This window comes from Ylistrum balloti, unplaced genomic scaffold (genome assembly GCF_031769215.1).
Source record: "Ylistrum balloti isolate Yb309-2 unplaced genomic scaffold, AGI_CSIRO_Ybal_v1 Utg369924, whole genome shotgun sequence".
Taxonomy (NCBI): domain Eukaryota; kingdom Metazoa; phylum Mollusca; class Bivalvia; order Pectinida; family Pectinidae; genus Ylistrum; species Ylistrum balloti.
Window position 1 is genome coordinate 38,075 of NW_026782040.1, and position 59,323 is coordinate 97,397.

The 59,323-nt window shown below is 36.2% G+C and overlaps 4 protein-coding genes across 4 annotated transcripts; 3 read left to right on the forward strand and 1 right to left on the reverse strand.

Annotated features, from left to right (window-relative positions):
• Positions 1-3,839: 3,839 nt before the first annotated feature.
• On the forward strand, positions 3,840-8,448 carry LOC132546954 (serum response factor-binding protein 1-like). The gene is made up of 8 exons (XM_060210684.1): positions 3,840-3,997; positions 4,270-4,358; positions 4,821-4,893; positions 5,605-5,679; positions 6,150-7,293; positions 7,394-7,561; positions 7,793-7,842; positions 8,203-8,448. Exons 1-8 carry the CDS (start codon positions 3,905-3,907, stop codon positions 8,338-8,340), a joined length of 1,830 nt encoding a protein of 609 aa, XP_060066667.1. The 5' UTR covers positions 3,840-3,904; the 3' UTR covers positions 8,341-8,448.
• Positions 8,449-11,508: 3,060 nt separating this feature from the next.
• LOC132546952 (phosphatidylinositol 3-kinase catalytic subunit type 3-like) lies at positions 11,509-34,390 on the reverse strand. Its single transcript, XM_060210682.1, has 23 exons — positions 34,234-34,390; positions 33,081-33,269; positions 32,596-32,739; positions 31,769-31,892; positions 31,189-31,371; positions 30,066-30,137; positions 28,917-29,021; positions 28,705-28,797; positions 26,236-26,421; positions 25,504-25,649; positions 24,617-24,725; positions 23,998-24,065; positions 23,065-23,170; positions 22,183-22,299; positions 21,594-21,731; positions 20,894-21,022; positions 18,316-18,385; positions 16,449-16,598; positions 15,919-15,993; positions 15,299-15,467; positions 14,940-15,030; positions 14,387-14,512; positions 11,509-12,518 (listed from the first exon to the last, which is right to left on the reverse strand). Exons 1-23 carry the CDS (start codon positions 34,311-34,313, stop codon positions 12,504-12,506), a joined length of 2,685 nt encoding a protein of 894 aa, XP_060066665.1. The 5' UTR covers positions 34,314-34,390; the 3' UTR covers positions 11,509-12,503.
• A 191-nt stretch (positions 34,391-34,581) lies between these two features.
• On the forward strand, positions 34,582-44,702 carry LOC132546960 (calcium and integrin-binding family member 3-like). Its single transcript, XM_060210690.1, is given in 7 exon segments — positions 34,582-34,774; positions 35,172-35,206; positions 35,420-35,537; positions 35,949-36,096; positions 41,922-42,007; positions 42,126-42,214; positions 43,019-44,702. Coding segments are annotated over 7 exon segments (549 nt in total). The 5' UTR covers positions 34,582-34,723; the 3' UTR covers positions 43,041-44,702.
• Positions 44,703-50,577: 5,875 nt separating this feature from the next.
• LOC132546955 (thyroxine 5-deiodinase-like) lies at positions 50,578-52,115 on the forward strand. The gene is made up of 2 exons (XM_060210685.1): positions 50,578-50,625; positions 51,372-52,115. Exons 1-2 carry the CDS (start codon positions 50,578-50,580, stop codon positions 52,113-52,115), a joined length of 792 nt encoding a protein of 263 aa, XP_060066668.1.
• The last annotated feature ends 7,208 nt before the right edge of the window (positions 52,116-59,323 follow it).

The window sequence follows — 59,323 nt, forward strand, 5'->3', positions numbered from 1 at the left end:
ATATAATTTCCTCGCAATCAATTTTAAAGCCACGGTTTTTACTATTATATTGTTTTCGTTTCTTAATCACCAACTGCGATGTTCATAGTCAATTTTCAAGCATTTTGTGTGTATTCAGTATGTCGACTAACTTTCATTTTGCCGTTTAAAATTGTGTCATTGTATCATATCTTAGACAAAATAACTTAGATAAACAGATACCATATATATCATGATAGATGACAAATAATATTCTGGTCTTATTCTCCTTTTTTCTTTCTTCATTTTTTGCCTTGAATTCGAGTTTGGATGATGAGTATGTTAACGTGTTGGTGTATTTTCCTATTGTGTTTGTTATCGATATTAGCCTAGTTTTTTTCCCGCTCATCTCATCATGTTTTCGTTTAGAGTTAAGCGTCTGTGTTAAGTATGTTGTAAATATAGATGAAAGTGAAAAATTAAAGAAGACGATTACATTGATCTTCATATTAAGTACAAAAAGAATATGATACATCATGCGCATCTTCAATAGATCTCCGTGTAAAGTATTTTTAAAAGCCACGTTTTCCAATAATTGAGTTTCTAATGAGAACAAACTATTTCCATTATTTATAGACAAACTACGTGATAGCTTACCTAGGGTGTCATAAAACCGCCCATGCATACTTATAAGGTATATTTACACACACCGTGTCTATGTTTATCTACAAGTAGCACACTGCCATGTCTCTATCTCTATCAAGAATATACCATGTCTTCATCTTCATCTTCAACACGAAACATGCATAGGTCTTTCTAACACCAAAATGTCTCGGTATAGCTAACATATAACATGCCTCGGTCTCGGTTACAAATCCTATCTAACACACACCATGTCTTGGTGAATCTAACACAGGACATGCCTAGGTATATCAAACACACATGTCTAGGTCTATCTAACACACACCATGACTAGGTCTATCTAGCACACACTATGTCTAGGTATATCTAACACACGATTTCTAGGTCAATCTTACACACACCCTGTCTAGGTCTATCTAACACACATCATGTCTAGGTCAATATAAAACACATCATGTCTATGTCCATCTAACAAACACCATGTCGAGGTCAATCTAACACACACCTTGTCTAGGCCTTTCTTACACACACCATGTCTAGGTCAATCTAACACACATCATGTCTAGGTCTACCTAACACAGGACATGCCTAGGGATATCAAACACACAACATGTCTAGGTCAATCTAACACACACCATGTCTGCTAGGTCTATCTAACACACACCATGTCTAGGTCTATCTAGCGCCCACCATGTATAGGTCTATCTAACACACACCATGTCTAGGTCTATCTAACACACACAATGACTAGGTCTATCAAACACACACCATGTCTAGGTCTATCTAACACACACCATGTCTAGGTCTATCTAACACACACAATGACTAGGTCTATCTAACACACACCATGTCTAGGTCTATCTAACACACACAATGACTAGGTCTGAAGTGGAGTTGATGGTCCTGAGCAGGGGGAATGTAGACAAGACATGTATGCTGTGAAGTTAAGGGTTCTGAGGGGGACATAGACAAGACAAGCCAGCAGTGGAGTCAATGGTCCTGAGGAGGGGGTGTAGACAAGACAAGCTTGTAGTGAAGTCAATGGTCCTGAGGAGGGGGTGTAGACAAGACAAACTTGCAGTGGAGTTAAGGGTCCTGAGGGGGACATAGACAAGACAAGCTTGCAGTGGAGTAAATTGTCCTGAGGAGGGGGATATAGACAAGGCAAGCTTGCAGTGGAGTCAATGGTTCTGAGGTGTGAGGGTAGACAAGGCAAGCTTGCAATGAAGTCAATGGTTCTGAGGAGTGGGGCTAGAAAAGGCAAGCTTGCAGTGGAGTCAATGGTTCTGAGGAGTGGAGGTAGACAAGGCAAGCTTGCAGTGGAGTCAGTGGTTCTAAGGAGTGAGTGTAGACAAGTCAAACTTGCAATGAAGTCAATGGTTCTGAGCGGTGGGGGTAGACAAAGCAAGCTTGCAGTGGAGTCAATGGTTCTTAGGAGTGGAGGTAGACAAGGCAAGCTTGCAGTGGAGTAAATTGTCCTGAGGAGGGGGATATAGACAAGGCAAGCTTGCAGTGGAGTCAATGGTTCTGAGGTGTGAGGGTAGACAAGGCAAGCTTGCAATGAAGTCAATGGTTCTGAGGAGTGGGGCTAGAAAAGGCAAGCTTGCAATGGAGTCAATGGTTTTGAGCAGTGGGTGTAGACAAGACAAGTCTGCAGTGGAGTCAGTGGTTCAGAGGAGTGCGGATAGTCAAGTCATGCTTGCTGTGGAGTCAATGGTTCTGAGGAGTTGGGGTAGACAAGACAAGCTTGCAGTGGAGTCTACCATGACGCCAACTCGCACGTACCGTGTTCTGTCCGCTTACGTCATGTCGAGAAGGATTCATAAGCCCCGCCATACAGTAAATACACTGTAAATCAAGTCATGCAGTTACAATAAATTCTGAAGATACAAGAAACCATTTTTTTTCTTACTTACAGTGAATTTGGTTGTTTTCTAGGAATATTCACAGCAGGCGATAAGAACCACGTCAGTTCGATCTTCTTCAGCAGCAGAGGTCCGGGCTGTCTGTGACCAATTCCGTAAAATATATTGTTCAAAATTTGTCAATAGTTCAACCACACTGTGCTTGGTTTCTTTTAATATATAGTAATCGTATTGTTATCAAAAAATAAACTAATTGTGGATGCTTTTAAAATAGCGATTTGAAAGATCGCGGCATTATTTACGCAGAAAATTGCCGCTAGAGGGCTCTAACTCTTTTCGATATTTCAGCCAATGAGAAGGCCAGAATCGGTAAATTTTGTCGGAAAGGCCGTCGACATAGGCTATACATACTGAGTACGTTTTTCATAAAACATTATGACAATGTCGTTTCAGAGTTCCAGGTTAAGGTGACCGTTCGGATTTCACCCAGAAGGATTTTGGTCAAACGGTTTCACACAAAGGTCAACCAATATTATGAGAATACCGCAGATGAATTTACGTTCCGAGGTTTAATTGTCACTGTTAGTAAAAATCCGTCAAATATTGATACTTCATTTTATGAGAGTGATGAATCCATGACCTTAATATGTTATCCGGTCATCAGAGTTGTGGTCCTTTTTAGAGTTAAAAGTCTTTCAAAATTTCTCCTTTCCAGTGCTCCCTCCCCCGACACGTTTTGGAATGGAAACCAGGTACAAAGTATTGATGTTGGACCCGAATGGTTTATTGTGCGAGTAATTTTACACATTCCATTTGGTTGCAGTGTAGATTGGACAACACATAATCTTAAATGGTTCTGGTTCTACGATGTCAATATCACATCATTCATACTTTAGTTTAAGTGGGATGTAATAGCCCAGACGATAAGGCCTTATGTAAACTTATGTGAATATTCGAGGTGTGTGGTTTTATGTTCGACAGTACTCGTGATAGTTTGTCTCTAAGGAAGTTGGGAAACGTAATTTTAATTATTTGCTGTTGTGATTGTGTCCTTGCAACCTTACGATGAAAACGGGGAAAAGTTATACATGTTGGAATATATTTATGTTACCTTTGGTATTCCTATTTAAAAAATATCGTTTTTTGTAAATAAATGTTAAATGACATCGAGTATTGATACATACTATAACTTATTCCAAACTGTAGAAAAAAAAATATGATAATGATAAAAGCAAAAAAAAAAATACTGCTATGTCGGGGTATCGAACCTCATCAGGCATACAGTGTAATACAGTCAACGTTGACAAAACGTTTTGATTTTGCCACATGTTAAAAGCGTTCCATTGACGCGTCTCCATGTGTTGACGGAGTTGGCGACGGTGAAATCGATTTTGATAAAATTCCGTCCTGGTTTACAGAAGGAAACATATTACAACATCATGGAAGAACACGAAGATGAAACTGACAAGGAAAAGAGAACTCTCGACAATGCTCTTATGGCAAGCATTGATATGGTGGCTCTCAACAACAAGGTAGGCCCATGCTCCTAGTCCATGCCAGTGTCCGTATGTGACTGCCCAATCCCATCTCACGTGTATTGGTCCTATTACATTTCTAAATAGCTAACTTCAAATTCCTGTACATGAGCTTAACGATACAGGAGGCGTAACACAAACGAAATTCGCACAAGCCCTGATATGTGTAGCAACAAATTGTTCGATCAGGACATTAGCCCTAGAATGATTGATCAAGAAATATCATTACTTAGACATTTTATACATGTCGTTTTGGGTTTTTTTACCAGGTTGTGTGTATGAGAAGCACTGCAAAGAAAGCAAAGATCTACACAATCCGAAAACTGAAGAATAGATTGAAGCAGCTGAAGGATAGGAAGTGAGCTGATTTCTTTTTTGATGACAAAACCTATGAAGTTTAATACCTTAGATAGCACATGTGATTATAACGAAGAGATACACACAATGCACTGGCTAATTACATCCACAACTGTATGCACATGTATATTCATTTGTGTAGCAATTTTCATGATTGCATAAGCTAAAAATTGAAACAATATATTGATACATTTATCAATAAATACAGAGAGATAGCACATGTTTTTATATGATAGAGATATCAATATTGTCCGAAGGGTTCTGACTATCTATCCATGATATCAATTTGTCTCAGTTGAGGACCCACAGATAGATAGAACCCTACAGACTAATATCAATAATGTGTCTAAATATTAGGATATGGGAATATATATGGTTTACTATAGTAATCGTTATTACTTGAAAATTGGAACTGTGGTAAAATTGACTGCATTAAAGTTTAGCATTACTTTTACATGAATAGAGGTAGTCCAGAAGAAATTGCCAAAGACAGAAGGAGGTTGAACAGATTTAAAGAAGAACTTCATGTCATAAGGGTGAGTGCTCATTTACAAGACAGTAATATGCTGCATACATAAAAAGAGTTAATGCATCATCACCTTATTAAAGTTAGACCTCTTGATTTCACTTTTTACACAGAAATCTGAAGGAACCCCATCAAAACCCCAGTTCTTAATGACCCTTGAGAAAGTTGTCTCTTGATCTGCCATATTTGGGGCCGATATTCGGCCCCATTCCCAATGCAACATAGTATCTTTTTTTCCCAATTTAGACCCCAAGTTTTCCCAATTCTAAGGAAAACACCATTATTTTTCACAATTCTAAGGGCCCCGGGCCTCAGTCCCAAAATGGGGTGTGAGAGCCCTGAAGATACATGGTTGTCTTTATTTCTGACATGTGGAATATCAAAATGGTATCAAACAGCTATTCATTGTTAGACGTGGCAATTAGCAAAATTTAGAATATTTGAACATCAACATTTTGACATCAGTGGAAGGGGAATAACTATTGATATCTATATGGTCAAAGTTAAATCATGTTGATGTTTACTATTAATAAAGATACAGCTATATAACAACAGCTCTTTGATATACATGTGTGCAAATTTACTGAAATTGATTTTTCAGAGAATATTGAACTCATAAAAAGAACATTTTTGAAATTGTTACTAATTTTCTGTAGATGTTAACTGGCAAAAGTCTCTGGATTTTATACATTAAGAAAAATTGTTTGGTTGTATTTTGCAGCATCTAAAGAAAGACCTGATCTCTAAGTATGCATTAGGGTGTACAGATACAGTTCATGATCTCTGCAAGAAACAGGTAAATAAATACAAAACAGAATTTGCTGGTAGATAAATTGATAACTGATTTAACTCGATATGTGAATAAATCGGATTTCAAAGCTTTTCCTTTGCCAATGACTTTTGGAAAATGATGCCTCCTCTTTAATTAGTAAAAAAACATTGATCTTGCTTTGTTGTTGAAAGAGCCAAAGAACAGAAATGTTAAATATTCAATTCAATTCTGACATTTTATGTTTAACTAATATTTTGTGTTGATATTTCTGGAGTAAACAGATGGCATGTTAATTATAAAGATTTGATGTCAAGGGTGCTTGAGACAAAGGTATCAAGCACTTTAACAATTTCTACAAAAACACAATGACAAGAGCCATGATAAAAATTATAGCTTGGCCGCAGTCATGAAGTTGTTCATATGATCAACACCAAAACTATAAGTGTCCAATGTAAATGTTTCTCTAAATTGTCTGCTTTTGACCTTCTCTTCAGAATGATGTGGCTATTGAGATCAGAGCTTTGACAAGACTTGCAGAGCACAAGTTGATGCAGCTGTCCATCAAAAAATTCCGAGAGGAGCATGAGGACTGGAAGTCTCTGGCTGCTTTTCTACTTACAAAACAATCAGGACGCAGGATTAAAAAACAGCGGGGGCCAACACCTATAGAAAAGATGATTACAAATGTGACAACAGGTCAACTTATGGTTAAAACATATCTACAGGACAAACTGGAGAGGAGTGTTGATCTCCCAAAAGACAAAAATATCAAAAAGAAAAAGAAAATTGTTGAGCAAGACAGCATGTCTGACAGTGAACCTGACAGCACCATCTCCAACTCTGATGTAGTGTCTAAAGGTACTGATCATGATGACATCCTTAGTTCTAAAAACTTGAGAAAGAGCCCTTTGAAAGTTTCTAAATTGACAAAAACAAAAGTTGAAGTTTCTCCTTCAACTGTGAAAAAGGATAAAATAAAGAAAGTAGAAGTAGTGAAATTTAATTCTAAAGACCTTGACGGATCTGAATCTGTTCCTTCTTTCATGGAAGAATCCACAGAAAAGAAAAACTTGGTAGCTCAATTGAGGGGTATCAGTGATGAGGAAAATCATTCTGAATCTGAGATGGAGCATGGTGAAAATAGCAAAAGTGATGATTCCATCAGTGAACATGAAGATAGTGATGAACTGAGTGGAAGTGGAAATTCATTACCAAAAACTCAAAATGTCGAGAAAGTTTGTGGGGAAATGGTGGTAAAAAAACTAGAATTGGATGATGATGTTGTAGATGAAAGTTTCATGACAGATAGAAATGTTACTGTATTTAATGATGAAATAACAACAACAACAACTAAAAAACCCAAATCTAAAAAAGCCATAGATTCCTTCTTTGTTAGAAGTGATTCAGGCAGTGAGGATGGAGAAACAGGAAGTGAAGAGGATGATGGGAAGGAAGATGAAGATTATGATGATTTCAGTAATGAATTGAATGAGACTGTGGGAAATCCAGCATCAAAAGGGAAAACAGCATTACGGTCTACCTTCATGTATTCCTTGAGTAACTCTAAAAAGAAATCTAAAACTCATGGTACTCGGGGAAAATCATGGGAGGGGCCAGATCGGGGTGAAAAGTCTAGGGGTATGAATGAGGAAAGGGGAGCTTACAACAGGGGCCACATGCAACGGGGAGGAAAGGGAAGTTATGATGGTGGAAATAGGGGGCGTGGAAATTTTGACAGAGGTAGTGGTAGGGGCAAATTTCATAAAAGTAGGGGCAGGGGAAGCTTTGATGGAAATAGGGGACATGGCAACTTCGATAGAAATGGAGGTCATGGAACGTTTGCTGGTGGTAGAGGACAGAACTTTGACAGACAAGGAAGAAAAGACTGGAAACCTGCCCATAAAGGGTAAGTAAATACATGGACTGATCTATTGTGACAAAGAAATTCTATTTGTTTTAAGATTTTTCATGTATACCACTTTTTTCAGTTCAATGTAGTTTCATAAATCTTTGGGATATTCCATGAAATTTTACAGCCTTTGATGATAACTCTGTTCATTTTCAATATTAAGACAAGACAAAATTATGTCTAAATACTTTGACTAAAATATGTGTTTTAAAATCTTCTTTTTAATAGGTCTTTATCACAGTATGGCACATCAAAGAACATCCAAGAAAAACCAGCAGGTAACAATTATTGGAATACACAAGTATTTGAATTATTAAAAGAGATCTTTGACTTGGAAGAAATATGAACATGTAGTTTGAATACTGAAATGAACCATTTTAAATACTTATTAACAGGATGGACTCATGGTTAGTATTTAGATGGCTCATGTTTCCTGTATTGAACTTAATCTGCATATTTTGGTAATATCCTGGCATCAGATGTTTAGTCAAAATCTACCAATAGGTGTTTGCTTTAGACAAGAAAACTTATTAAAACTGAATTGAATTAATACTGGTATCATGAACCTAGAACTCATCAGATAGCAGTGCGGTTAAATGTTTCATTAAGATGTTTTTCTATATTTTTCAAATAATCAGATGACGGTCCACTTCATCCGTCTTGGCAGGCAAGTAAGAAACGAAAGGAGCAAGGTGGAATCCAGGCCTTCCAGGGCAAGAAAATTAAATTTGATGATTAAAGACCAGAGACTGGAAATTCGTCTAAAAAGTATATGAGACTACTGAAGTATTAGTGGGTACAAATCATGTTGGTCGACAATTTTTAATTTGATTACCTACATTTCTGTAAAATACTGCATATTTTATTGACTTCAAATAAATCATCTGAACAACTCTTTTGTAATATTTTATTAGTTGTCTTATTTTTCTGCAAAATATTGTTTATTATATCCTGCCTAATCTGCCCTCTGTCTGATCCAGCTCCTTGTCTATACAGGCCTTAATATTTGGTTTTTGTATTACCTCTTAAAAGAAGTCGGGTGTACTACCTACCCAGGGTGGATTATGTTTCTCAAGAACTTAAGCTGAGAAATGGACTCGTCAATGCTGGTCTGTTCTTGAGCAAAACACTTTACCCTAATCACTTTAAATGACATGTGACAGACCTCACTTATGTTAAATGATGGCGTCACATGGCGACCTCCATACTATGAACACATTTCACAAGCTATTCCAAAAGGTGAGGTGAATTGAGACACAAATACTGTATACAGGGATATTTTCACCTTTGTTCCATTATACACAAATTTACCTTCCATTCATTTTGCCCTCTGGAGATTATACAAGAGGCCCATGGGCCTTAACGGTCATCTGACAAAAAGCAAGCCAAACCTAGAAAGTGGGTTGAGGTCATTCATTTGAACAAACTTGGTAGCCTCTCCTCCAAGCATCTTACAGGCCCAATATCAGCACTCATGGACTTTTGCTTGTTGAGAAGAAGTCGTTTGTATATTTTAACATATTTGACCCCTGTGACCTTGAAAGTGGGTTGAGGTCATTCATTTGAATAAACTTGGTAGCCTTTCCTCCCAGCATGCTACAGACCCAATATCGGCACTCATAGACTTTTGCTTATTGAGATGAAGTCCTTTGTATATTTTAACATATTTGACCCCTGTGACCTTGAAAGTGGGCCAAGGTCATTCATTTGAACAAACTTTGTAGGGCTCCATGCCAGCATGCTATGGGCCAAGTATTAGCCCCCTAGGCCTTCTAGTATTTGAGAAGAAGTTATTTAAAGATTTTGACATATTTGACCCCTGTGACCTTGAAAGTTGTTCAAGGTCATTCATTTAAATAAACTTGGTAGCCTTTCCTCCCAGCATGCTACAGACCCAATATCGGCACTCATAGACTTTTGCTTATTGAGATGAAGTCCTTTGTATATTTTAACATATTTGACCCCTGTGACCTTGAAAGTGGGCCAAGGTCATTCATTTGAACAAACTTTGTAGGGCTCCATGCCAGCATGCTATGGGCCAAGTATTAGCCCCCTAGGCCTTCTAGTATTTGAGAAGTTATTTAAAGATTTTGACATATTTGACCCCTGTGACCTTGAAAGTTGTTCAAGGTCATTCATTTAAACAAAATTGATAGCCCTTCATCCTAGCATGCCACAGGCACAATATCAGCAATCTGAGCCTTTTGGTTATTGAGAAGAAGTTGTTTAAAGATTTTAACATATTTGACCCCTGTGACCTTTAAAGTGGGCCAAGGTCATTCATTTGAACAAACTTTGTAGGGCTCCATGCCAGCATGCTATGGGCCAAGTATTAACCCCCTAGGCCTTCTAGTATTTGAGAAGAAGTTATTTAAAGATTTTGACATATTTGACCCCTGCGACCTTGAAAGTTGTTCAAGGTCATTCTTTTAAATAAACTTGGTAGCCTTTCCTCCCAGCATGCTACAGACCCAATATCGGCACTCATAGACTTTTGCTTATTGAGATGAAGTCCTTTGTATATTTTAACATATTTGACCCCTGTGACCTTGAAAGTGGGCCAAGGTCATTCATTTGAACAAACTTTGTAGGGCTCCATGCCAGCATGCTATGGGCCAAGTATTAGCCCCCTAGGCCTTCTAGTATTTGAGAAGAAGTTATTTAAAGATTTTGACATATTTGACCCCTGTGACCTTGAAAGTTGTTCAAGGTCATTCATTTAAATAAACTTGGTAGCCTTTCCTCCCAGCATGCTACAGACCCAATATCGGCACTCATAGACTTTTGCTTATTGAGATGAAGTCCTTTGTATATTTTAACATATTTGACCCCTGTGACCTTGAAAGTGGGCCAAGGTCATTCATTTGAACAAACTTTGTAGGGCTCCATGCCAGCATGCTATGGGCCAAGTATTAGCCCCTAGGCCTTCTAGTATTTGAGAAGAAGTTATTTAAAGATTTTGACATATTTGACCCCTGTGACCTTGAAAGTTGTTCAAGGTCATTCATTTAAACAAACTTGATAGCCCTTCATCCCAGCATGCCACAGGCACAATATCAGCAATCTGAGCCTTTTGGTTATTGAGAAGAAGTTGTTTAAAGATTTTAACATATTTGACCCCTGTGACCTTTAAAGTGGGTCAAGGTCATTCATTTGAACAAACTTGGTAGTCCTTCATCCTAGCATGTCACAGGCCCAATATCTACACTCTGAGCCTTTTGGTTAATGAGAAGAAGTTGTTTAAAGATTTTAACATATTTGACCCCTGTGACCTTTAAAGTGGGTCAAGGTCATTCATTTGAACAAACTTGGTAGAGCTCCATGCCAGTATCCTCTGTGCCAAGTATTAGCCCCCTAGACCTTCTAGTATTTGAGAAGAAGTCGTTTGAATGAAAAGTTTACGGACGGCGCACGGCGCACGGCGGACGGCGCACGGCGCACGGCGGACGACGACGGACGAAGCATGATGACTATAGGTCATCGGACCCTTCGGGTCAGATGACCTAATAAAAGGGTTATTATATAGGTGCAACAAATTTTCACCCTCATTATAAAACCCACATTCCTGTTTAAAGATGAAGAGGGTGAATATTTCCCAATGTACAGTATACTCTTACAACAGAAAGTCTTATTCTGTGGTTTGATGAATGAATTCAATTTTCAAATTACCTTATCTATTTAATTTCCAAAAACCAATTACACCTTTATAAACTGACCAAATATTTAGGTCCCAGTGATGACATCCAGTGTAGACAGATTATTCACAAATCTTCACACAAGTGCTTCTCTCAAGTCCCTGAATGCAATGGTGATGGAAAAAAATCTATGACTATCAATTCAAACCACACAATTTTATAAAAATTACATATGTCTGATGTTTCATCTTCAAATCTTTGTATCAGTAGTATCTGTCATCTTAATGCCAAAAATAAGGAAATATCTAATTGAATGAATACATTTATTCATAACATCTTCAGTATGGTTTCCATAAGTTAACCATACTAACATTATAGAAGTGGAATATTCACTCCACACATTACATACTGTAGAACTGAGATCAGGCAGGCATACCTGTTCAGCAACACAATAAATTTCATAATCCTTCCAACTCCAGCTTGGATAGATGAAGTAAAGCTAGCTTGATAGATAGAACCCCTCTGAATCGGTGTTCGTATTGCACAGTCTCGCATCACGAGGGGAAAAATAAACATACAGTCCTTTATCACTATTTGTAAATCAATGAACACCTCATTATCAGTACTAGAGCTCAATATACTTAAATCGTTATATTTATCAGATAAATATGACACACAACCCACTTAGATCAGACTACAGATCTTGCTCTCCCCTTCTGTATGTCAGTTATGATTCTGTATCAACTCCTGAAGTATGATCCAGATTAGATGTTATCCAACTCCCTATGTGTTTTGGATGTTAGTTAAATATCCAGGTATGTTTCACCCTTTAGAAGTCTCTTGGTTTGGATGTTAGTTAAATATCCAGGTATGTTTCACCCTTTAGAAGTCTCTTGGTTTGGATGTTAGTTAAATATCCAGGTATGTTTCACCCTTTAGAAGTCTCTTGGTTTGGATGTTAAATATCCAGGTATGTTTCACCCTTTAGAAGTCTCTTGGTTTGGATGTTAAATATCCAGGTATGTTTCACCCTTTAGAAGTCTCTTGGTTTGGATGTTAAATATCCAGGTCTCTTTCACCCTTTAGAAGTCTCTTGGTTTGGATGTTAATTATCCAAGTCTGTTTCACCCTTTAGAAGTCTCTTGGTTTGGATGTTAAATATCCATGTCTGTTTCACCCTTTAGGAGTCTCTTGGTTTGGATGTTAAATATCCAGGTCTGTTTCACCCTTTAGAAGTCTCATCACCAATGTGAGATCATGTTGGACACATGTCTGATTGATCCCGAAGTCGTATACATAGCTATTCACTTTCTCCAATACTGCAAAAGAAATATTCCTATATTCAAATCCTTTATCATTATTGTAAATTGACAGAGCTGTAAACTGAAGGCAGATAATCCCCTTCATCAATATATATAAACGATCAAAATGAAATACAAATGAATACAAACTACCCCTGCAATCCAAATTTATATTTCCATAAGATACATTATTTGAATTTGTGGTATACCACAAAAAACACTAACAGGAAAAGAAACCTTGTTTATAACCATAACTTCCACCAAGCCAGGAGTTGGTGACAAGTTTTTAACTCAAAATAAAAAATCATGTCATTTCTAATTGTGATCGATGCAAACAATTAATCAATTTCTTTGTGTAAATCTTGTGTCAACCATATTTGTAAGAAGCCTCTGAAGACATGAAGGTTTATACCATGGAAACAGAAATCTACACTGACAGATATTCAGATTGAAACCATGGAAACAGAAATCTACACTGATAGACATTCAGATTGAAACCGTGGAAACAGAAATCTACACTGATAGACATTCAGATTGAAACCATGGAAACAGAAACCTACACTGATAGACATTCAGATTGAAACCATGGAAACAGAACCTACACTGATAGTCATTCAGATTGAAACCATGAAACAGATATCTACACTGACAGACATTCAGATTGAAACCATGGAAACAGAAATCTACAGTGAAAGACATTCAGATTGAAACCATGGAAATAGATATCTACACTGACAGACATTCAGATTCAAACCATGGAAACAGAAATCTACACTGACAGACATTCAGATTCAAACCATGGAAACAGATATCTACACTGACAGACATCCAGATTAAAACCACGGAAACAGAAATCTATACTGACAGACATGTGCGTGGAGGTTATGGAAACAGAAATCTACAGTTATAGATATTCAGATTGAAACCATGGAAACAGAAATCTACACTGATAGACATTCAGATTGAAACCGTGGAAACAGAAATCTACACTGATAGACATTCAGATTGAAACCATGGAAACAGAAACCTACACTGATAGACATTCAGATTGAAACCATGGAAACAGAACCTACACTGATAGACATTCAGATTGAAACCATGAAACAGAAATCTACACTGACAGACATTCAGATTGAAACCATGGAAACAGAAATCTACAGTGAAAGACATTCAGATTGAAACCATGGAAATAGATATCTACACTGACAGACATTCAGATTGAAACCATGGAAACAGAAATCTACACTGACAGACATTCAGATTCAAACCATGGAAACAGATATCTACACTGACAGACATCCAGATTAAAACCACGGAAACAGAAATCTACACTGACAGACATTCAGATTCAAACCATGGAAACAGATATCTACACTGACAGACATCCAGATTAAAACCACGGAAACAGAAATCTATACTGACAGACATGTGCGTGGAGGTTATGGAAACAGAAATCTACAGTTATAGATATTCGGATAGACACCATAGAAACAGAAATCTGAACTGACAAACATGTACATTGATGCCATGGAAACAGAAATCTATACTGACAGACATGTGCGTGGAGGTTATGGAAACAGAAATCTACAGTTATAGATATTCGGATAGACACCATAGAAACAGAAATCTGAACTGACAAACATGTACATTGATGCCATGGAAACAGAAAACTACACTGACAGACATTCAGATAGACACCAAGGATACAAAAGTTTATATTGACAAATGCAGATCTATGCTCCTGATTAAGACATCTCATTCTGTATTGACGAACCAGGACTGTTATATGAAACATTACTAAGAATGTTTTACAATAAATTCCGTCATAGTCCTGATAACATGGTTAGAAACTCTAGGTAATACAACATGACGATTGTAGCACAGACCTGAGCCATTTTGTGTAATTGCTCTACGATGACCGCCATCATGGCCGACACACTAACATCGATCACATTTTGCATGTAATGGACCGCTTCTTCATCTGTCAAATGTAATACAAACTTATCCTGCACCTAAAACACACACAAAAGTTTATTAGGATTTGCTTCCTGAATACATAGGTTTGGATTAAAATGAGATCATGGTAACGACAAATATGGAAAACTGATCAGATATCAAGATAATGTTTACCAAGTAATTTACCTTATTCATTGGACAATAAGTCCATACCTGGTAATATGCCCATCCATATATATTAATATTCAGTAAAAAATAGCAGATCAAAGCTATGTCTTTGTCCTGTAATAAGCCCATCTTCTGAATTTGTGTCAGGTGTAATACAGTTCATGCATAGTATGTCAGGACCAGTACTTATAACCATACAAATTTATCACAATGTACAAATACAGATTTGAACCAAAAGACATCAGTACAACACAAGGTGAATTTGTTTTTAAAAGGCTTGAGTGGTAAAATATGACAAAACAAGACATCAATTACCTTTTTGACAGTTTTATCTGGCTCCAACGCTATGTCTGGAATGTTGGCATCCAACATAAGAGAAAATAGATTCAAAATAAGATTGGCCGACCTGAAAATCAAAATTATAAAAAGTTAGAATGTCTGAATATATCATATAAAACTTAAACAGTCAAATAAGCAAGATATTTTTTTATTTTTCCTATACTTTTTACACATTTATGCATAAAAACTAGAGTACAATTTCTCAATAACTTTTGTCTAAGAATTGTAAATCTGTGATATAAATATCATTCCATACATGTAAAACAATAGAACATTTTTTCCAATTGACATTACCACACATCAAGTTAACTTGTAAACTTCAAGATCTTCCTCACCTCCGAATGGCCAAGAAGGAAGTGTAACACAATTTTTTAAATTCATGGAAATGTTCAGAAGATGTTCCTCCCATAGCCTCTACCATCTCTTTACTCAACCTCATCGGAGATGGCATGGGCTTGGGGTCGCGACCTAGGATGTATCCGAAGTCGATGTGGAATAACTTCCCTGTGAAGTGAAGAAGAAGATATGTATAAATACGAGTGCAATGCTAATATGGCCACATCTGATCTTTCTATATTTCCTAGTTAGGTGTAAAAAAAATTGAGTTTGTTGTCCTGAAGAAGTCCAGTGACAGGTGAAACTGGTTGACAGTAATGGAATAAATTAAGACACCTACTCTGATGCTGTTGTGAATGTGATACTCTTACTTAAACTGACTGAACATTCAAAACTACCTGACAATGACAGCAGGGAGATCTCTCATTCAATGCTTCATTCAGATCCTTCTGAATAGCCCAGTCCCTCCAATATGATGTGTACTGCGAGAGAAACTTGTAAAGCACCATGTTGTCAGTACACTTCACAGTCCTTGGTGAATAATGCCAAGCAATAGGATGTGTTACATGGCTGGAAAACCAGCAACTAACCAACAGAAGAGTGCTGCAATGGTACTCACCTGTTTTTGTTAACAGTAAGTTGTCAAGGTGACGGTCTCCAACACCCAAAACGTATGTAACAACAGAGTAGCCAGCTAAAGATGAAGAAGAGAACACTATACAGTCTTTCTTTGCCATATGTACATTCTATGCTCATACCTTTTTCATCTGTATATTGTAGTTTACGAACAATTCAAACACTTCAAGCTCAATGATACCATAATATTACTAAGCATTATTAAAACTGGATCAAATTAGTATAGGAATAAATCAGCATGATTTTTATTTAAGATTCATAAAAACCATCAAAATACTGATCAATTACTAATAATCAAAATAATAAGTAGGTGATTAGAAATCAGATTCAAGATATAGATAAAAATTGTATTTCTTCATGCTTAACTTGAATATTTCTACATACCAGTAAAATATCTATAATTAGTATCAGTAAATTCTTATCTATGGAATTATTTCCTGTACTTGTCTTCATTGTTTTATAAAATGAGATTCCTTTTTTTTTTTTTACAAAATAAAGCCGGCGTTCACTTACCACAGCTTTTGATATAATTGTCCATGACCTCTGGAGATATACCATACGGAGCGCCCTCTGCTGGTGCATGTTTACGAAAGAAGTTTTGAATACTGCCATCTTTGTCTAAAACGTCAGCAACATTAATGGAATCAATATACTGGACAAGTCCTGTAAAAATGAAATAACATGTATATTACAATTTCTTCCTAAAACATTAAAAGAACTTAACATATTTATTGAAATTTTAAAGGGTACATTTTAAGTTATGATTATTGATAGACGCTTTTAAATTTTTTCTTATTTTTTTTTTTTTTTTTACAAATTGTCGTACATGATTTCTTGAAATAAATGTTTTGATAGATAACAGAAAAATACAGTGAGAAAAAGAACTTAATGAATTGTGTCCTATGTACACCAACTACACCAAAAACAAACCTGAGCGAAAGAATATCTGTCACTATACATTACACCAATGTAACCTTCCAAGTACTCAAGTAGCCCGGCTGATGTTTTGATCACTATCCAGTAAATATGTCAGCTGAAACTCACTGTGTTTACTACTGAGAGCTTATATTAAGTGATGTCTAAATGACCTTTAGTTAAACTCACTGTGTTTACTACTGAGAGCTTATACTAAGTGATGTCTAAATGACCTTTAGTTAAACTCACTGTGTTTACTACTGAGAGCTTATACTAAGTGATGTCTAAATGACCTTTAGTTAAACTCACTGTGTTTACTACTGAGAGTTTATACTAAGTGATGTCTAAATGACCTTTAGTTAAACTCACTGTGTTTACTACTGAGAGCTTATATTAAGTGATGTCTAAATGACCTTTAGTTAAACTCACTGTGTTTACTACTGAGAGCTTATATTAAGTGATGTCTAAATGACCTTTAGTTAAACTCACTGTGTTTACTACTGAGAGCTTATACTAAGTGATGTCTAAATGACCTTTAGTTAAACTCACTGTGTTTACTACTGAGAGCTTATACTAAGTGATGTCTAAATGACCTTTAGTTAAACTCACTGTGTTTACTACTGAGAGCTTATACTAAGTGATGTCTAAATGACCTTTAGTTAAACTCACTGTGTTTACTACTGAGAGCTTATACTAAGTGATGTCTAAATGACCTTTAGTTAAACTCACTGTGTTTACTACTGAGAGCTTATACTAAGTGATGTCTAAATGACCTTTAGTTAAACTCACTGTGACCTCTACTGAAGCTCACCACGTGCCAATCTAACCACTAACAATAGTCCAGCGGATGGGACTTTAAATGGTGGCCCGTGTGAGGACTGTTTGCTCTCAGACTCTCTAATGATACTTCTGTAGCTTTTTGAAAAAGAGTAGGCATAATAATGCCAGTCCAAAGGTTTAGGGATAATGTTAGGCTATACAATTGTTTTCTAAGGCATTAAAGGGACTTCAAAATTACTCTAACCTAAACCAAATCTAAGTAAGCCCCCAATTCTTCCTTTCAGCTTCTGGACATGTTGCAAATTGCTAGAGTTAGGATACAGCATCATTGAGCCCCGGAGCTGTCTTCTATAATTAGCATAATCAAATGTTCACTGCTACAGATGGTTCCACCCTCTGAGAGGGATTCAAGTCAGCCCTTCACGTCACCAGAACACTGACAATCCTTGGTGAGATGATACCTGGCAATGGGAGGAGTTGCAGAGATGGAAAACCTGTCAACCAACCAACTTTCCATGATTAGTACTAGTAGCTAATACTCAAAGACCTTTAAATTACCTCTACTGAAACTCACTGTGTTTTACTGATAGCTAATACTTACTGACCTTTCAATGACCCCTATTGAAACTTACCATGTTTACTACTGTATCCAACACTTACTGACCTTTAAATGACCTCTACTCACCATGTTTACTACTGGTTGCCAATACCTTGTAAGGTAATAACTTGAGATCCAGATTCTCCCTTCTTAGTAGCTGAAAAAACATCAGTTTCATAATATGTATTTAACTTTTGTTTCAGATCATCAACTTGGTAATATCTTTTAAATACATTAAAACAACACTCTAGACAAGTCATATTAATGACTTTAAATACATTATAACAACACTCCAGACAGTGTCAATGCAGTTTACAGTTATAACTGTTCTTACCAGTGACTGTCTCCCAGGTTTGAGGGAGATATGATAAATTGTCTCCCAGGTTTGAGGGAGATATGATAAATTGTCTCCCAGGTTTGAGGGAGATATGATAAATTGTCTCCCAGGTTTGAGGGAGATATGATAAATTGTCTCCCAGGTTTGAGGGAGATATGGTCCCAGGTCTGAGGGAGATATGATAAATTGTCTCCCAGGTTTGAGGGAGATATGATAGATTGTCTCCCAGGTTTGAGGGAGATATGATAAATTGTCTCCCAGGTTTGAGGGAGATATGATAAATTGTCTCCCAGGTTTGAGGGAGATATGATAGATTGTCTCCCAGGTTTGAGGGAGATATGATAGATTGTCTCCCAGGTTTGAGGGAGATATGATAGATTGACTTCCAGGTTTGAGGGAGATATGATGAATCGTCTCCCAGGTTTAAGGGGGATTTGATAAATTATCTCCCAGGTTTGAGGGAGATATGATAAATTGTCTCCCAGGTTTGAGGGAGATATGATAGATTGTCTCCCAGGTTTGAGGGAGATATGATAGATTGTCTCCCAGGTTTGAGGGAGATATGATAGATTGTCTCCCAGGTTTGAGGGAGATATGATAGATTGTCTCCCAGGTTTGAGGGAGATATGATAGATTGTCTCCCAGGTTTGAGGGAGATATGATAGATTGTCTCCCAGGTTTGAGGGAGATATGATAAATTGTCTCCCAGGTTTGAGGGAGATATGATAGATTGTCTCCCAGGTTTGAGGGAGATATGATAGATTGTCTCCCAGGTTTGAGGGAGATATGATAGATTGTCTCCCAGGTTTGAGGGAGATATGATAGATTGTCTCCCAGGTTTGAGTATGATAGAATTGTCTCCCAGGTTTGAGGGAGATATCTCCCAGGTTTGAGGGAGGTTTGAGGGATGATAGATTGTCTCCCAGGTTTTTAGATTGTCTCCCAGGTTTGAGGGAGATATGATGAGATTGTCTCCCAGGTTTGAGGGAGATATGATAGATTGTCTCCCAGGTTTGAGGGAGATGATAGGTTTGATAGATTGTCTCCCAGGTTTGAGGGAGGAGATGTCTCCCAGGTTTGAGGGTGATATGACAGAATGTCTCCCAGGTTTGAGGGAGATATGATAGATTGTCTCCCAGGTTTGAGGGAGATATGATAATTGTCTCCCAGGTTTGAGGGAGATATGATAGATTGTCTCCCAGGTTTGAGGGAGATATGACAGAATGTCTCCCAGGTTTGAGGGAGATATGATAATTGTCTCCCAGGTTTGAGGGAGATATGATAGATTGTCTCCCAGGTTTGAGGGAGATATGATAGATTGTCTCCCAGGTTTTGTCTCCCAGGTTTGAGGGAGATATGACAGAATGTCTCCCAGGTTTGAGGGAGATATGACAGAATGTCTCCCAGGTTTGAGGGAGATATGATAGATTGTCTCCCAGGTTTGAGGGAGATATGATAGATTGTCTCCCAGGTTTGAGGGAGATATGATAGATTGTCTCCCAGGTTTGAGGGAGATATGACAGAATGTCTCCCAGGTTTGTCAGATTGTCTCCCAGGTTTGAGGGAGATATGACAGAATGTCTCCCAGGTTTGAGGGAGATATGATAGATTGTCTCCCAGGTTTGAGGGAGATATGACAGAATATCTCCCAGGTTTAAGGGGGATTTGATAAATTGTCTCCCAGGTTTGAGGGAGATATGACAGAATGTCTCCCAGGTTTGAGGGAGATATGATAGATTGTCTCTCAGGTTTGAGGGAGATATGATAGATTGTCTCCCAGGTTTGAGGGAGATATGATAGATTGTCTCCCAGGTTTGAGGGAGATATGATAGATTGTCTCTCAGGTTTGAGGGAGATATGACAGAATGTCTCCCAGGTTTGAGGGGGATTTGATAAATTGTCTCCCAGGTTTGAGGGAGATATGATAGATTGTCTCCCACGTGTGAGGGAGATATGATAGATTGTCTCCAGGGTTTGAGGGTGATATGATAGATTGTCTCCCAGGTTTGAGGGAGATATGATAAATTGTCTCCCAGGTGTGAGGGAGATATGATAAATTGTCTCCCAGGTTTGAGGGAGATATGATAGATTGTCTCCCAGGTTTGAGGGAGATATGATAGATTGTCTCACAAGTTTGAGGGTGATATGATGGACTGTTTCCCTTAATTTTGATATGATAGATTGTCACCTAAATCTAATGGAAACAGGAATGGTTACTGCACAGAAACAAATATTGTTTTCAAAACAAATCCAGGAAAAAGTGTATAATTGTGTCAAACATCTTACCTGTTAACAATGTGTAGGTTATTTCCAAACACCATACCTTACCTTGTCCATTAGAGAGATCATTTGTAAAATAAGCTGGTCCTGTCGAAGGTCATCTCCATGTTTGAATAAGGCAACATAATCTGGCCCATCCATCGTCTTGAAAGTAAGCTTACAAGGCATCAGAGCACTCTACAACATAACAAGGGGCCCTTGGGTCTTAACGATCATCCGCCTATAAAGACCTATATATGAAAGAGGCAAAATAGGCCTTAAATGAACTGCTCAACTACTCTACAGCTTACATAGCGACAATGTTGGTTCATCAAGACATTTTCTGCAAACTTGAAATCATATTCTTTACACATGCACTACACAATTGCAATTACTAAGGATGTATTGCTTGTTGAAAAAGCAAACTACAGGCCCAATATCAAGACCATTGGCCTTTTGGTTATTGAGAGTTATTAAGCATTTCAACACTTTTGACCCCTATAATCTTGAAAGTTGGTCCAATATCAGCACCCTGGGTCTTTTGGTTATTGAGAAGAAGTCATTTAAACATTTGAACACATTTGAAACCTGTGACCTTGAAAGTGGGTCAATGTCATTCGTATCAACAAAGTTGGTAGCCCTACATCCTAAACAGGGTAGGCTTCTGTAGGCACTATTTTGATAACCATTACACATCAAGTTATTTTTTGAAGTTTAAACAGCAATTTTATTGCGTTTTAATTTCACAACCTTTACACATTTCACTTACTTTAAATAGTACAGCTTTTTCAGGAATAATTCCACACACTTTTACATCAGGATCTAGTGGAAGAGGGAGTGGTTCAAAGTCAGAAAAATTTATCTTACATACTTCAGAGTCCTGCAGTAAGGCTTGAAGTCGCTCAATCTGTAAGCAAAATGTAAATTGTGTTTTATCCTTACAAAGACCCTGGCATTTTCAAAGCAATTAGGTACAACATATATTCCGTGATGGAAATATAATCAAATCTGTTTGCAACAAGAGTCAATGTTTAATATAGATATCTCCTACACATAAACTGATAATGTACATTAAAATGTTCATGGAAATATATACTAAACTCAAACTTGGAACAAACAAGATGTATCTTTGAAGGAAAGCAAAAAAAATCCTATTAATGATTTTAACCACTTATTTTCTAAGTACCTTTATTTACAATTTCATTCCATCCTCAAATATAGCAAAATAAAAAGCCCTCAAAAATAACAGCGTTTATCATACACATGTAATACTGATTGAACATGTTGATGAAGCACCAACAAGAAAATACATTCCAGATCTTAGAGTAAGTTGAGTAGATTATCAAAACTCAGCTCACCTTTTTCTTCCTGTTTCCACTCTCCCTGCTAACCATTTTTACCAGGTCAACAAGTTTATCTATAAACATTTGTTGCCTAGAAATAGTTGCTCGTCTCAACCGCGAGTCTGGTCCACCCTGTACAACAACAACATCAAATTTCTCATTCTAAGTTCACTGGTGATTCAGTTGTTATATTCCCCTTAAAGTTCCACTACAGTTAGATTGATGATGATGAAAGTTTTAGATGTGATTCTTGTGGCTGAAAGCCAAATATTCCAGCAATAAGCCCAGGGGGCTTCTAGCTTCTAGCTGAAGAATGTGTGGGTGGGCTTTATACTGGGCAATTGATGATTATCATAGTTATAGTTATGTTTCTAGTAGCTGAAAATTTATATTCAGCAAAATTTCATCTGTCAATCAAAATCTCAGAAGATGTTTATTTGTAAACAATGTTTCCAATGGATAGACACGTATTTCAACTACCAGTATTGTAAAATCCTATATTTTCACGGGATTCAATTTTCATGGTTTTTCAAAAAAAAAAAAAGCAAAAAAACACCACTTTTTTGTGGACATTTCATTTTGTAGATAAATATAGAAATATAGTCTTATAAACCTACATTAATTTATACAGTTTACACACCCCCAAAATTAACAAATAAAATAATTGCCCAGAAAAATTAAGTGTTTTACAGTATACAGTAGTCTAGAAAACCAAACAGTAGAGTGAGTGGGATGAAGGACCAAAGTCATGTGTAGGAAATTTTATCTTGGAAGCAGGATATCATTAACAGAATAGAATATTTGATTAATGTATTCTATCCCTGAACATATCGAAAAAAATTCAGGCATACATAATTAGGTGTATATAATAAGTATACACCAAATTCTTCATCTTACCTTAAAGAGTGCCTGGCTGAAACGTTTCATTACAAAATGATACATCTCGGTGACTTTTTGGTTTTTAGCCGAGCTATCTGAGTCTATACTCTCCACTGACAAGAACCTGTGGTTGATGTAGAAATTAAAGATAAACAGTGTAGAATAGCAAAACTGTGTATGACAAAGAAAAGTTACAAGACTTTGAACTTTCCATCAACAGATTTCATTCGAATGTTAACCACTAATGATATCTAACAGCACAAAGTTTCACAAATGTTAAATCTTAATTCATCAAGTCCTTATCTGGTTTAGGGGAAATATCTACTTCCTGTCCTGACACAGTATCCTCACAAAATATTCATCACTGAAAGTGATTCTTTAGGGATATAAAAGCCATATTTGGAGGGTTTATCAAGGGATGTCATACTCACAAGAGTGATGTCATTTACAGTCCTTTGAATGACACTTCATTCCAGTTAGTATAATGTTTTTTTCACTTTGTTTTAAAAGAAATGACATATCTCAGTATAACTAATCCTACTGATAATTGAACTTGACTTGTCATATCTAGTATCATGTAAGACACATAATTATGCTGAACACGAGGGAAACATTCACTCTGTGTATTTCTCACTCTCACATAAAACTGTTAAGTCTTTCCAAGAGTTAAATGTACATGTAGTTCAGCTTTGCAATGTCCTATGATAGCCCACCTTTTGTTTTCAACCAATTGGGGTAAAACAGTAGCATTTTCCACCAAAACGTGTTTAGTCAGATAAAATTTTTAGAATTTTGGTTAAAAAAGGGAAAATACAATAAAATTTCTATGTTGGCCTCAAAATCCCTCAGAAAGTTAAACTGAGATTTGAGTAACAGTCGTAAGGATATTTGTTTCCATTACTATGAGGTCAGTACAGTAAGTATTCCTGTAGACAACATCATTATTCTTACCAGTAGAAAAAGTTAGCCAGATTTGAGTTGTTACATGCCCGTGATATCAGAAACGTTGCTAGGTCCATCTGAAACAGGCAAGAATTGATCATCATAATTTGGAACTTCTCCAAACCTACCATGCATGGGACATGAACATTTGCTTGGTTCAGGGAGGGTTTGGTTTGCAAAAATGAATGAAGTTGACCAGTCAAGACTAGGACATCAATGATCTGAATCTGTTTTGTACACCATTAGGTTTGTGTATACACTGTATATGTAAAAATGGAAAGAACAAAAACAACATCACAGAGTAAAGATATTTCAATGAAGTGAAAGTTAATCATGTATTTGCGAAAATGTCTGAAGAGGTAAGTTTGCAAAATAAAGAATTCCCAAAATCTTTCTTAGTTACAGTGTAGAAAGAACATATAAACAAAAAACAACAAAAAAGACTTTAAATAAAACAACGAAGTGTAAAGATGCTTTGGGGAATCCTTAAAACATTTTACACTCGAAATGATGCCTAAGGTGTAGGCATTGGTAGAATGGTAGAAAGTTCCCACAAATACTTCATGTTGTATAGAATATTATATCTAGTTAATTCTTGGATTTTTGTTAAACATAAGTAAGAACTCACCTCTTTTTCTAGCTTAGCTTCTGGACTTTCCTCTGACTTTGGTGAAATGCCTCCCAGTGCATCTAGAATAGAGTCGTGAGAGGAGGCCCGAGACAACATACTCACAGACCTAAGGAAACAGTATTAGGCTACTGATAATTTATACCATTACCGTACAGCGTGTAACTTGTGCAGTCTACACATTTTCATAGCTTTCCTAACTGCAGTGATTGAACAACCTGAGTAAAGAAACTTATTTCATATGCTAAACACAAAACTTAATCAAATTCAACATCACCATAACTTCAGTGGATGTAAATGGAATTTCCCGGATTTCCTTAAGTGGTTTTTTTCTACAACCTAATCTTTTAGAATTGCTAAAATACATGTACAGGCAATTCACTTGACCTTCGACATTTAGCATTCAAATGACCCTTGATAAATAGCATTTGGTTGACCCCTGACATTTGGCATTCAGTTGACCCTTGACATCTGGCATTCAGTTAACCCTTGATGTTTTACATTCAGTTTAACTTTAATATTTGACATTCCGTTGACCATTGACATTTGGCATCCAGTTGACCCTTGACATCTGGCATTCAGTTGACCCTTGATTTTGAAATTCAGTTGACCTTGACATTTGAAATTCAGTTGACCCTTGACATTTGGTATTCAACTGAATCTTGACACCTGCCATTCAGTTGACCCTTGATATTTGATGTGATCCATGACATTTGGCTGAGTTAAAACATATATGAAAAAGATGCACCCCTTCCAATCCAAGAGACAAAACTTATTTTTAGGGTCAAATCTTACTCTCTAAAATCTGCTGAATGTTCTTATTACTTATGATACTGAAAGCTCATGTGGTTGTTCTGACGAGAAAAGCTGACAATACGATAAAATACCTGTCCTTATCAGGGTAAAGCATGCCAGTATCAGCTGTACTGATAGAATCCCGTCGTGAACTCAAGTTATCCACACCATTCTTGATCTCCTCAAAATTCTCATATTTTAATGCTTGAACTAGCTGGAGGAAGTAGAGCAGCAAGTCCTGTAGACAAATATAATCAGACATGCTGACAATGACAGGTGCTCCTAAACTGTTTAATTAGATATAAAACTGTTGAGTAATTAGAGAACTCTGACAGTCCTTTCTTTTATTCTAACAAGGATGATCATTACTTTCACCAAGGAAAAGGTTTACAAAGGCTTGAAAGAGATGAAAATACATGTCTACCAGATCAACAAAGTTCAAACACTGAGAAATAAGCTGGAGCTCCTGACTAAGAATTAGCACTACCACCCACAGAAGAGAGGGGGTAAGGTAACCACCATACTTGGCTTAAATAAAAAATTTTATTTATAATTTACTCGCATCTCGTCAAATCAAGTTTTTTCTATATATATATATATATATATTTATACATATCATTCAATTGAATGAATCCCCTGACACCAGTTGTGTATGTTAACTTTATGAAGTAATTCTGTTCTATAACACCATGTCCTATACACAGCAGTGTTTTAGTGTTACCTCATCATCAGCCTGTCTCAGCCTGATAAATATTTCTGTTCTAATATACTGAGTTCTATTAAATCAGTTCCAAACACAATTTACTTCAGTGTTTTAGTGTTACCTCATCATCAGCTTGTCTCAGTCTGGACACAGCATACTTTCTCACTGTCGGGTGTTGATACACAGGTGACAGGAGTTCTAATGCGTCCTCAGCATCTATCGGGCTCCAGCGACTGAGTAGTTCAAGTGCCTGTCGCACTTCAAGGTGAAGCTTCCAGTTGACACACTTAAGGAATTTTGTCAGGGCCTGTAAATACAGGTAACAACAACCTGAACATAATCCACAGGTAACATGATAGGGCCTACACATAATATAGATAACAGAACAGGGCCTAGACATACCACAGTCAACATAACAGGGTCTACACATACCACAGTCAACATAACAAGGCATACACATACCACAGTCAACATAACAGGGCCTACACATACCACAGTCAACATAACAGGGCCTACACACACCACAGTCAGCATAACAGGGCCTACACATACCACAGTCAACATAACAGGGCCTACACATACCACAGTCAACATTACAGGGCCTACACATACCACAGTCAACATAACAGGGCCTACACATACCACAGTCAACATAACAGGGCCTACACATACAACAGTCAACATAACAGGGCCTACACATAATGCAAGTAACATAACAGGGCCTACACATACCACAGTCAACATAACAGGGCCTACACATACCACAGTCAACATAACAGGGCCTACACATAATGCAAGTAACAGAACAGGGCCTAGACATAACACAAGTAACATAACAGGGCCTACATATACCAAAGGTATCTCATAACTAGGCCTACAAATTAACATAGGTAACATAACAAGGCCTACACATACCACAGTCAACATAACAGGGCCTACACATACCACAGTCAACATAACAGGGCCTACACATACCACAGTCAACATAACAAGGCCTACACATACCACAGTCAACATTACAGGGCCTACACATACCACAGTCAACATAACAAGGCCTACACATACCACAGTCAACATTACAGGGCCTACACATACCACAGTCAACATAATAGGGCCTACACATAATGCAAGTAACATAACAGTACCTACACTTAACACAGGTAATATTAATAAACTTTATTTATTTTACAACAATTGGGAAGTATGTTTTCCCAACTTATAATAATCACTCTTGTTGGCTTGGATGGAAGCATGTGAGGGGTCTTATTCTGCAAATCGAACCCTGGACTACTAGGTGAAAGGCAAGTGCGTTACCACTGCGCCACTTAACCACCATATACACAGGTATCATAATAGGGTCTATTAATAATAAAAGTAAAATAACATGGCCTACATATAACAAGGGAACATAACATGAACTATATATAACACAACAGCATAACATGGCCTACACATAACACAGGTATCATAACACGGTCTTTATATTACAAAGGTAACATAACAGGGCCTACACATAACACAGGTATTGTAAAATAACCTACATATAACAAATGTTACATATCATGGTCTATACATAACACAGGCAGCATAACATGGCCTACACATAACACAGGTATCATAACAGGGCCTATATATAACGAAGGTAACATAACAGGGCCTACACATAACACAACAACATAACATGGCCTTTATATAACACAGGTAACATAACAGGGCCTATATATAACACAGGTAACATAACAGGGCCTATACATAACACAATAGCATAACATGGCCTACACATAACACAGGTATCATAACATAGCCTATATATAACGAAGGTAACATAACAGGGCCTACACATAACACAACAGCATAACATGGCCTTTATATAACACAGGTAACATAACAGGGCCTATATATAACACAGGTAACATAACAGGGCCTATACATAACACAACAGCATAGCATGGCCTACACATAACACAGGTATCATAACATGGCCTATATATAATGAAGGTAACATAACAGGGCCTACACATAACACAACAGCATAATATGGCCTTTATATAACACAGGTAACATAACAGGGCCTATATATAACACAGGTAACATAACAGGGCCTATACATAACACAACAGCATAGCATGGCCTACACATAACACAGGTATCATAACATGGCCTATATATAATGAAGGTAACATAACAGGGCCTACACATAACACAACAGCAGAATATGGCCTTTATATAACACAGGTAACATAACAGGGCCTATATATAACACAGGTAACATAACAGGGCCTATACATAACACAACAGCATAGCATGGCCTACACATAACACAGGTATCATAACATGGCCTATATATAATGAAGGTAACATAACAGGGCCTACACATAACACAACAGCATAACATGGCCTTTATATAACACAGGTAACATAACAGGGCCTATATATAACACAGGTAACATAACAGGGCCTATATATAACACAACAGCATAAAAGGGTATAAACATCATAAAAGTATCATAAATTGGTCTATACATAATTCAGTTGTTGTAACATGGCCTACTGATAACACAAGTATAAATAGCATCTTTCAGTTACTCACCTTTTTCTGGCTACAGAGGTAGAAACGAAACTTCCATATAAGGTCTTGTTCTTCTGATGTCAAAGGTTTGAAAGGAGGGTAAGTAGCAATGGCCTGTAAAATGAGATGATAAATGTACTTTGTTAAATCTATTAAACATTTACATGATAAGTGTACCATTGGACCAAGAAGACAGTTTTGGTCAATTTACAGATTGGATAAATGAAACATACATTTAGGAGATCTCTTGTCTTCGCATCTGGTTTCATATCTCTGTCTGTTGGTCCACTTCGTAAACTTCTGGCAAGCTTATGATGTTTGCTCTCCACAAGGTTTTCCTGTACATAAAGACGTTACAAATAATTCATAAAAGCTTTGTCACACCACCATTGTCAGAATACACCTGCCACATTTACTTTTGCTGTATTCCGCAGTGACAGAAAACAGCTGTATTTTAGCATATGCAGTAAATTGACAGAGTTACTCCCTGAATATTATGTTTAAAAATATAAATAGTTGTTGAAATAATCAAAAGCATGTATTATATTTATCCTGCACTATTGATTGAAAATCAGACCATTGAAACTTAAAAAAGTTTTGTTGTTCAAACTGTGTAAGTTGATTTATGAAAATTCATAAAATCACTGTTATATCCGATGATGTTTGGAACTATGTTTCAGTGCAGTGCAATTATTCAGGCAAAATTCAGAGCAACATTATTGTCAGGTAAACACAGTTTGAACAACAAAACTTTTTAAGTTTCAATGGTCTGATTTTCAATCAATAGTGCAGGATAAATAGAATACGTGATCAGAGTCTTAAAATAGTAGTTGTATTTCTCTGTACAGAGGCTCGCCACTTTTGTCTTTCTTCACCCTCACCAATCTACAGCTTACATTTTAAGACACGGACCATGTATTCTCTATACGTACTGAATACAAGCATACATGTATATATGATTAAATACATATGATGTAAACTTTATACAGAAATGAGTATACTAATCTATGTACAACATACATCAATATACAGTCAAACCTTGTAATCTCAAACTTTCATAACTCAAAGACCTCGTCCTTTAATTCAAAGTATTCCGTCGGTCTAGGCCTAATTTCACACTAAACATTTGAACTCATTTAAACTGAATAGTCGGATAACTTAAGGTTTTTCCTTGATCCTGCCAACTTCAAGATAATCAGGTTCGACTGTACATAAACATATATACAGTAAAATATATTCCCAACACCACTGAGCTGGTAAAAGAAAGGCAGATAAAAGCAATTAGAACAATGATAATCAAGCTAAATCAATTAAAACCCATATCAACAAATGACAGATCATAACAAATTAAAAACATCAAATAGTTCTGAGAAAGTCCTTACCGCCAGTATTTCTGGGTCTGGTATGGTGACTACGTCTGCATGTGTTCTGTAGTTAAATGGTTCATCACCATCCTACAAAATATAATCTTACCTTTGAATTTATCTTTTCATAAACAAAATCTTTAGATTCATCACATGCTGATAATTTCCTTGTAATTTGATGCTACATCAATTTGATTTCAACAAAATTGTACAAGTGATGTTAAAGACTGGCATTTCAGACAAACTTATCATGTGGTATCTTTTGACCGATGGCTAATAATCATCAGGTAAGGCAATAAAGGTTACACTCACATGCTTTTACTAAATCACATGTCTGGGACACTAGGACACCTGTAGTCATAGTGCTTCAAATACAACAAATTACCCTAAACCTTTCTTCATACAATTGTAAGCCTGAATGCTGAATGATATCTCCCATAATCAAGAAGTATACAACCATCTTGGATTTGGGGTAGAAATTCAATTTGGCAGCCAGAATTAACTTCGACCTGATGACCTAGCTTGGCCAGCGTGTTTCCTGTTTGGTTGTAAACAACTGATCTTCATACAGTCATCCTCATAACAAAATATGAACCAGTCAAAAGATATCAAATTTGACCTTGACTTCTGACTAGATTGACCTACAACCTAATGACCTTAAGCCTTGATTTGATAACTATGAATCTGAGAAAGTGCTTCTTACCGATAAGTGGCAGGTAAGTAACTAGTAAGTGAAAAATTCATGTATATTTATATTTATTTCGGATACTCCAGTGGTTACGCTCAATATCACTCTGTGCACCACTGGAACACTTCAAAATTGAAGGCACTCACAAGGTAATTTGACTGGTCTAGTGCAAGTGTCAGCAGAAAAAACTGACCAATCACAGACTGATATGCTCCTTTGAAGATTTCAAAGAGCGACACCAAACTTGAAAGCCAGTGCAACATACTACATGTATTATACCACCTCCAGATTCATTTGATATATGTTTTGTCTTACCCACAAGATGGCCATGAAATGTTCAAGGGGTGCAGAGAGCAATAGTGAGTGTCACCCCAGGAGTAATGACCTATATTACACAACACTATGTACAGTACAGGTAACTTAGATGATGTGATACAGTAGAACAAGATATACCTTTTCAAAGTAGATGACAGTATACTCCATCTCTTCATAGTGTATAAAGGGAAACTCAATCATTAGGTACATAAAGTTAGAGTCTCGTTTCTGTTTCTCATTAACCATCTCAATTTCCCTGAAGGTCAGTCGATCCAGCCAATCAACTTTTAACATATGGCCATCTCTATGTTTCTTACTCAGCTGAAATGTACAGGTTGAATCATTAGAATGTGTTTTTATTTAAAGGCATCACAATTTGATTAAATAATTTTACAAGCAATAATACAAACTTTCAGGGCAGTTGGTAGTTTAGTGAATGTTTTAAGCAAACAAAGGACTGGTCCAATATTAAAAGAATATGGAAGTGGGAAATAAATCCATGTTTTATTTAAAGAATGACTCTGATTATGAGCAGTGAACAACTTAAGGTAGCAATACACAGTTTCTCAGTGTGGCCATGGGCAATATTTTTTGTTCATTAGATTACCCCATCATGTGTTATGCATCATTCTTACATAACTTTACCTCGTCAAAATAGACTAGATCTCACAAACCATCATTCTAAAACCTAACGTAAACATTCATGTGACCTTGGTACCTTAGCTAGGCGACTCATCTGATCGTTTTTATCCTTGGTTTTCCCTGGTGTACTGGAGTTGTACTGCGGGTCAGACTCGACTTTAGGCCATACTTTTAGATCATGCATACCTTGCCGGAATGTTCTAAAAAAATAAACATAGCTGATATTTAGTTCGCTAGTGTATTGCAGAGTTAGACCCCTAACATCCCTGACAAGTCCTAGAAAGAGGAAACAGCTGTACGACACAGTTTAATTCATCGTTTTACTCTACTGTGTCTAATTCTAAATTTGTATGGAATAGTGCTATTGAATTTGCTATTCTCTTGTGTGTCTTTTATCACCTTGGCTAATGAATATACACTTTTAATGTACATACCATTACAATAACCCTTTATGATGTATTGAATATTTCAAATGTAAATTTGGGTGGTCGAGTCAGTGATGCATTGGTAACCCATTAACCTATCACTTAGATGTCCGGTGACTAGTTCCTCAATCAGACATGAAAAGACATGAGGCCATTTGTTTATCCATTTGGGTTTTTTTATAATTGGTACTCCAGTTTCATCCCATAGTAAAACCTCTCATATGCTTTGTTCGCTTCCAATTTACATGTATATATATATCACAAGGGTAATAGACATTGCTACATGTATTTCTATTGTTTGTTAATACAGTTAAGATTTTAAAAGCCAATCTTACAGATTTCAAGATGCTCCATGTTTTAATACAGGGGTAAAGAAATGAATTTGTAAAAAATACAAAACTGCAATATAGTCTAACACTTTCATCACACAAACAACAATCATCAATCACAAACAAAGAGAAACTTATTAAAGTAATACCCTCTTTTTCCAAACAGTGGTAGAGTTGTCCCCCCTACTGGGATGGTCTTGTCAGGGCCATAGATGTCCCATATGGTTAAAGCCAGAACAGCATTTCTTGGCAGGTCGTTATATTTCACAGGTAGTACCAGCCACTCGTTCCAACTATAAGTAATGTACATCAATATATGTATAGACCTTTTGTAATGTATAACCTAGTACAATGGGCAAATCTAAAATCACTTTGGTATTTGTGGTGACTTCTTTGAAAGACATAAGACTTGGTCGATATTTTTTATGTTATCAAAATTATAGATCTTTCAATAATGATAAAACATTCTATCAGTATTTTTTAACTGATCTTCATTTTACTTCACACACACAAGATACACTTGTACGTTGTAATAGACTAATTAAGTATTGACACTATTTTCAATATTTTATAGTGACTTAGTATAATTAATTTAATAATAAACATATATAGGTCAGCTTGAACATAGACTTACTTCCAACGTGTACTGAAGGCCTTGTAGGATGTACTGACTGCAAGGGACAGTGGTCGGCCATCTGAGAAAATCTGACATGTTACATAGAGATCTGCACATCCTTCCGTGTAAGCACCAGAAAACTTCAACATGGAGTCCTCCAGCAACTCTGTGTAACTTGGTCGTTCTCTCTCCCCCTCAAGGGTTCCACTTACATAACACATCAAGAGGCTTATGAATATAGTGATTCATGACAATAGAACTAACATTTTCACGTTTTCTGATTAAGTATATTATTCTGTTAAGATATTTTTTTTTCAGAATATAGTTCCTTAGAAAAAGAGCTAAATAAGAAATAGTTGGGGTTTCCTTTGCATATTTCTCATAGAACTAGAGGGCATCCCAGCCTCCCTTTTATGAGTGCAGAACATTTGGCAATTATGCAATATATTGTCACTTTATATGTAAAATATCAATAAAGGTGAAACAGTTTATTCAAAATCTTTTACTTTTAGATGTTACAGGCATCATCATGTCACCTTGACCACAATTCTTTGTTAGTGTACACAAGCTAGGACGTATTTCTCTCTAACCAAATGTATCCTTTTAAGTAAGGGTCCCGGGGGAGGATGAGGGTATTAATTCCCTGTCATCACAATGGTATGATGTCAAAGCAACAATTTATTGACATCATACATCAACAATGTGATAAATGCAACATTACATGTATAAATGTCCAAAAGGGGAGAAAGATAATTTACCTCCTTGAGAGTGAGATACTGTGATCTCCAATAAATTACCCCTCATGCTGCAATCACCCTACACACCGGTTCGTGTAAGTCAAATGTATCTAAGCAACAACTGGGTGTAAGATTCCTTTTTTTCTGATGAGTTGAATGTTGAGTAAAATTTTAAACATCTAGATCTATAAATTCAACATCGAAAATGATACTAACCATAAAATATCTATAGCGATTACATTATATCTCCTAGTCTACAACATCCATGGAGTGAGACACTGTCCATTAACAAAGAAATGACCGATAGGATGCAAATTTATCTATAATATAAGCCTAAGTAGGATGTGGTGTAAGCTTCCATATCTAAAGTTATATTATCGTAAACAACCAGTGATTATTTTGATCAGCTGATCATTTTTGACATGACAACTTACATTTTGATTTCCACATTTACGTCGAGATCACAACTATAAACATAGTTGAAACGATCAGTCATGCCTGACATATTGTTCATTTAAATAATGATGCGTTATATAGAACGTAGGCACTCGTGTGTGGTACTAAACTACGTTTGTTTTCATTTTCAGCTTTCATCCTCCCATACGTCAAGGGAGATAATGCCTAACCAGTGCAGAGTAAAATCTAGTACCCCCATTGTTAGTTCCGGCTATATTTATTTCTTCCGTTCTTTCATTATGCTAATATTGACAAGTTTTGATGTATGTCGATGACTTGGATATCACTTTATGCATTTATCATTGATTTTACACATGGATAAAAAAATCTGTTTGTATTTGGATAAATAAACCGGTATTTTTTCTAACCGGAAGTCACCTGTCAGATGTCACATGAACTGTAAACAGAAGAAGATCAAGAGATGAGCTCAGCTTCTACGCACATCTGCGTAGAAGTTTATCACAGAAAATGGGAAATAAAATAACAACATTCAGCGAGGAACAGCTGGAAGCTTATCAGGTATACGGCATTTGTTGATATTCTGATTTTACCAGTTTTGTGGCATACTTGATTGTCACTGTACATTGTAATTGTGATGTTCTAGTGATTGAAATTGTGAATCTGTTAATTTGTACTTGTTTAAATGTCATTTGGTCTGAAGGTAACCTCTATCAAGTAAGCATAAATGTCAGAACGAGTGTTAAAACTGATACCAAATACTTCGTCAATGACAATTCTTGGCAACACGTGAACCTCTACTGAAATACTTAAAATGGTATGACTATATATGAACATGTCAACTTATTTATGTTACCTACAATATGTAATATCGTGTATTTGTGTGAGTTATGATAACAATTAAATTCATGGATCATGGATGTAACATTTTGGCATGACTTTCTGTTATCTATTGCAGGATTGTACATTTTTCACAAGAAAAGAGATTCTAAGGTTTGTATGCTAATATATAACCAAAAGGAATCTTACAAGATTCTTGTGTTGTTGAATTGAGAAGTTCAGTCAGTAGGACAGCAGATTTGCTATAGGTTTCTCTAGTCTATAATAAATGAATTTTTGGTTAAAGTTGTTTTGTTTTGTCCTCCTTTGCAGGTCACAGTTGTTAAATGTACTTAATTATAATTGTTCTTTCCTTTTTTATCATAGAATTTTCCGACGTTTCCAGGGACTTTACCCTGAACATGTACCTCTTGACATGAAAAGAGGCCAGACTTCATTCATCAAGATTCCTCTACATGAACTTGAAAAAATGCCAGAACTGAAGGTTGTACAATGTAAATTTACAGAATATGATATATATGATTGCTGAAAAAAATACATAGCCGTGTTTCTAGATATTTTACTTAAACTCTGAATATTGTACAAGCTTAAGGAAAAGATACTTCTTCATAACCCTACAACATATAGATTTTTATTCTGTATACTTATAAATTACATGCTATCTTGATATACTTTGATTCCATGTAGCAGCAATATAAGAAAGGAAGGATATGAAAGATTAACATCACCTCAGAATTTCTTGGTTCATTGATAACGCTTAGCATAAAACTTGTAGCAAATTGTAGCTCTATTTTTGTTATAACCATTTGATATTCCAGAAAGAGCTCTGATTGTAACACTGGTGTCATTCAGTGAGCAAAACCTCACAAGATTGTTTTTCCTCCAATATTTTCAGGAGAATCCTTTTAGACAGCGACTGTGTCAGGTGTTTTCTGAGGATGGATCTGGAGATATGTCATTTGATGATTTTCTTGATATGTTTTCTGTGTTGTCTGAGGCTGCACCTAGAGACATCAAAACTGTGTATGCCTTCAAGATGTATGGTAATGACTTTGACTTAACAATTGACAACAAAAATCATAAAAGAACAAATACAGTACATTGTGAAAGTGGTTGTTAAAAAGTACCTCTTGTAAATTAGCAATATCTGGGAAAAGCCTTTATTGCTTTGACTATTGTGGAAATAATTCTGCATTCATGAAAGTGTCAAGTGGTAGATTTTTGTTGTTACAGTACAAGTAACCCATTATTAATGACACTAGAATTACGTTTGACAAATGATTTTTGTGAAGTTGTTATTTACTGTTTTTGAGTTATTTTCCCTGTCTTTGTGTTATTTTCCCTGTGATATTTTCCCTGTGTAATTTTCCCTGTGTTATTGTCCCTGTGATATTTTCCCGTGTTAATGTCCCTGTGATATTTTCCCTGTGTTATTTTCCCTGTGTTATTTTCCCTAATTTTTCCCTGTGTTATTTTCCCTTATTGTCCCTGTGTTATTTTCCCTGTGATATTTTCCCTGTGTTATTTTCCCTGTCCCTGCGTTATTTTCCCTGTGTTAATTTCCCTGTGTTATTTTCCCTTATTTTCCCTGTGTTATTTTCTCTGTGATATTTTCCCTGTGTTATTGTCCCTGTGTTATTTTCTCTGTGATATTTTCCCTGTGTTATTTTGTCTGTGCTATTTTCCCTGTGTTATTGTCCCTGTGTTATTGTCTCTGTGTTATTTTCTCTGTGATATTTTCCCTGTGTTATTTTCCCTGTGTTATTTTCCCTGTGATTTTTCCCTGTGTTATTTTCCCTGTGTTATTTTCCCTGTGTTATTTTCCCTGTGTTATTTTCCCTGTGTTATTTTGTCCGTGCTATTTTCCCTGTGTTATTGTCCCTGTGTTATTTTCCCTGTGATATATTCCCTGTGTTATTGTCCCTGTGTTATTTTGTCCCTGTGTTATTTTCCCTGTGTTATTGTCCCTGTGTTATTTTCCCTGTGTTATTGTCCCTGTGTTATTTTCTCTGTTATATTTTCCCTGTGTTATTTTCCCTTATTTTCCCTGTGTAATTTTCCCTGTGTTATTTTCCCTGTGATTTTTCCCTGTGTTATTTTCCCTGTGTTATTTTCCCTGTGTTATTTTCCCTGTGTTATTTTCCCTGTGTTATTGTCCCTGTGTTATTGTCCCTGTGTTATTTTCCCTGTGTTATTTTTTCCGTGCTATTTTCCCTATGTTATTGTCCCTGTGTTATTTTCCCTGTGTTATTTTCCCTGTGTTATTTTCCCTGTCTTTGTGTTATTTTCTCTGTGATATTTTCCCTGTGTTATTTTCCCTGTGTTATTGTCCCTGTGTTATTTTCCCTGTGTTATTTTCCCTGTCCCTGCGTTATTTTCCCTGTGTTATTTTCCCTGTGATATATTCCCTGTGTTATTGTCCCTGTGTTATTTTGTCCGTGCTATTTTCCCTGTGTTATTGTCCCTGTGTTATTTTCCCTGTGTTATTTTCCCTGTGTTATTTTCCCTGTGTTATTTTCCCTGTGTTATCCCTGTGTTTTGTCCCTGTGTTATTTTCCCTGTGTTATTTTCCCTGTGTTATTTTCCCTGTGTTATTTTCCCTGTGTTATTTTCCTTGTGTTATTTTCCCTGTGTTATTTTCCCTGTGTTATTTTACCTGTGTTATTTTCCCTGTGTTATTTTCCCTGTGTTATTGTCCCTGTGTTATTTTCCCTGTGTTATTTTGTCCGTGCTATTTTCCCTGTGTTATTGTCCCTGTGTTATTTTCCCTGTGTTATTGTCCCTGTGTTATTGTCCCTGTGTTATTTTCCCTGTGTTATTTTCCCTGTGATATATTCCCTGTGTTATTGTCCCTGTGTTATTTTCCCTGTGATATATTCCCTGTGTTATTGTCCCTGTGTTATTTTCCCTGTGTTATTTTGTCCGTGCTATTTTCCCTGTGTTATTGTCCCTGTGTTATTTTCCCTGTGTTATTTTCCCTGTGTTATTTTCCCTTATTTTCCCTGTGTAATTTTCCCTGTGTTATTTTCCCTGTTTTTGTGTTATTTTCTCTGTGATATTTTCCCTGTGATATTTTCCCTGTGTTATTTTCCCTGTGATATTTTCCCTGTGTTATTTTCTCTGTGATATTTTCCCTGTGTTATTTTCCCTGTGATTTTTCCCTGTGTTATTTTCCCTGTGTTATTTTCCCTTATTTTCCCTGTGTTATTTTCTCTGTGATATTTTCCCTGTGTTATTGTCCCTGTGTTATTTTCTCTGTGATATTTTCCCTGTGTTATTGTCCCTGCATTATTTTCCCTGTGATATTTTCCCTGTGTTATTTTGTCTGTGCTATTTTCCCTGTGTTATTTTACCTGTGATATTTTCCCTGTGTTATTTTCCCTGTGTTATTTTCCCTGTGTTATTTTCCCTGTGTTATTGTCCCTGTGTTATTTTCCCTGTTATTTTGTCCGTGCTATTTTCCCTGTGTTATTTTCCCTGTGTTATTTTCCCTGTGTTATTGTCCTTGTGTTATTGTCCCTGTGTTATTTCCCCTGTGTTATTTTGTCCGTGCTGTTTTCCCTGTGTTATTTTCCCTGTGTTATTTTGTCCGTGCTATTTTCCCTGTGTTATTTTCCCTGTGTTATTTTCCCTGTGTTATTTTCCCTGTGTTATTTTCCCTGTGATATTTTCCCTGTGATATTTTCCCTGTGTTATTGTCCCTGTGTTATTGTCCCTGTGTTATTTTCCCTGTGTTATTGTCCCTGTGTTATTGTCCCTGTGTTATTTTCCCTGTGTTATTTTCCCTGTGTTATTGTCCCTGTGTTATTTTCCCTGTGTTATTTTCCCTGTGTTATTGTCCCTGTGTTATTTTCCCTGTGTTATTTTCCCTGTGTTATTTTCCCTGTGTTATTTTCCCTGTGTTATTTTCCCTGTGTTATTTTCCCTGTGTTATTTTCCCTGTGTTATTTTCCCTGTGTTATTTTCCCTGTGTTATTTTCCCTGTGTTATTTCCCTGTGTTATTTTCCTGTGTGTTATTTTCCCTGTGTTATTGTCCCTGTGTTATTTTCTCTGTGTTATTTTCCCTGTGTTATTTTCCTTGTGTTATTTTCCCTGTGTTATTTTCCCTAATTTTTCCCTGTGTTATTTTCCCTTATTTTCCCTGTGTAATTTTCCCTGTGTTATTTTCCCTGTCTTTGTGTTATTTTCTCTGTGTTATTTTCCCTGTGTTATTTTCCCTGTGTTATTGTCCCTGTGTTATTGTCTCTGTGTTATTTTCCCTGTGTTATTTTCCCTGTGATTTTTCCCTGTGTTATTTTCCCTGTGATATTTTCCCTGTGTTATTTTCCCTGTGATATATTCCCTGTGTTATTGTCCCTGTGTTATTTTCTCTGTGTTATTTTCCCTGTGTTATTTTCCCTGTGTTATTGTCCCTGTGTTATTGTCTCTGTGTTATTTTCTCTGTGATATTTTCCCTGTGTTATTGTCTCTGTGTTATTGTCTCTGTGTTATTTTCCCTGTGATTTTTCCCTGTGTTATTTTCCCTGTGATATATTCCCTGTGTTATTGTCCCTGTGTTATTTTCCCTGTGTTATTCTGTCCGTGCTAATTTCCCTGTGTTATTGTCCCTGTGTTATTTTCCCTGTGTTATTTTCCCTGTGTTATTTTCCCTGTGTTATTTTCCCTGTGTTATTTTCCCTGTTTTTGTGTTATTTTCTCTGTGATATTTTCCCTGTGTTATTTTCCCTGTCCCTGCGTTATTTTCCCTGTGTTAATTTCCCTGTGTTATTTTCCCTTATTTTCCCTGTGTTATTTTCTCTGTGATATTTTCCCTGTGTTATTGTCCCTGTGTTATTGTCCCTGTGTTATTTTTCCTGTGTTATTTTCCCTGTGATATATTCCCTGTGTTATTGTCCCTGTGTTATTTTCCCTGTGTTATTTTGTCCGTGCTGTTTTCCCTGTGTTATTGTCCCTGTGTTATTGTCCCTGTGTTATTTTCCCTGTGTTATTTTTTCCGTGCTATTTTCCCTATGTTATTGTCCCTGTGTTATTTTCCCTGTGTTATTTTCCCTGTGATATATTCCCTGTGTTATTGTCCCTGTGTTATTTTGTCCGTGCTATTTTCCCTGTGTTATTGTCCCTGTGTTATTTTCCCTGTGTTATTTTCCCTGTGTTATTTTTCTGTGTTATTGTCCCTATTTTCCCTGTGTTATTTTCCCTGTGTTATTTTCCCTGTGTTATTTTCCCTGTGTTATTTTCCCTGTGTTATTATTTTCCCTGTGTTATTTTCCCTGTGTTATGTTTTATTTTCCCTGTGTTATTTCCCTGTGTTGTGTTTCCCTGTGTTATTTTCCTGTGTTATTTTCCCTGCGTTATTTTCCCTGTGTTAATTTCCCTGTGTTATTTTCCCTTATTTTCCCTGTGTTATTGTCCCTGCATTATTTTCCCTGTGATATTTTCCCTGTGTTATTTTGTCTGTGCTATTTTCCCTGTGTTATTGTCCCTGTGTTATTTTCCTTGTGTTATTTTGTCCGTGCTATTTTCCCTGTGTTATTGTCCCTGTGTTATTGTCCCTGTGTTATTGTCCCTGTGTTATTTTCCCTGTGTTATTTTCCCTGTGTTATTGTCCCTGTGTTATTGTCCCTGTGTTATTTTTCCTGTGTTATTTTCCCTGTGATATATTCCCTGTGTTATTGTCCCCGTGTTATTTTCCCTGTGTTATTGTCCCTGTGTTATTTTCCCTGTGTTATTTTCCCTGTGATTTTTCCCTGTGTTATTTTCCCTGTGATATATTCCCTGTGTTATTGTCCCTGTGTTATTTTGTCCGTGCTATTTTCCCTGTGTTATTTTCCCTGTGTTATTTTCCCTGTGTTATTGTCCCTGTGATATTTTCCCTGTGTTATTGTCCCTGTGTTATTGTCCCTGTGTTATTTTCCCTGTGATATATTCCCTGTGTTATTGTCCCTGTGTTATTTTCCCTGTGTTATTTTCCCTGTGTTATTGTCCCTGTGTCCCTGTGCTATTTTCCCTGTGTTATTGTCCTGTGTTATTTTTTTATCTGTGTTATTTTCCCTGTGTTATTTTCCCTGTGTTATTTTCCCTGTGTTATTGTCCCTGTGTTATTTTCCCTGTGTTATTTTCCCTGTGTTATTTTCCCTGTGATTTTTCCCTGTGTTATTTTCCCTGTGATATTTTCCCTGTGTTATTGTCCCTGTGTTATTTTCCCTGTGTTATTTTCCCTGTGTTATTTTCCCTGTGTTATTGTCCCTGTGTTATTTTCCCTGTGTTATTTTGTCCGTGCTATTTTCCCTGTGTTATTGTCCCTGTGATATATTCCCTGTGTTATTGTCCCTGTGTTATTTTCCCTGTGTTATTTTCCCTGTGTTATTTTCCCTGTGATATATTCCCTGTGTTATTTTCCCTGTGTTATATTCCCTGTGTTATTGTCCCTGTGTTATTTTGTCCGTGCTATTTTCCCTGTGTTATTTTCCCTGTGTTATTTTCCCTGTGTTATTTTCCCTGTGTTATTGTCCCTGTGTTATTTTCCCTGTGTTATTTTCCCTGTGTTATTGTCCCTGTGTTATTTTCCCTGTGTTATTGTCCCTGTGTTATTTTCCCTGTGTTATTTTCCCTGTGTTATTGTCCCTGTGTTATTTTCCCTGTGTTATTGTCCCTGTGTTATTTTCCCTGTGTTATTTTCCCTGTGTTATTTTGTCCGTGCTATTTTCCCTGTGTTATTTTCCCTGTGTTATTTTCCCTGTGTTATTTTCCCTGTGTTATTTTCCCTGTGTTATTTTCCCTGTGTTATTGTCCCTGTTATTTTCCATATGATATTTTCCCTGTGTTATTTTCTCTGTGTTATTATCTCCCTGTTATTTTGTTCTGCAGACTTTGATGGTGACCACTTTATCAACAAAAATGATCTTGAAAAGACTTTAGTCACAAGACTAGGAGAAAAGCTTTGAGGAGAAAAGGTACATTGTTAACTTGTCAGCAGTCAAATTTATATCTTTAAATTTTCAAAATTAAAAAAAACTTTATGTGAAAATTATATCCCTTATTGAATCAAATCTGAATTATCTCCCCTTACAGGTGTTAGAAGAAACTGACTTGGATGATGATGGCATGCTGTCATACATTGAATTTGAACAAGTCATATCCCGTTCCCCAGATTTCCTCAAGTAAGTTATTTTGTTATCACATATTATGATGCTGGCCATGTACTGCTGATAATTTTTATGATAAGAAATAGAGTATACTAGTTTGTACAATGAAACAGTTTTTCTTCTATGATTTTGTCTCAGTTACCTGTATTGTAGATTTTATGGTTCAGTTTTCTGTAAAAAATTTGTTTCCTTCTTGCTACCAAAGCTGCTTAAAGGGATATGCTTCAGCAAATGGCGGGTTATTAACTTTAATTGTGTAAATGGAATTGCAGAACTTCTAGAGAGAGAGAGAGAGATAAAGCTGACAAACTGTTATTACAAGTCAGGATTTCTTTTTTTTTCCTCTTAGGAAAAAAATGTCCAGTCTTATATTTTTTTCCATGTACATGTGACTTCAAACATAATGTAATGTAGGAACATACTTGGAAGTTTGGTGTTATAATAATTCAATATTTTATAGTTGAGCTCACCTAAGTGAGTTGTCACTTCATCAGTTGTGTAGCTCCTGACCTGCTAACAGTGTAGGAATATTGCAAGTAATTGAATTTCAACTGGATAGAGGCTGATTCTGTGATTTTTTTTTGTCCTTATCCTGTTGGTATTCACAGTGCTAATGAATGCCAACTGAAAGCAGTTTATTGCTTTAAAATGAAAAGATACCTGGTAACCTATCTTTGTGTGTTTGTTAAATGAAATAATCTCTGTATTAGCCATTACTTTATAGTTGTAATGTATTTGTGGACCAACAGACTTTTAGACATAAATATGTTACTCATACATGGATTTTCATTCTTAGGTTTTTTCTTTCTTTTTTTTCAGTACATTCCACATCAGGATATGAAAACTGTATGAAGTTTCCTAAATGATGCCATGCCTTAAAGATCTAAACACATACTAGAATGACAGTGTGTGTATGTCTTTCCAGGAATACGTACATTTGTTTTAAGGATTGCTTGAGATTTAAAGAATAATTGAGGGAGCGCCTAGTTATTCTAGGAATTGTTAGCTAAAAATTCTTGTTATTAGTCGTCAATTTATTCCTTCTTTTTATATATCTCTGCCCTTTCTGCTCTATGTAAGATATTACATAGGTAAATAACTGATGTAAAATTACCCTCTGTGAAGTGTTTTTCTCACTGCTCCAATGTGATACTCCTTGTGAAAAAAAATTATCATTGATGTTTACCTGTTACTGTTAACACCCAGGCATATCTTTTAACACAATTTGGCTGTAAAAGACAGACAATTCAATATATGTATGGTAGTGAAACAACACAAATTATGTTGTGAGTAAATATAGGATCTTGCATAAGTTTCCTCGTTTTTCCAATATTTGTGATGAGTTTCATTAATACCATATGAAATGGAAACAACTGGATCTTTTTTATCACTCATTGAATGTACTGACAAATATGGACATTACCAAGTCAAATTTGAAGTCATTTAGACTCTTTATCTGAAGTCTCCATCATGACGTCATAATGCAATCTGTAAGTGTGTGACATCATTTCATTATCTGAGCATGACGTCACAGTAGCTTACATAATACATGTGTATACAATACACAAAAATATTGCATGGGTAAAAAAATGAATAACAAAGCCACTCTGTGATGAAATAAAGTATATTTTTTTAATGGTACAAGAAGAGACTTAATGGAATTCTGAACAGTTGCAACAAAATATTTTTGTAATCCTTTCAATTTACCTAATTCACCTCCTTTCATAAGGACATGCCTGCAGCCAGATTATCAATGTTAAAGCTGATGTTGTAACTGGTTGCTAAGGTACAAAGGCCACCAGATCTCATAGGACATATGATACATGTAATTATGATATTGTATATTTTTGTGTGCCAATCTACAAATTTTTAATACCCATGTGTTGTTGATTTATAGGGCTGTTCTTAACAGGAGAATATTTATACTATTACTATATATGGCAAAATTTATGCATAAATGTGAACAAATATCATTTCCAGTTCATGTCTCAATTTTTTTGCTCACTTTTATTATCTTTTGTCTTACCAATGACGATAACAATACGCACAAAAAACCCCCTCCTTCCCCCAGCAAAAAAAAATAACTAATTTTTAAATAACAAAAATAATTGTTTCATTTTTCCAACCTGATCAAGCATATGATATGATGTCAAAAGTACAAAATCATATTCATTATCAATAATGATGTTTCTGCTTTGTTTTTGTCCCCAGATCTTGTTTGAATTTATCATTGGTAAGGTGTAACTAAAGATATAGAGTCTCTGTGGTATTATCAAACAGTGTCAGAAAAAAAGTTTTCTTCAGATCTAAAACAGTTGTTTTGGTCAAGTTTGTGTTCAAAATGTACATGTGTTTGAAGTTGTATGTGAAAGACAATTTGTTTACAAAGTGCGATTAATGACTTTATGTTGTTTATTTTTACTTAAAATGCAATATTTGATTTTCATTGTCCTGATTGATACATTTCATGTGTAATCATTTGTCTTTTTTGATCAAATACTCAGTGAAAAAAATAGTTTATTTGTTGATTTATTTTTTGATGAAGAATTGTGTTTATTATTAAAATTTCATTGAAATATTTTATTTGTTGGTATTTTTTTTTTAAATAAAAAGTAACTTATTCTTTGCATCTTTTCAGCAAACATTAATTTTCACATCAATAATTTTGTGTCCAAGTCTCCAAGATGTCAAATGTTTCTTTTAATGTTACTATCAGAAGAATTTATCAACATGCTAAACATAGTTTAATGCTATCAGAAATTAATCAAGATATCGGAAAAGGATGTGTCTATAAAGGCTACATAATGGTTTGACGAGCACTGAAACTCAATGTCACAACACTGCTGTGCAGGAGATTTTCCCTTTTCATGCTTTCCCCGGAAAACATCGTCACGAAATACAATAATGCAACATTCGATACAGGACCACGTGCACTGTAACCTAGATAATTGCTTGGCCGATTTTCTGATTGTTTTTGTAACGTCACCCTGCGTTTCTTTATCCCTTGAGTATGTTTTGTATCTTATCTAGTAAGTAATTTTGTCTCGATGTCATATAAAGTTTTATTTTGCAGTAAGAGGATATAAAAGACGATAAGAATTGCAAACTTTAGCCGTTCACATCATTAAACACAATTAAGTTTTCACAATTTTAATGCTTTAATATAATATATCAAAGTAGCCAAGAAAGACCTACTGTATAACATATATATCAAATATACATTATATTTAGCACACAAATCATTAATTCACTATCAGTGGAAAATCTTGCAGGACCCTCTGACGTGTCATCGTTCTAGTTTCACAAGATAGAGTCAATGGCGTTATTTTTTGCCTCGGCTTAGCTGAGGTGCTTACTTTTGCAAATACGTGTTTTTCGAATAATTGGAAACATTTCGAGATAAACTGAGGTGCATTTAGAAAGGGTAATGTGACTGTGTACAAATTAAAGTTCACATATTTTTACGAACGGATTTGTCAGGATTTATTGCATTATGACCCATTTTTTTAAAAAAAGAAAAGAAACTAGAAATTGTTGGCCAACATTTTGACGGGTTTGTTTTACATATGTATGTACAACATCTTACCTAAAGGTCAATCGTTTCCATAAACGTGATAGCTGACCGTTCAAGCAATTGATATACAACGTATCTAGACTCCAGACTGTGCGATTTCAGATCATTTATTTGGGTTACAAGGAAAAGAACTTTCTAAATGAGACACCCTTCCTAAAACCAAAAGTTGACATTTGACAAAATATTTTCCTACAACAGCAATCGAGAACAATATGCAAATTATCAAACATAATCACATTGTACCTTATATTTACTGAAAAGAAGCCATTTAAAGACTTTAACATAACTGACCCCTGTGACTTTAAGAGCAGGTCAATGTCATTCGTATTTTCATCCCTGATAATTCATGACCAGGACATCATCCGTTTGATATATCAAGGCTCTAGCCAGTGTGGAACGTGAGAAGAAGTTTGTTAAATGTGTTAACCAAAAGAACAGTTTTCAAATACGACCCTTTCCGAAAACCGGAAGTTGAATTTTCAGATAAGGTTTTATTAATACATTCAATAGCAATTTATCACAGTATGCTACAGGAAAATATTCATCACTATCTGCCTCTTGGTGATTGAGAAATTGCTATTTAAATGTTTTGACATTGTTGACATCTGTGACCATAAAATTGGGTCAAGGTAATTTATAATAATAATCTTTATAGGCAATGTCATGAGCATTTTAAATGTACAATATCATGCCTCTACGCCTTGTGGACTTTTAGAGGTTTTTAATGTTTGTTCCAGAAAATTTCGCATTTTAACTTTGACCCCTAACGAAAACCAGAAATCAACATTTTACAAATAAAAAACAAACAAACAAAAAGTTTGACCCAACAGCGAGCTTTCTTGTATGACATATTTTGAATTAACAGGAAATAAGGGGGAAAATAGCCCCGTAGGTTACTTATAAATAATACCGTTTTCGAATTTTGGTAATTTAAAAAATTTGTCCTCTGACGTCATAGCAGCCATATTGGATTTTTTACCTCCTTTAAAAATGTTGTTTGAACGTCTTCAGACCAGGTCGTATAAAGCAGACTATAGACAATAATCCGATTTGCTACTGTTTAGGAGATTTGGCACCCACAAACTTGTCCTAGAAGAACAAGAGGCCCTGGGGTCTGGCTCCACCCTTGAGACTTAACTTCTGCGTTATATCTGTAAAGCTGTTGAAACCCCCACCCCATAACTATATATACTAAACAAAAAAAGAAAGGTAACACTACTTTATTCTGTGATTAATTAATTAACCCCTTCATAAATCCTTACCAATCATGTACTAATAAAGTCATGGTTCATTATAAAACTTTGCGTTCAGTTGATTTTATTCGACTGTAAAGGACTTTGGGGTCAATTTCAAAGGTAACAACATTAGTAACGGGTATGGCCACCGTTTGCGAAGTAAACAGCATTGCAGCGTCGTCGCATGGAACTCGTGAACCGGCGGATAATTCAAGGAGAGATGTTGTTCCATTCAGCGATCAAGGCTTCGGCCAGCTCCTGCAAGTTTGACGGCTGATTTTGACGTTCTCTCACGCGTCGCCCAAGAACGTCCCAGACATGCTCAATCGGTGACAAATCAGGTGATTTAGATGGCCAATCTAACACCTGTACGTTATTCTGCTGCAAGAAAGTTCTGTCTACGCGACTGGTGTGCGCTGGTGCGTTATCCTGTTGAAAAATGGCGCCAACGCCATGGCGTCTTAAGAATGGCAGAACCACTGGTCTTAAAATTTCGTCCAGATATCGAATGCCGGTTAAACTGCCATTTAACACAACAAGCCTGGTACGAGTCCCCCCACAAATACCACCCCAAACCATTACACTTCCGCCGCCAAAGCGGTCCCGTTCTGCGACGCAGCAGTTCGCAAAACGCTCCCCTTGTCGCCTCCACACTCTGCGCCTTCCGTCACCGTGTTGCAGACAAAACCTGGACTCATCTGAAAAACAGAATATTGTTCCATTGTCGTTTGGCCCAACGACGGTGAACACGGGTCCAGTTACGCCGATTATTACGGTGACGTAGCAACAAATTGGGTCCAGTGTAGGGACGCCGCGCTTTCAATTGGTAGGCCCTCAACCTGTTGCGGACTGTTTGGGGAGACACACGACGCCCAAACAATGTCCTTGAAGTCTCTACTGCGGTTACGAATCGATTGCGCAAGTGTATCAATCGTATACGACGGTCATCCCTGGCGGTCGTTTTACGGGGTCGGCCGCTTCGTGGACGATCGGATGTTGACCCAGTTTGGTTTAAACGACTTACCAACTGGCAAATTGTCTTAACACTGCAACCAAAATGATTTTGGCCTACAGCCCTTTCTCTCTGTATTTTGTAATGTAAAACATTACCATTTTCAGTTTGAATGTTTATGAAATTCAAGCGAAGATACAATATTGCACAAACGTCATTTTGTTTTCACTCATTTACAGGTATTCGCCAAGAAAACATGTTAACCTTTCTTTTTTTGTTGAGTATAAACACAGTCATGATGTAAGAATTGACCCTGGGGTCTGTCCACACTCCTAGGGACTCAGTTTCTTTGTAATATCTTTGAAACAGTTGAGGTCCCCATCCCTCCATTATATATAGAATTGCTTGGCATCAAGAGATAAACACATTTGTTATGTAAGAATTGATCCTTGGGTGTGGCACACCTCAAGGGACGTTATTCATTGGTCACAATTTTGACATAGTTGAGATACCAACATAATAACCATATAAAATCTTACTGGGCATCAAAAGAAAAAGATAGCAAAGATATAAAAATTAATTCATTGGTCTTGCCCTGCCAAAGAGGTAGAGTGACTGAGCTGTCATTTTCGAAATATTTTAAATAACCAATCTATAAGAATGTATACCATTGCTGGACTTTAGGATCCAGGTGAGCGATTTAGGCCCTATACGGGTTATTTTTATCTACAATTATGTATGAATTATTGATCAAGTGTCATACACAATTGTATGATGTTAGTCGCGTAGAGCAACGATTTGACACGAATTCCCGACCCACGGTCCATAGATTCTCAGATTCGTATGGGACATACTACTATTCAACCAGAAGCAAATATTATAGATATTTGACATCAAGGTGATGACGTATGTTATGCAAATATAAAACGGTGTCATTTCTAGGTTATCTTGTCGACCTTTATCTAATAATTCGTGGCTTTCAGCAGGAGACAAGACATCGTTTCACAAAGGACGGAGAGGGGTCAAACCTGTACACTTCACTAGATGTCGAAGGAAGTTCTCAGAAGTGGTTGAATATTAATTTTGTGAGAATAAAACGAGATTTTAATGGTTTTACAACAGAGAAATGCTGATATATAATTTAGCTTATAATCAGATCTTAACTTCTCGCACTGCTGTGTATGACGTTGTGTGGCAGACGGAATTATCCTAGTGAGGTCAGCTGATGCGGAATGGAAAAAAACGACAACTTCAATGTTATAATAGAGCTTTGATGTAAGAGAAGTGAGTCTGGTTCAGACGCTACGTTAAGAATGGCTGACATTTAAACGTGTACCAATTTGCCTGTATGTCATACCACCTTGAGTCATTTCAGTTTTTGTGTATTTTTGAAACAGTGTGATGAGCACGTATATGATTTACACGCGAGAACGTATCTTTAGGTGTTAAGGCAAATCTGTGTTTTGTTAGGGCACGGGGTACCCCATCTTCCTTAAATTTGTCTATCTTGTACATGATAATGACAGAATATTTACACTAACTAAATACATCGTACAAGATCATGCTTTATACATGATGATACAATGTCTTTGTATTTCATATTACTTATGTATCAGTTACATGCGTTTTGTTTGGGTACGGGGTACCCGGTTTAATCCGGGTTATCGTTAGTTGGGCGTATCGTTTGATGGCATATGACACAAAACACAAAAGGAAACACAGTAAGGAGTACGACAAAATGTGTTTTTACAAAAGGAAGTATCAGTTTGATTAAAATTCTCAAACTGAAATTGATGGACTCTATCTTATGGTAAAATTTTAGGAATTCCAAAATAGAACACGTCATACACTTGACAACCTCCAACTGTTTTTTGCTGACGGCATCATGTACAGATACCTCTGATTAGAACATGTAATTGACTGTATTTTGGCATGGCTGATCTGGGTCATTGTTTTTATTATGTTGACAGTTTCAGTGTACGAAGCAAGCATGTGTATGTATCTATAATTTACAAAAAACGTACAAGTGAAAACGATCTTTCGAGCTACAAATTTAGAATTTGATTCGGTATATCCAAATTATGAATTAAACTGCATCAACATGTATATTATTCATTTTTTTCAATGGTCACAGGTGCATTTATTTGAATAATGAATGTTAAATAATAAATGTTATCTAATTAATAAATATATTATTTTGTTTTATTCACTACTTACTAATTGATTTGATAATACTGGATTAATTAGAATTAACTAGTTAGCCTAATTGTTCTCAGTAATTAGGTAATTAGTAATTAGTTCATAATTGTTTATACTCTATTATTTGTTTGTAATGGTGTAGACAATTGTCACTGTGTTGCGTAATGTGGAAAGTACCTGTCTAATGATTGCGGTTGCACGTGTTGTGTCATGTGCCACGTCAGTATAAGGTGACTGTCTTGTACTTGTCCTGTGTTATCAGGGTTGTTTACGTCTTACATGTAAATTAGGGTGAGAGTTGTAAGAAAAGTGTGCAAGGAGTGTGAGTGAGACCGATGAAACTTAAAGAATATAGCGCGAACCCCGCAGTTGGCCATTTACCATTGTGACTAATGTATCCTAAAGGAGTCCTGTCAACATGACAGATTTGACTATGACTTTACCAAACTTCAACAGGTCTTGGAAGGTAACTATTACCGTTATCAAATATAGTCATTTACTTAAACTTTCGAAGTTTAAGTATCAATGTTATCAAGTTTTTCTGGTATAAATAAGGCCAATATGTTCTTTCATGGAATTTCCTCTGTATGGAACCACCGACCCAAAAATAAATAAATTAGAATGTAGAATGTAGTTTGTTCCTTTATTTGTACTGTGACACAATGATTTATGATTTTCCGTATGGGTAAATCAATTTTATCTCGATTTGGTAAAGTCCAAACCTTTTGGTTTATCGTTTGTATTGCATCCCATTGTTTTAAGACTTGTCCACTGTGTCTGAATCGTATGGTAACTGAGATGTTTCCTGGATTGAACATCAAGCATCAGTGGTTGCCATAGGAAGAGGAAGTGACGTTACAGTAATGGTCCCAATCCGAGGAGTATAGCACACGGATAATACTTTTTCCTAACCCACACTTAAAAAAATGGAAATCCGGAAAAATCCAAGTAAGGTCTTTGACCCACACCTGCGGTATGGTGACAGCCACTGAGGATTAATGTATATCTTATTCACAAGTCTTATTTTGTAAAAATTGATATGGTTTTCATGTATTTCTTTTCATCCCGGATGACGTCATTTTCTTTATTTTGTATATACATTCTTCATAGTTGTACTTTATAAAACAATATTTTTTTTTACTTTCAATACTAAAACAGCATCTTTCTTACTTGTGTGCGATTCAACTATTCCACGTTTTTTTCCATTTTTAGATGGCAGGGCAGCTGACATGGATACCAAGACTGTGTTATTGCATCTTCAAAGTGTTGATACTGACATTTGTACTGGTAGTTGCAAAATTCATTCCCATTGTGAGAACTCGATTGACTCGGTATATTGGCGATGTTTTATATGACACACCTTTAAAAGAAGAAGATTACAAAGACTCTGTATATAACTTCCGTTTTCTCAAAACGATTTGGCGGGCAGATTATCTAGATTGCTTCAAACAAGCTTCATTAGGAGGAAATGCGCCAAATCCCGAGGTCATCGACTTGCGTTCCAGTCAGGTTTTGAGACTGTTAGACTTCCAAACTCAAGGTCGGCCTCTTGTTCTCAATTTCGGCAGTTGCACTTGACCGCCGTTTATAGCGAAGCTGGAGAGATTTAATTCCTTAATCACTAGCTTCGGTTCTTTCGCAGACTTTATAATTGTATATATTGAAGAAGCACACCCATCCGACGGCTGGTTTTTCAACAATAACATTTCAATTGAAAAACACCGGAAAACTGAAGACAGGATTGATGCTGCCAAAAAGTTGGAGTCCTTTGGTACACGTTGTCCTGTTCTTGTTGATCCGATGTCGGATGCTGCTAACCGACTGTATGGAGGGTTGTTCGAGAGACTTTATGTAATCAAAGATGGCGTCGTGGTATATGAAGGAGAACGTGGACCACAAGGATATAATATAGAAGAACTGGCCGAATGGCTTCAGATATACGAAAAAGAAATGTAAAACTGAAACATTGAGAAATAGGTAAAATAACTATATGGTGCATATTGTGTTACCATCATGAGATATCTAAGAAATGATACGTTATTATCTGGATGTGTCTGAATGTTTCAATACATCTGGATATGTCTAATGTTTCAATACATCTGGATATGTCTAATGTTTCAATACATCTGGACGTGCCTGAATGTTTCAATACATCTGGATATGTCTGATGTTTCAATACATCTGGACGTGCCTGAATGTTTCAATACATCTGAATATGTCTGACTTTGTGGAAACGATGCTCGTTGTGCTTCCCGTTAGATAAAAAAACGTATCAAACAGCGGCTATACGCTGCTTTTCGTTTAAAGCCAAATAATATTCTGTATTTTACATGTTTTTCTTCCCGGCTGTACCGCTTATGTGTTAAATTTCGTATTTTACAGTTTCCGTGTTGTAAATCATATTTTAATACTTCCGTGTTGTGGTTTATGTTCACATACTAACCAACTGTATGGTCGACTGGAATTCTGTACCATCTTCTTATGTCAAATAATATATTTTCGTGCTTTTTAGCATAATGATATTTCATGGACACTAGATAAACATAGCTCAATAAATATATTTATACTAATTCGTAACAGTTCGTGGACATATAAATTCATGGATTTAGAGTGCTAACGAAATCAACGCAAATAAACCTCCCACGAAAATTAATGTTTTTACAAAATTATATTTATATTGTTCCAGCTTTAATTATGATAATAAATTATGTAACATATCAATGACGATATTTTCCGAAAAATACATTGGAAAATACCCGATGATACATGGAACATAATATTCTGTGGTAATTATACCAACCATAATGAATTGATATGAATATGAAAATTTGTATTATACAATATACTTTACCTACGAATAAATGTACGATGATTGAATTTGACTCAATGCATTACAATTTGTTTTGGCCGATGTGGAACGCTGCATTAAGAAATCTGTCATCAGATAGGGAAAAAACGATTTCTGCCAAGCGTGACCAGTCACCAAGTGCCCTTCAGATAAAATTAACCAACGAAAAAAGAAAAATGACGTCAAATAAAAGTTAATGCATTAAATGATAGTTTTCACATTCTCTCTTATAAATTTACTCAAAATTTTAATGGCGGTCCTAACCCGCTCATCATCAAAGTAACAAACAATAAATATATATAGAGTATTAAAGAAACAATTTGAAACATGAAGTGTATGTGCTAATTAAAGTATTCACATAATAAGAAACAAAAAAAATCTAAATGTGTGAACTCCAGAAAATATCCACACATAAAATAGTTTCCGTTCACAAAAGATTTATGGATAGAATCTAAAAAATTATTTTGCCAAGCCTCATAAATCTCATTGGAAACGTGAATGCAAGATTCTGTTTATCACTTTTACAAATATTCGTTCTATCGTGACGTCTTACTGCATATGGAGTCATGAACATTCAACCAATAAAAACACGGTTAGGTCATATTCTACAATTGTGGTCATAGCCAAAATATAATAACTGTAATTTCGCGATTAAGTATTCCTTCAAATGTCGGACAGAATGTATAGTACTTATACAGCCAAAGCATTTGATCAGATTGATATATGGTTTTACAGACAACAAAAAAGATCTACCGAGGACAAAGTTTTACGCATAAACTCAAATGAAAATCATCACATACGTTTTAACATATATTTATTTGTCAGGAATGATTTTCCGAATACGCTGAACCAGTATTGGCTACCACAGGATAAACCACTGAAAATCTACACAAATGACGTACAATGAAATGCAAACGTACAAGAGAACAGCTTTTGCACTCAACTCTTGGTCAGATTGTGGAAACAAGTCCTCGATCTAGTTTTCTAAAATGGCTACCATCAGATTTACAAAACGAAAGTGTACTATTAACTTTCTTGTTACACATCATTCACTACAAACTTGAATAACATTTTAAATAAAGATGTGTATTGTTCTGATTCTAATGGCGGGCCGATTTGTGTACAGTGTTACTGTCACCTTCACTTCACTATCGGCAATAATTATACAGTACAACGATGTTCGCACGAGAGGCATGTCGAGAGGTCAGTTAAATTGTTCAAGGACATTAAGGCTATTTTTCCATCTAATTAATGATTTTAGTATCTATAATTACCAATTAATTATTTAACAATAGTTATATCGAAGCGCTGGGATGTCCTCCCTTCTGTTTCTCCCAATGAGCTATAACAGATATGGATTGTTCATGACACAGACTCGTCAGTGCCATCCAGCGTTGTTTTCGTACAAATAAACGCGATTGACAAATTCTACAGATATACAGTTGTAAACGAATCATCGTACCTTTAACAGCTGATATCACATAACCATACATCGCTGTATGTGTTTGAAGGATGATTGAGGTGTATATATCTTTAAGATAGCAGATGGTAGACACTGCTGTTGGACTTGGAAGTCCTCGAGGTTTGCCGTAACCTGCTTGCCACCTTTAAATTCACTCGAATAGTGGCACGGAAAATACACATGTACTTGACGCTATTGTAAAATTATCTGATTTATGAAAATTACGAAAGTTTTCTAATTAAGGGACTGCTGCACCTCCCCGTCTTTATTTTGAGTCTTCTTTCGATCACTTTGGATTTTCCTCAGTCGCCCACAAGGCATCAATAATTTATACTCTTAACATCACCGACGAGTCCTAGCAGGACGAAACAGCTGTATGATGCTTTTTAATCCATTGTTTGGCTCTACTATATCTCACTCTAAATTATGAATACGTGCTATCCCATTGTGTGTCTTTTGCACAATCTCATAGGGTATTCAATATCAAAACGTATGCAAACGTTCATTGGGTAAAATCTAAATGTCAGATTGTCACAACGTGTTTGGCCTCTTGGCATTGGCTGAATTGTCATGATTTTCCTATCTGGTCTTTACACATGCGCAGTGAGTAAAGCTTGTATTTATGATTTCATTCATGTATCTGCAACAGGGAAGGTAATCATACGAAAGGCATTCAAGTAATCAGCACCTTTCAACTCAAATTTAGAGTTAGATACAACACACGTATGGACAGATAATGAATTAAACTATATGTTACAGCTACTTTGTTCTTCTAGTCTCGTCAGACATGCTAGGACATAAAAGTGTTCAAATCCAGAAAATTAAAATCGATCTAAAATATGTTGTATATACATGTTATCCACGTGCATAGACGCGGTCATAATCGATTTAAAGCAATAAAGAAAAATCAGCTGATGAAAAATCTAAGAGGGACATGAGGAAAAGAAAGTTTTGAAGCTGAAAAGCTCAGACTAAGTGTAGATTCTTTTCCGAACTGCATTCTGGCCCTCGATTGTCATTGCAAGAGGTTGCAACACAATTGTAGCACAAATCCTCCGTTAGATATCATGGTCAAACGTACGAATCATGTAGTTGTGGAACCCTGTGAAAAAAAGTTTCAAAAACTTGATCGACACTACCACTACTATAAAATCTGACAAATGTAAAGACATATGAGCGCGTATTGTTCTTCGTGGATACTTCACAAGCAACTGAAGGTAAGACTCCGCTTATAGAATGCGCCTTGAATCGATTATCAACACTAGAACTGTGAAGGACGGGTCGGGCACATCGAACAACAGTGGAGATTGATATCGCTCCAGAAGTTTAAAAGATTCCATATTCTTCCTTCTGTCCTTGGTAACCTCAAACTAAAGTTCCAACGTAGACAAAACACATAGTCTAACACCAGAAAAATCTATACGGTCTAAGTGTTTGACCTGCATGTCCAGGTGGAGCCACGACAGCCCAGTCGATAGTGCGTCGGCCTAGGTTACCACAGGTAAAGATTCGAGGTACATGGTGCGACGCGCCCTACCCATGGCGGTTTGTGTTTAGCAGGAAGCTGATAAACGGACCAGCCTAGGCAGACGTGGTTTGTTCTTGAGCAAAACACTTTACCAGAATTGCTCTGAATGGCATGCTATTGGCCTCCTCCCGTATATTGTTCTGTTACCGGCTACTAAAAGGAAACTCTGCCTCAAAATGATCACGGTTGTTCACGAGGCGATACATCCAGCCAGCCAGCGAAAAAACACATATGTAGAGACATGATCAGATCGATGCGTATGTGGTATCGGGACCTAAAGTCTATACTCTCTTGGCCGTCGTCAGGAGTAACAATGCCACTAGATCCGACAAAATGGAAGTCTGTTCTGAAAATCAGAGTATGTAACCTTACTTCTAACTTGAACTAGGTTGATGATACAGACTACATAAGATTTATATAACAAGATGAGACAGGTAGAAGGATTCTCTTAAATTAGAAAAATTATAAAAAATATTACACAGACCAGTATTTCAGTTTAAGTTTCACCATCAATTGTAATAGACATTGGATGTGGTAGATATTCTCCTGGACAGATGCAATGACAACGTTTCTGAGCAGGAAGGCATGAACAAGACGATATCTCGTTATATGTGGTTATTATTTTGGTCTAGGAAAAACGGAAATGAAGAGCAAGACAGGAAATAAAAAGGCAAGAAAAGGGAGAGCAACAACATAGAGGAAATAAGCATACAACATGGTCACCATACCTTCATCAAAGGTGTGTCGGGGGCAGTTTCGGGGGGTTGTGAAAACATCACCTCATCACCTCCACGCGGCTGCGTTACATACCAAACAACTGCAAAAGCCGCCCCAATGATTTGCAGCAACAGATGACAAAACGGGCGTGGTTTGACAAAGCCGCAATCTCTGTTAGGAAGTTTTGGAACACGTCTCGAAGGACATCAGAAAGACGTAGTTAGAACGGAAAACGGAGCACACACAAGACACCCCAAGAAGATACCAGAAAACAAAGTAATAAATCAACTACCACTTGAAAGAGAGGATAACTGGACAGTGACAAAGAACCCATCTGCATGGATAAGAATATATAAGGTAAACTAATGAAAACAGACAAAAGCGGTTACCAGCTGAGTCATCTTTTTCTATTTATTTATTTACTTCTTAAAATTCAAATCTTTTTCTTTCTAACACTGTTATCGATTTTTTTTACTCTGTCTAATATGAAGCCTCAATCTTTCAAAACGCAGCCAAAGTGTTTATTTTTCCTTGGCAGAAATTAGACTCTTAGGAACAAAATGTGTCACTCTTCAGACCAGACTGATTTTACTTGAAGCTGGAAGAAATTACAAATTTTTTGATGATCTTTATCGTATGAACTTGAAATCAACAACACTTTGTACTTATCTATAAACGACATAGACAGATCATCACAATACATGGATGTTGAACTTTCCCCATTTCGAACATTGTATTTTGATAGTAACAGTCCTTTGTCAAGTCTTTTTTTTGCAGTTCCTATACCTGTACTTTAAACCTAGTAGTTAAAACCCAGATTTACCTATCAAGTATCGTGGTCGAGGCGGATGCTTAACCTTCCTGGATGCAATTATTTATCTAAGTATTTTTCATGGTTTTTTTTGTTGAAGTCTTCAAATTGGTCACATTTAACCTTTAAAGATCAATTTGGTTTTGTAACTTAATTTTTATTTTGGGATTTTATATTCTTTCTTTTGGGCAAATGATCCCGAAGGTGGCACGAACTGACACTCTCTCTAGAACAACCAAGTAAATACTTACATGTCAACGGAATTAAAATTAAAAAAAAAAAAAACAAGGATAAAACTAAAGCAAAATCCTGCGAAAGGAAGATTTACACGGAGACTTCTGAATAAGTACAAGAAAAGACCGGATGCTCCGATAGGATAAGCGTCTACTTCTTAATCGACTACACACGCCATCTAAATCTTGATCAATCCCACGTCATGTTCCTAAATGATAACAACGTACACAACAACGGATCGAACCGGAACTCTTACGACCATCAAACACGTGCAGCTTCATACCACACTATGAAATAAATTATTTCTCAATGAAATCATTATGAATAAGCTATATGAAGAGAGACAGAGAGAGAGAGAGAGAGAGGGGGGGAGTAGCAGTAAATAACACTGGCACTTCTGAAATAGTGGCCTAACTGATATTTAAACTTCTAGTTCACTTTTGCTATCCACATCATGCATCGTACCGGAAACTTGCTTGAAAGAGAAAACGAGTTGTTCCGTCAGTTTCGTCAACCAACAGCAAGCTATTATTAGAAATAATGACAAAACAACACTGAAGGTTTAGCTCCCTTTGTAGTGCTGATATGTTTTTATTGGTTACAAAAAGAACAATTTACGGACGATATTCGTAATTCAGTAAGTCATCATGTATAACAATATACATATTCATTTCCAGTTTGTTCTGATCTCAATAGATTTATAGAAACAAACCATCATAGGCTATGTACACAGTTCATACGTTTGATCTGGAATGAGAATGAGATCACATGACGGATGTTTTGTCTCTTATCTTATCTAGTTTTTTTATAGCAAAGCTTGCAAGAGTTATCGTAATGTGTGTTTTTGCACTATGATCTGCCTAAAAGTATCAATACATTAAGAAATTCAATGGCAGAACTTTCCAAAATTGTCAATTTTCGAAGAAGACTCAATCGAGTTCTTTACAAAATACATTATTTCAGATGCAAACATCCAAATTGTACATATATTTCAATTACATCTCAGGTAACGATTTCAAAGTCATTCTTCAATCTAATAAGTTAAAACTCAATAACAGGTCCGTATACATCTCTTCTTTTTTCGATTTTACATAAAATACACAAAAAACTGGGTTTATCATGGATCATTAAAAAGAAAAACAGAAAATACAGACATGTTTCTGTAACAGAAAGAGCTCAATCAAATTCAATGAAACGAGATCAAATATGAACTAAAGAAACGTTAATACACACGTTTTAGAAATTACAAGACCATGCGTTCCGGAAGGATATTTTTAAAAAGTCTACATCCCAGACAAGAATTTATTTTTTTATTAGCTGTCGTGACAACCACCTGAAATGATAACACGTTCAGTATCACGAATTGAAAAGACTCAGTTAATTACCTACATATTTATCTAACCATGTCTCTACCTCATCTATCTTGTAGCCTGAGGGACCTCTTTCTCCCTCATAAACTACCACGCTATCCTGAATGATATACAACCTCTCATAGTAGGCTCCATACGCGGAATTGGCAGCATTAGTCATTTCATCGACGAGAATCGGACACTCTGGTTGACCT

Excerpts from the sequence above, each read along its gene's own strand:
- LOC132546952 (XM_060210682.1), bottom strand. The coding sequence starts at position 34,313 with ATGAACAATATGTCAGGCATGACTGATCGTTTCAACTATGTTTATAGT. Across the intron at positions 29,022-30,065 it reads CAGACCCAGAAATACTGGCG|GAAAACCTTGTGGAGAGCAA; the intron begins GTAAGGACTTTC and ends CTTTATGTACAG. Across the intron at positions 24,066-24,616 it reads AAGCTAAGCTAGAAAAAGAG|ATGGACCTAGCAACGTTTCT; the intron begins GTGAGTTCTTAC and ends TGCCTGTTTCAG.
- LOC132546954 (XM_060210684.1), top strand. The coding sequence starts at position 3,905 with ATGGAAGAACACGAAGATGAAACTGACAAGGAAAAGAGAACTCTCGAC. Across the intron at positions 5,680-6,149 it reads ATGATCTCTGCAAGAAACAG|AATGATGTGGCTATTGAGAT; the intron begins GTAAATAAATAC and ends CCTTCTCTTCAG. Across the intron at positions 7,294-7,393 it reads TCGGGGTGAAAAGTCTAGGG|AGGTAGTGGTAGGGGCAAAT; the intron begins GTATGAATGAGG and ends AAATTTTGACAG.